Source organism: Mesoplodon bidens, assembly GCF_964165515.1.
Source record: "Mesoplodon bidens genome assembly, chromosome: 18".
In the NCBI taxonomy this organism is placed as follows: Eukaryota; Metazoa; Chordata; class Mammalia; order Artiodactyla; family Ziphiidae; genus Mesoplodon; species Mesoplodon bidens.
In genome coordinates, this window is record NC_138175.1 from 30,571,583 (window position 1) to 30,643,109 (window position 71,527).

Genomic DNA, 71,527 nt, shown 5'->3' on the forward strand with positions numbered 1-71,527 from the left:
GGAAAACCCCAAATAGCCAAAGCAATCTGGAGAAAGAAGAACAGAGGCAGAGGCATCACACGTCCTGATTTCCAACTATATTACAAAGCTATATTAATCAAAACCATATGGTATTGGCATAAAAACAAACACATAGATCAATGGAACAGAATAGAGAGCCCCAAATAAACCTATGCATGTATGGTCAACTAATTTATGACAAAGGAGCCAAGAAAAGAAAAAATAAATAAAAAGAAACTCCTGGTGTTTGCACTGTAGTCTCAAGCCCTTGGTCTGGCAGAGACTGATGAGGCAGTGGTGGCCACAGGAAGTGGCCACCATCTCTGCTTCTCTTCTTTTGGGGGAGCTTGCAGAGATGATGCTGGGGAGGAATCCACCCCTCCTGGATGAAAATGTGTAGTCACCACTGTTGTCAGCAGCCAAGTGAGACTCATGCCCCAATAGCAGGCAGACAAGACCTTGAGGTGTGGGAGAGCAAGACCAAATTTCCTGATCTCCACCCTGACATTGCTCAGGACCCTGCCCCCCACCCCGGCCTCTTCTGAGTTACACAGACATGAATGGGCCTGATACATGATGGTGGGTGATGGCACATGTATGCAGTTGTATATCCCCATGGGCTGGCACAGCCATGCAATTAACAAGTGGTAGGACATCATTTCTCCCAAATGTGAGCACAGGGTGTTTGTACAGAAGCATAATATCTAGAGCCAGGGAGATGTAGGCTTTGCACTGATCAGATCCCATTGGGATGCTGGATTGTCATCAGCACCATCACTAGCATGGTTACCTTCATCATGGTCATCATCATCACCATCATTACCATCCTTATCAACATTATTATTCATTATTACATGCTTAGCACCTAGAACAGAGTGAATATAAGTGTTGAAGAATGAGTAAGAGAATGCATAAATGAGAAAAGGGAAGAGCTAATGGCTCTGGCAGATATAAACATGTAGGTGTCTTATTTCTAGATAAGAACTAAAATGAGCCTGGTGCCCGGGGCCCTGGGACCAGTTGCTTCTGGTACCAAGTGACAGGAAGCGTGTACTGAGCATACTCAGCCCCAGAATTGAGCTCTGAACTCCCAATGAATGCTGCTGCTTTGGGAGAAAATATTGGTTAAAATATGCAACCCTTGCCTACTTCCAGGTGCATCCCCTTAATGTCCTGTGGGAGTGACCGTGAACTTCCAATACCCCCTGGTGTTTTCCTGAGTCACCTGTCTTACAGACCTCCAGATGAGATGTTTGTTTCTCAAGTGAAGGTGAATGGAACCCTCAAGGCAGAAAGTAGTCTCTCTCCTCCAAACTGCATGGCCACCCACAGACACCAGGACACTCATCACTCCTGTGAACAGGTTTACAGCCAGAGACTGCTTCTTGGCATGGAAGCTCAGCAGCTTCAAACACATCTGTCATCTTGTCGACCGCCCTGGCTGTTGGGAAGAATTTGAGAACTATGACTTTTTAAATTTAAACATTCAGAATGCCTCACTATTAAACTTGGGACACTTTGAAGTGGAAATGTACTTGGCACTCAGAATGATCTTTTACATAGGTGGCTCTGAAAACTTGTACTCCAGCCACCAAGACATACCATGTTTTCTATCAGCCTTGCTTGCTGGTTGTAACCAGTCTCTGTAGAGACTCTGTCTTCTCCCTTGTATGAGTTGCTGGGAGAAGCATGGGATTTGGAATGACCTGGATTGGGATTTGAGTCCGACAGCTGAAATTTTTTAGCTGTTTGACTTTGAGCAAGTTTCTCAAACTTTCTGTGCCAGAGTTGTTTGTTGTGTAAAAAGGAGATCACAAAAATTGTAACCCCTATCTAACTAAGTGTATCAGTCAGGACAGGCTAGGTCATGCTGTGTAACAAACAACTTCAAAATTTCAGTGCTTTAACACATGAAAGATGCATTTGCTCACTCATCTACATGTCTATCCCACGGGCACAGAGTTCTGGTCTATGTCCTTTTCATTCACCTAGGCTGGTAAAGATACCACTGTCTGGAATATCACTGGTCATCGTGACAGGGTGAAGGGAAAGTGGAGAATTGTGAATTACCTCTGAAATGCTTCTACCCAGAAGCAACACATTCACTGATCTGGGCAAGTCACAAAGCCACACCTGAATTTAAGGGGAGAAGAAAGTGCAATTCCTCTGTGTCTGGAAGGGGAGGGAAACTGGAAATTTTGTCCTGCAGGACTAATATCTACCATGCCAAAGTTGGAAGGGGAGCATGTGTGAGAATCCCTTAAATTGTGGAAGACTCAAGACTGTAAAGAGTTTTCACATTCATTACTATTTTCAGAATATTCTGGCCACTGGGATGACCACCTTATAACTAAGTGACACACTTTCCAATGCCAGGTCTACTTTTGTGGTTATACTCACATTGGTGTCAAGAAGTGCAACTATAGTCATTGAGGGCTAAGGAGAAAAGGAACAGAGATAAACTTAACATGAAAAGATACATTAGTGCCAAATGAGAACCAATTGGCAAATGTATTACAGAATGCTTCTGGAACGCAAAAGAGCATTGGTGTAGCAGTCAGCACCATATTCTTATTTCAGGTGATGATGTGGTTTTGGTAAGACAATGTTATTCTTCATCTTAAATATTTATATTTTAAAATTTGAATGTTAATATTTTAAAATGTGGATGTTACTACTTTTTAGCTAAGTTCATGTTTAATTTGTCAATGTGTTTGCATTGTATAGCTGTATAAGGGCTATAAGCTAGTTTTATATTTGTAATTTGCAGAGGACACTCCATGATTGTTTTGTCACTCAGCATTTGAACACTCTTCTGATGATAGTCAAATCCCCATCTTATGAATCAAGTCCACCATAAAAATGGAGAAGCTGAAAATGCCAGCAATTTGCTTTCCCAGCCTCACTTGCAGCTAGGGAACAATCACATGACCTGGGTCCACCAAACAGACGTGCTCTCACCAGAGTTTGAGCAGAATCTTGTGATGGGAAAAAGGAGACCACGTGGAACCCTTTCAGAGGAGGTTGGTGGCTATGGTAGTGGCCACACCTGGGGTGCAGCACGGATGGTGTCTGCAGAGAGCTCTTGACATCTATGCCAGCAGGGGCCCCACCCCAAGCTCTGTAGGACCAATTCTGCCATTTGATTTGAAGTTATGGCATCTCCATCCTTATTCCCTTGTCTTAAAGGAGGGTCTATTAGCCACTCTACAGTCTTTCATTAATATATTTTTTGCTCGTATTAGCCACCATAGTTTTCTGTTGTTTGCAACATATCTATAAAAATCAGAGTGATATTAAAATATTAAAATAAAAATAGTTTGTGTAGAACCTCAGCATCCACAAGAAAGCACGCCCCCCTCCTTGAAAGGATTGGGTATATAATTTAAATATAAGCATTAACCTAGTGGGTCTCTTTTTAAAATGGAAAGATGGAGGATGTGGCGGGGAAGGAAACTGCAGGGTCCCACAGTGGATGAGTAAGAGTCCAGACGGGGACACAGATTCCGTGCCTTCAGTCCCCAAGTGTCTTCCAATGAAGTAGCCCCGCTGGGGCAGGGCCGACCTTCTCTGGGCCTGTGGCAGGTAGGGAGGGCAGGAGGCGTGAATGGGAGCTGATAATGGAACCCAGTGAAATGTCTGCACCCCAGTAACTGCCCCTCTGAGCATCCTGGCAAGGGCCACCCCAAGACTGGTCACCAGGATTCCTGGCATGGGCCCAAGAGCAAGCAGGGGGTGTGGAGCAGCAGCCATTGACCCCGGAGCCACCAGACAATCGCCCCGCAGTACGCAGCCCTCCTGTAAACAAGCTGTTGTGCCTGAGAGAACAGGATAATAGCAGCCCCTGCCATCCTGCCCTCTCTCTGTGTCGGGGAAGGTCTGTAATTACTGTCTTAACTGACTCAGATATGACTGGCAGAGGGTAGACATTTCCTGAAGCTGTATACAATTTTTGTAAGCTTTTTCCCCCCTCCCTCTTCTAGGGCTGGGGGTTCAGGCTCCCTCCCTCCAGCCCCACCCCTCAAACTTCTCCTGCAAGGCCAATGGTGGGGCGTGCTCCAGAGAACCGAAACACAGAAACGTCCTCGCCCAGAACTCACATCCACAGCTGTGGACCAAGGCTTGGAGGTGGGGTTGGGGGAGGGACAGTGCAGAAAGGTCTCTGTCTAATGGTCCCTGCCCAGACCTTCACTGTGCCTGGAATTTCTCCATCAAAGAGCCAGTCCTTTGGCAAAGCATGGCTCTCATAAAGTATCTGCTAGACAATGTTTTTCTCTTCAGGACACCAAAAGGACTTCAGAGAAAGTCAATGGTTCAGATGCCTAAAACAGAGAATATTCAGAAGTAGATGAATCCTGGAGAGGGTGTGGAGAAAAGAGAACACTTCTACACTGTTGGTGGGACTGTAAATTGGTGCACCCACTATGGAGGACAGTATGGAGGTTCCTTAAAAGACTAAAAATAAGCTACCCTTTGATCCAGCAATCCCGCTCCTGGGCATATATCGGGAGGAAACTATAATTTGAAAAGATGCATGCACCCCAATGTTCATAGCAGCTCTATTTACAATAGCCAAGACATGGAAGCAACCAAAATGTCCATCAACAGATGAATGGTTAAAGAAGATGTGGTACATATATACAGTGGAATATTACTCAGCCATAAGAAAGAATGAAACAATGCCATTTGCAGCAACATGGATGGACCTAGAGATTAAGTGAAGTAATACTAAGTGAAGTAACACAGAGAAAGACAAATATCATATAATATCACTTATATGTGGAATCTTAAAAAATGATACGAATGAACTTATTTACAAAACAGAAATAGACTCAGACATAAAAAACAAACTTATGGTTACCAAAAGTGATGGGGAGGGGGATAAATTAGGAGTTTGGGATTAACATATACACACCACTATATATAAAATTTAGATAACCAACAAGGACCTACTATGTAGCACAGGGAGCTATATTCAATATCTTGTAATAACGTATAAGGGAAAAGAATCTGAGAAAATAATATAAATGTATGTATAACTGAATCACTTTGTTGTACATATAAACCTAAACCTAACACAACATTGTAAATTAACTACACTTCAATTAAAAAAAAAAACAAAGTAAATCTGCCCAGGCCTGAGCCGAGTGACAGGGGCTAAGTGGCCTGGATAGGTCAGGCCTGAGTCTCTGAAATGAGATTTGGTGCCCAACACTCACTGTCAGTCCTGGAGGCTCAGAAACGGGTATCAGGGAGTCACCACAGAATGAGGAGAGAAACTGGGAAGTAGAAAGAAAAGGAGCCAGGGAGACTTCTGGGCTTTAGAGAAATTTACTGATAGAGCCTGAACCGGACCAAGTATTAGCCACCAAATCTCTTTGTGCCTTAGTTTTCTCATCTGTAAAATGGGGATGATAATTCCACCAATCAGGACAAGCTAGGTTATCTTGCAGTAATAAACAACCCCGAAGCTCAGTGGCTGTCAACAACACAGGTGTGTTTCTCACTCACACTACAAGTCCACTGTGAGTCATCGAGGAGTTTCTGCTCATTGTGTTCAGAGCAGCTACCAACCCAAATGTTGCTGGTTGATAACAGGAGGGAAAAAGAATGATTGAGATCTTGAACCAGCAATTGTGCTCTGTCCTGTAAATAACACAGGTCTCTCCTGTTCACACTCATTGTCCAGAAACAGTCCCCTGATCCATCCAATTAACAGAAGTGCAGTCCACGTGTTGTGGAGAGAGAGACCCAGAAATACTTGGTGAACAGCATTAATGCCTACCACAATAATCATAGAACAAACTTCTAGGGTTGTTGAGAGAATGAAAGGGATTCCATTGTAATAAGTTCTGTGTAAGTATAGGCTGTTCGCATTATAATAATAATGATGATGGTGATGTTTATTAGTAGTAAGAATATTAAAATAGGACCCGAGTAAACCATCAATGAAAGAATAATCACTGTTCTAAACTCCTATTAAAATGATATTAGAGGGCTTCCCTGGTGGCGCAGTGGTTGAGAGTCCGCCTGCCGACGCAGGGGACACGGGTTCGTGCCCCGGTCCGGGAAGATCCCACATGCCGCGGAGCGGCTGGGCCCATAAGCCATGGCCCCTGAGCCTGCGCGTCCGGAACCTGTGCTCCGCAACGGGAGAGGCCACAACAGTGAGAGGCCTGCGTACCACACACACACAAAAAGATATTAGAAAGTTTGATGTCATGTCAAGAAAAGCCAAATCCTGGGTCTTCCACTAATTTGCTGTGTGATCTTAGGAAATAATGCTCTTTGTCTGAGCGTCCAATTCCTCTTTTGTGCAAAAGGGTTCTTGGGCTCATTATTCAGGAATGAGCTTGGGGGGAGGTAGGGGTAGAATGTAAGTAGAAGGAGTCCAGGGCCTGGCTTGGGCTCACCCTCACTAGCTTGGGTGACATGTACCCTTTGATGCTGAGCTCAGGAAAATCCTTGACATTGGAGCTGTCTGTGTCAGGGTTATGAATCTCAATCCGTAAATTATGGGTGACAGTGGCTTCTTAAAGAGGAAATGAATTGTTGCAACACAATCCAGCCATGTTGTATCGATATGATTAGGTAGTTATCCATGGAGTGCAGTAATTTGCTTTGATTTTTAAGTATCCGTTAGCAGCCAAGTCCTAATGAGGCGGCTCTAAATTGATTAGATACTCTAAGATACAGCACGGTTCACAGATTGTTTCAGAAAACTGTCAAGATCCCGAGACTGGCATTTCATTGGATTTAATGATTGCTGGAGAAGGTGTGCATCCCAGCCAGATACAATCACATTTGTCAGCATGATCCTTTTAAGCACAATTCAATTAAAGTGTTATTCTCTAATTTTATTAGAACCTGAGCCCAGAGCTAATGCAAACTCCCGATACTGCGTCAGGAGGGGAGTGTGCACAATTTAATTTCCCTAATTGGAGTTTAGTGATCTAACATGCTTTTCATATCTTAATTCTTGGGATAATCTCCGGTTTTTGCACCTGCTACAATTCCTTTAATGGAAATGAGGAATCAGAAGCAACGGTTACGCCTGGCATGGAATCACCGGGTCACATCTGCCTCATTGAAGCGAATTTGCACATCTGGATCCTTTGCTTTTACCTGATCCTTTCCCACTGATCTTGGCCTTGACTTTGATAAGAAGCATCTCTAACCTGGATATGATCAGCTTTTCCAGCCAGGCTGACAACCTTAGAATGAAGATGGTGGATAGAATGTGGGCTCGTTTTGGATCTCAGCTCCATCAGGCGTCCATCCATGCAGCTGATCGATATTTTGTGGGTTCCTACTACGTGCTGGGCCCTGTGTTAGATGGTGAGGGTACAAGTGTGAGCAAATCAGACATGGCGCTGACATCATAGAACTTAGAGCCTGCTGGGGAGAGGGTCATAAATAGTCATCACACGAATATCAAAACAATCGTTATTGTCATAAAAGATGTGAAGGGAAGGAATGATGTAAGAAAGACCTCGTCCCACTCCAGGCTTCGTTGTAGCGAGGGCCTCTAAAAAGGTCCTGTGGCCTGAAGATCCTGGATGAGAACCAAGGGAAGTGCTATGTAGCCTTCGTGCCAGACCCTCTATCTGGCTGCAGTGCCCCTCTCCCTGCCCCAAACAAGTCCCAGCCTTCAGGTTTTGGGTGGAGCCCCAAGTGGGAAGAAGCTTGGAACATTTGTGAAGCTAAGAGTTGGCTGTTCAGTTTAAATGACGTAGAGAGGGTCAAGGAATTAGGTTAGAGAGGTAGCTGGGGGCCAGATCCCATAGGATCTTACGGGTCTCAGTTGACATCTGTTGTCCTAATGCCCCAGTATGGGAGATAAATGACAGGGCCACCCACTTACAAGTCAAAATGAGGAAGGGTGTCTTATTGCTAACATTGTCTAGAATTGCTGATGCATGGTGCTGATAAAAAAAGATTAATAATAGGAAAAATAGCTAAAATGTATTGAGTTCTATGTGCTCAGCTCTTCTATACATTATCATTTGATGCTTTCAATGGCCGTAGGAGGGCACTGTGACAGTGTCCCTTCTACAGATGGGAAAACTGGGGCTCAGAGAGGTTAAGTACTTTGCAAGGTCATCAGCTAGTACGTAGCAGAGCAGGATTTAAACCTTGCCTAGCTGACCCAGAACCACCAGAGTGAATTGCCTGATGTCATAAGCCTTCTCCTCACCCCCAATCCTGAAGTGCAAGTCCCGTTAAAAAAAGGGGAGGTACCAGAGCCTCACCAGGCCACACTGGATGTCTAGAGCCTGTGGACCCTGCATATCCTCTCCTCAGCTCTAGACTGACATAGCAAGTCCAACTCCAGCCAGGATTCAAAGGCAGGACACCCAGGGCCTGCCTCATTCCTGCCACTGGCACTTCTGGGACCTGGCCTGGTTACATCAGCTTTTGTTGGATTCTGTGGGGAAATAACACCCCAGCAGTGATCACAGCTAGATGACAGGCAAGGATGCTCCTTGCTGGTTAGAAATGGCTTCCCCTGGCACTCAGAACCAAACCTCAAATTGTTTCCATGTTTCCACAAAACTCTGGAAAATCTGGCCTCTGATCTATCACCAACCCCTCTTCTAGTACTTTCGCCTTCATGCGCTCCCGCCACTCTGACCTTCTATCTGCTCCTCTATTTCCTCTCAGTGTCTTTGAACTTGCCGAACCCTCTGTCTAGAACATTCTCCATCTAGAACATTCTCCCCCGAGATCCTCTTTCAAATCTGAGCTCAGATATCACCTCTCAAACAGGCTTTCCCTGACCAGCCAGTGGAAAGTATCCCTCCATCCTCGGTCCTATCCACATATTCTATTTTTCTTACATCTTTTATTGCTATCTAAAATTATCTGACATATATTTATTTGCTTATTTATTATCTTTCTCCCCTGACTAGAATGCGGTTCCATTCAGGCAGTCCTAGTCTGTCTTATTTAGTATGTCCTTCACCTACTATGGTGCCTGGTGCGTAGAAGACTATTGATAAATATTTTTTGGATGGATGGATGGATGGATGGATGGATAGGTGGATATGTGTGTGGATGGATGAATGTATGGAGGGATGGATAGGTGGATGGAGAAGGTGCTCAAGCCAAACAAGGCCATATGCAAGTTGATGTTTTAAGGCAGCAAAACCAAAAAGCAGGTGTGACAGTAAAGGAACAAAGTACTTCCTAGGAGGCTGAAGAAGCAGACACCATAAGCCTTCAAGGGAGGTAAAGCTCATAGAGACAGGTAATCCATGCACTTCTGACTTAGGGCCAGAATTGCCCATCAATTCCTGCCCTTCCAGAAGTTGGCAGTCCTTCTTTCTCTGGTTCCTGCCCAGGTGCCCTCCATGATATGAAGCCCCTTGAGTGAGGCTCTGCTTCTTGCTGCCCATGGACCCCAAATGGAACAGGCAGCTCTGGGCTCTGTGGCATTTGTCCCAATCTCAGGACATCTTCTTCCTGGTTATCTTATTTAAGTGTGGTGATAATGTGGGAAGTGGGCAGTCAGCCCCATTGGACAGATGAGAAAACTGAGACCAAAAAAAGAGTTAAGGGGCTTGTCAAGGTCACACTGGGAGTTGCTGGCTTTCCCAACACTAGCCTCCAAGGCCTGGGTCTAGGAGTTTCAGCTCCTCATCACCTCCTCCAGTTTGTCACTGACAAGGGTCCCCCTGTGATAACTCAACTCCCCCCTCTGCCTCCAGAGGTAAGACTTGCTACTCTGAGTCTGTCAGAACAATTTGGATTTGGATTAAAAACAAGGAACTTCTGTCCCAAGCCACCTAATAGGAAGAGAGTAAAGAGAGGAGGAGAAGAAATCCTTCAGAGACAGAAGGCAGGTGAGAAACATTTTTCTCGGAGTAATCAATAAAAACTAACACTTGCCTAGGTATTACTCTGTGCCAGACAATGCGCTAAGTACTTTACATGAATTAACTCATTTTCATTCTCCCAAAAACCCTAGGAGGTTGGGGATGCAGGAGTATTACAGGCAGATGAAGTATCTGGGGCACAGAGAGGTTAAGTAACCTGTGCAAGGTCACACAGCTGATAAGTGGTAGAGATGGGATTCGAACTCATAACCCTGCCTGGCTTTAGAATTTTTGCTCGTAACATGCATTAACTCATTCCAGCTTCCAAACACTCCTGTAATGGGGTACTATCGGCACTTGCATTGTGGCGATAGTAAAACTGAGATTCAGGGAGGAAACATGATTTACCCAGTGTTTAAGCCTTGTGAGTGGCAAGCTGACGGGCTGGTTCTATTTGGGTCCAGGCCAGACAGTGCCTCCCCAGGATGGAGGCAGGAGTTGATAGATACTGATGGTAACTAACATTGGATGTGTACTTATAACGTGTCAGCCACTGCTCTAAGTGCTTTACAGGAATTAACACAGGTAATCCTTACATGAACCCTATGAAAGAGGTATAGCTTACCCCCATTGTACAGATCAGGCAACTGAGGCCCAGAGAGTTTAGGCAGTTTGCCCAGGATCACACAGCTGGTAAGTAATGCAATCTGGCTCCAGAGTCCTTCTGCTTTTCTGCCTTGTCTCCTAGACAAATGCCCTCTTTAGGCCTGAGGAGCACTAAACAGCACTCAAAATTCACATCTACATGTGGGGAAAGGTATCTGGGGAAACACTGGCTCGCTGACTCTGAACAGCGCCAGATGATAGCTGATGTAGCCCGGATCAGGGGTTGGGAGGCACCCTCAGCTGGGACAGTGAAGACCCAAGAATAAGATGTTCAAGTCTGAGGCTCCCCCAGGGGCTGGGTTCACTAATGGAAACCCACAGGATGAGCCAATAAAAGACGTGATGGGGAAGGTGAGCACCTTGCTCTGCTCTGCCCAGGAGTGATCTTACTGTCAGAAATGATTAGGGGTCAAGTTTGTCTGTGAGCCAGCTTGGGGGCCAAGGCGGTGGGGGGTGAGTGGGAAGATGAGAGGGGCCTATTAAAACAGAAAGAGGGGGCTTCCCCGGTGGCGCAGTGGTTAAAAATCCGCCTGCCAATGCAGGGGACACAAGTTCGAGCCCTGGTCTGGGAAGATCCCACATGCCGCGGAGCAACTAAGCCCGTGCACCACAACTACTGAGCCTGTGCTCTAGAGCCCATGAGCCACAGCTACTGAGCCCGTGTGCCACAACTTCTGAAGCCCACATGCCTAGAGCCCATGCTCCGCAACAAGAGAAGCCACCGCAATGTAGAAGCCCACGCACTGCCGCACTAGAGAAAGCCCATGCGCAGCAATGAAGACCCAACACAGCCAAAAAAAAAAAAAAAAAAAAAAAACCCAGAAAGAGAAGCAGACTTAGAGAGGCCTGGAGAGGGGAGGGGGAGAGAGCGAGATGGAGAGAGAAGGGGAAGAGAGACGAGAGACATATTGAAGCAATTGGAAAAAAAGTAAAAGGAGAGAGAATCATTTCGAGCAAGTTCTTTTTAATCTCCCCTCCCCCCATATCCCACATTCCATCCCAGTTTCCCTCTCTGCTCAAAGTTGTGATTAAGTTATCCTATACATAACAAATAGAATGAGACTGGCCTCTTGGAAAGTGATTTGGGGGAAATAATTAAATTATTGTCTTCGTGAGCACCGGCCAAATAAAATGATTCTGGCCCCTTTTCATTCCAAGATGGGGCCAGGGCGGTGGAGGAAGGGAAGGCGGACCAGGTTAGCAGCCTGCCGGTGGAATTAACTTCTCAGGCTCTCTCTCTCTCTGAGGAGTGGTAAAGATTCGTTTCATCTTCATGTTGTTTTTTTGGTTTTTTGTTTTTGTTTTTTTTGCGGTACGCGGGCCTCTCACTGTTGTGGCCTCTCCCGTTGCGGAGCACAGGCTCCGGACGCACAGGCTCAGCAGCCATGGCTCACGGGCCCAGCCGCTCCGCGGCATGTGGGATCTTCCCAGACTGGGGCACGAACCCGGGTCCCCTGTATCGGCAGGCGGACTCTCAACCACTGCGCCACCAGGGAAGCCCCCATCTTCATGTTTGACTGTCCTGACCGAGGAAGTGCTCACGACAGTAAAAAATGGCATGTGGCTCCAGGAATGACATCAGAGAAATAAAGGTAGCTCTCCAGCCTCCATCCCCAAGTAGGAGCCCAGATGCCAGTGCCCAGGATGACAGAGAGCCCAGGACTCCCCTGAGATGCCAGGAAAATCCACAGCCCTCGGCTCCACAGTTTTAGGGCAGAAACCTCTGCTCCCCTCTTGGACTCCAGGGAAAGAGATGATGATGCCCCGCCCCAAAGGAGCTGGGTAGGTGGACCAAGCTTATTTAGGATGCTGCTTGAGTTTCATTTGACTCAGGCAGAAAGATGAGTTTGTCCCCCGCAAAAGAGCAGCTTTTGACAACACGCTTTCCTCGATGACTCTTACTCCTCAATTCAGAGCTTCCGGTTAGAACTCTTAACGATGGATGACCAGTCCCTGTGAAACACTGTGCAGGTCATAACTGGTGGTAGGATTTCTTTTTGTCTTTGTGTTTTACAGCAACGGTGCTGACGGTAGCTTCATAATGCGTTGCTGTCTCCTCCTTGGGTGTGGCTCCTTCCTTCCTCCCTCCCCTCCCCTCCCTCTCCCCCTTCCCTCCCTCCCTCCCTTCCTTCCTCTCTCACTCCCTCTCTCCAGTTACTTCAACAAATATCGACTGAGCACCTACTCTGTGCCAAATCCTGTCCTAAGCTCTGAGAATCCAGCAGTGAACAAGGCAGACAAGATCCCTGCTCTCATGTAACTCGCATTCTGTATAGAAATTATAGACAATAAACAACAGCAAAAAAAACAAAGCCACAAATGCTAATACTATAAATCATGTCAAGCAGTATGAGAAAAAAAAAAGGACAAATGTCATGGGGTGGCAGTGGGGGATGGAGCGGGCATGGGGCACTGTGTATTTGGAAGGCGTCTCGGAGTGGGGTCTGGAGCAGAAGGGAGGGTGGTAGGCGGTGAGCTTGGAGGAGATGTGTGGTCAGAGGGTGCAGGACCCGATGTTACTCTGGGTGAGATGGGAGCTGTCTGGCTGCTGGGTGGGAAATGGACAGAGAGACAATAGTCCAGGTGAGAGATGGACGTGGTAGAAGGAACGGAGATGTAGTTTGCAGGTAGAGCTGACCGGGTTTGCTTAGGAATTGGAGAAAGAGCAGGATCATCCTGGGATGATGAGAGGGTGAGCGCTGGGCGAACGGAATGCAGCTCCCTGCCTGGCAGTGCAGACGAGAAAGCCCTCACCCCCTCGTTAAGGTGGGAACCTCAACTGCGGGAGGGCAAGCTGAGGCAAACACCTTGACCTTCCTCCCAGAGCTCTCTGGTGACCAGCAAAGGAGGAGAAGGTGCTCCTCGTAGAACAATTACTCTTGCCTCCCCTGACGGGGGGCCTCTCTGCAAAGTGTTATTACCCCCTTTTTGCACAGGGGGAAAAAAAAAAGCTAGGCCTCGATTTCCGTTGATCCATCATGAATCAATGCTTTTAAAAAATCTCACGCACAATTGGCTTAAGAGCCGAAGCATGCATTTTATGTTTTGACATGGTGTCATCGATCGGAAGCATGCGCGCGCGTGCGCATGTGTGTGTGTTTGTGTGCGCGCGCGCCCCACCTGCCAGAGCCCCCCAGTCCACCCCCGGGGCGGCGGGCCTGGTCGCGGTGCGTCCTTAATGGCCTTGCCCCCGCTTGCACCTTCCATGCCTCCCCTGGCCCTCAGCACGGGGCCCTTTCTCAGGTTTTTTGAAAGGATCGATAAGGTGCTGAGGCCTCCCGCGGCTGCCTGTCACTCATACTCCGCCATACCATAAATTATGTATCTGCCTCTCTCTCTCTCCCGGCTCTAATTCCTCTTGCATTTTTCGATGACTCGGCCATGGTTGTCTCTTTTCAGCCCTCTGAGGCAGGGGTGCAGTTCAACTTTAGTGAGGACACGGGTCGGGGCTGCAGGCTTAGGAAGAGGGGCTGGAATGGGGGGAGAGGGAGTCAGCAGCTGCTGGTGATGGATGGAGGATGGGGGAGGGGTACTGGGGCTCGGGACGGCTGAGCTGCTTCCGGTGGTCCTGGGACCTTCTCTGTGGGGTGGCGGTGGATCAGAACCCAGCCTCCCAGCCTAGGAAAAAGGAACATCTTTCTGGGGGAGAAGGGAGAGATTGAAGTCGGCATAAAATATCATCTCCTGCTGGGTCTTTTACCCTGGCTTTAGACCAACAGGGAATTTTGCTAAGACTGGGGCAAGCAGAGGGTAGTGAAAACAGGGTAGAGCATCCGTTAGCTGGAGAGTGGGCTTTCCTCACTCGGGAGCCTTCAGACCACCCACCCAGAATGCTGAGTGATGTGTTAGAAGAACAGTGGGCTGGAAGGTCCCTCATTTACTGTGTGACTAGAGACGTGCCTGTTCCCTCCCCTCAGAGGTACAGCCTGGAGATCAAAGGAGCTAATACATGTAACAGCTACCAATTATTGAGCATTTACTACAGTTCATCTTCCCAACAGCCTCGGCACAATCCCAATCCCTATTTACAGATGAGCTAACTGGGGCCAGAGAGGTTAAGTCAGTTACTCAAGATCACACAGTTAGAGGTGAGGGACATTTGAACCCAGGCCTCTCCACATCAGAGGCTATGCTCCTAGTCACTCTGCCCTGCTTTGTTCCTCTTTGATTCTCTTAGAATCTGTCCATGTGATCTTTGCACTCTTATCTCAGGGTTGAGACAGGCTTGGGAAGAGGGCCTGTAACTGGGAGAGAGGGAATCGAGCCTGTAGCCCAGCCACACTCTAGCCAGGCCTCTCTTCCCCGCACCCTCTCTCTCCCACTCTCAATCTACACAACCACCATGCCTTCCTCTCTGTTGATGACAACGGTGGCTAGTGGATTGGTATGTTTTCTCCACCTGTGTAAATGTTTGCGATGAAAACTAGAAAAAGATTTGAACCAGAAGTCCAAGTAATAACTTCTGGCTTCGGTATGACCTAGAGCAAATCCTTTCCTCAATTTTCACCTCAGTTTCCTCATCTGTAAAATGGGTACTATAAGGTAATGCATGTTTTATGTACCTCCTAATGGAGATGGGAAGGAGGGAAAGAAATGAGGTCATTTTTCAAAAACCGAGTAGATAATGAATGAGGACATATTTTGAAGCCCTAAAACATCTTACACATGAAACAGATTGGTGCAGATTTTGGTGCAAAGAGTGTTTTATTCTTACCCCAGGGAATAAAACTCTAACAGATTCTCTGGGTGACACTGGAAGGGAAACTAAGAAGATAGTCTAACTCTGCAGCTATAGTGACCTCTGTCTGCTGGTCTCGGGGTTTCACTGAGGCCCAGCACGGCTCTTTGGACAATGAAAGATGTTTTCCGGTTGGCAACGATCACAATATATGTGTCCCTATTCCACTGATGTGAGTGGATCTTGTTAAGGCCAAGACCTAGCAGTTGGATGGAGCCCCCAAATCTACCAGGCTCAGAGCTGGAATATCTGTTCATATCTCGCAGAGAGAAGGGGTCTGCAGCTCTGAGCTGGGAACCGAGCAGAGAGACCCATTCATTCGGTGTTCATCCATGTGTATTCATCCATCTATCTATAAAGTACTTGGTACAGTGCCTGGTATACAGTAGGTGCTATATAAGTGCATGCCTTCATCATTCACTTGTCCTTTTCCTCACTCACTAGCTCACTCAGTCACAGGGCTGGTTTGCACAATTCCCGGGGGTGACATTCATATGGCTGGGGGGGGCTGCTCATTCCATCTCTGAAGCTAGACACTGGGCCAGGGCCTTTGGGCTTCCCAGGTGAATAAAAGAGAGTCCCACCCCACCCCCACCCCAAGCATCTCACAGTCTGTAGCAGAGGAGATGAAGATGCCTATAAACATCTGTAATTCCCACAGAAGGTAGGAAGCAAGAAATAGCCCCTAGAGGGCTTCCCTGGTGGCGCAGTGGTTGGGAGTCCGCCTGCCGATGCAGGGGACACGGGTTCGTGCCCTGGTCCGGGAAGATCCCACATGCCGCGGAGCGGCTGGGCCCGTGAGCCATGGCCGCTGTGCCTGCGCATCCAGAGCCTGTGCTCCGCAGCGGGAGGGGCCACAGCAGTGAGAGGCCCGCGTACCGCAAAGAAAAAAAGAAAAAAAAAGAAAAGAAATAGCCCCTAGAAGAAAAACACAGAGAGAGGGGGAGGAGGGGGAAGAGGGGGAGGAGGGGGAGGAGGGGGAGGAGGGGGAGGAGGGGGAGGAGGGGGAGGAGGGGGAGGAGGGGGAGGAGGGGGGAGGGGAGGAGGGGGGAGGGGGGGAGGGGGGGAGGGGGGAGGGGGGGAGGGGGGGAGGGGGGAGGGGGGAGGGGGGGAGGGGGGGAGGAGGGAGACAGGAGGGAGGATCTCAATTGCCTTCAGGTCTCAGGCAGGCAAAGTCCATCCTGGAGTAAGTGGAGAAATCGTGAAATGGCTGCCCCACCTGCAGGGGGCAGCAGTGACCCACCTCCAGACGATTGTTTTTTTTTGTCCAGGAATGTGGAACCAGGATTGCCAGGTCTTCCGACTCTTTTTAGAGAAGGTGGAAATCCAAAATTTTCGGTGACGTTTTCTGATTTTAAAAAATATAGTGCAGGTCAAACAAAAGAGCCGCTAGCTTGTAACTCTGGCTTGAGCTTTGCAAGAAGAAATTAATTCCTTCCCAGGGAAGGCTTCATGGTGGCATTTGAGCCTGACCTTGTAAGACTGACATGCAATATGGGAAGAAAAGATTGGCAGTGACCTTAGAGAGAATCTAGTTTCTCTATCTCACTTCATAGATTAGGAAATTAAGGCCTAGGGGTCTGGTTCCTTTTGGTTGCCAGTTAAGAGAGGATGGGAAACGGGCAAGAGTTTGGAAGACTAGGTTGGAGACAAATTACAGAGGAGCTTGAATGCCAGGCTGGGGAATTGGGGTTTGAATAAGCATGTATGCCTAAGGGCTAACAGTTCTGAGCACTTACTATGTGCCAGGCCCATGCACCATCTCATTTAACCTTCACAGTACAATTACTATCATTCCCATTTTACAGATGAGAAAACTGAGGCTTAGTGAGTTTAAGAAACTTGCCAAGTTCACATGGCTGGTAAATGGCAGAGCAGGTCCTCAGACCTAGGCGTTTCAGACCCCAAAGTTTGTGTTCTTGACCACCAGTTCCTACTGCAGGAGAAAAATGGAGCAATGGATTTTCAAAAGATGTTCCATTACCTAGACATATTTTTAACTTCTCTAACTCATTTCCTCCCAGAGCCCTGTTTTGTTTTATTGACTTGAAGATTAGGTTTCCACATTTCTTGAGAAGTCTCTCTCCACCCCTTTTTAAACACAGCTGTCTTTGAGGGTGGGGAGGAGGAGTATTTTAAACAGGAGTTGTTTAACTAATTGCCAATTATCTCTGAATAGGGTATGGTTTCCAACAGCTGTAAGGGATTTTGGTCTCCATCCATTGCCTACTGTTGCTGGTACTTGGAGTGTGTTGAGATATTCTTGGCCTCTTGCTTCAAAGGGACAAAACCAGTGCCTCACCCCTCCTCCATTCATGCAAACAGTCTCAGCCCTGCTTTTCACTGACTGGCTGGCTTAGGAGGGCACTGGCTGTTTCTGACTGTAAGAAGATCAGTAAAGACTTTCTTTCTATCTGTCTGTCTCTGAGTGTAAGTGACCTGGTACTTGTGAGGGCAGAATTCTCCCCCAGGACTTGGCACCTTTACTGTCATTTCCCAGTGCTTTTTAACATCTCCCTTGTGTATGGAGATTTCTTGTTGAAATAGGAGACCTGCTTTGCCTCCTCCATCCTGAATCTAGCAGAAAGCTCAAAAGAAATTAATATGAGACGTCAGAAGACCCCAGTGCAGATGGGTGATGTTAATTGTCCCTTCTGGCTCTGTCTGCTGGATTCTTGGGAACCGGCCGAGGGGCAAACTTTTGTAAATGTTAATCTCCTTATGCTTAAGATATCACACTGCCTTTGATGTTCCCAAACATGTTCACTCCTATCTTGGTTAAGGGTGTGTGGCTCAGACAGGCCAAATGCTTATTTTGTCTTCCGTCTTCCTCCAGGAGGGCTCAATTGATAATATGCTCACCTCCAGTTGAAATATGAACAAGTCCCTCTTCAAAGCCAAGGTGGTATTGGGGGTGGGGGTGGGGAGGAAAGATGCAGTGACACTCAGGGCCCCTCCACCTCTATACCCAGAAACTAAACTTAACTGGAGTCATTTTCTCACCCACGGCCCTTTGGATTCAAGTGGGTTGAATTCAAGTGGATGGCCCTGTCCGTTGCAAACCCCTCCGCTACTATAGAAAGGGGAAAAAAGGAAAGATTTTTTAAAATCTATTTAATATATATGTATGGTTAAGGTAATGCTGATTGCTATAACAAAAAAAAACCAAAAACGTATGATGGCTCAAATACAATGGAGGTTTATTTATCCCTAATGTCAAGTCCAAAATGGATGCTCCTAATTGGAGGTGGCTTTCCTCCAAATGATGATTCAGGTACCCAGATTCATTGCCTTGTGGTCCTTTCACCTTCAACAATTGTTTCCAAGTTTGCTGTGTTCATCTACAAGGAGCTGTGGAAGGAGGAAGAGAAGGTGGGGAAGGCACACCCATTTCTTAACTACTGGTGTCTGAAAATGGTACATATCAGAATGAGTCACATGACCTCACCTAGAAGGGAAGCTGGGAAATGTAGTTCTGGCTGGTGGCTGCTTCCCACTAACACCCTGTATTACAGAAGTGGGAGCATGACTCTTTGGTGGACAATTAGTTTCTCTGCCATATACTTGAGCTGTGAGGAGACAACTGGGACACCAGAGGAAGAGAAACAGTTAGAAGCTATGGTTTGAGTTTCAAAGTCTGGCCATGTCCTTTTGGGTAGGTCACTTTCCCTTTCTGAGTCTCAGTTTCCTAATCTGGAAAATGGAGACAGTGCAGAATGGGAAGAGATAATAAGGATGACCGAGTTATATTCTATCAAACATCCTACCCGTGGCTGCCCACTAAGCTTGGATGTTAGAGTATTTTAGGGAAAATGTGATGCAGTTGATGATTAATATGGATTTCAAATTTCCCTGAAAAAGAAAAAAAAAGCAAAGGACTAGCAACACTGGGTCTGCATTCCTGGATGGTGACAATCAGCCAGTGCTGAATGTAGAAAAGGTAGCATTGTGAAGTCCCCTACAGTCGAAGCCACTCCCATATGGCCTTTTGCCGATTTATATGGCCTATCTGGCCATGTCAGCAGGGAAATTCGAGGATCCTGAGCTATACAAGTGTCATACCTGCTCATAACGATGATCACACTCAAGCTTCAGGAATGTTTTACTTCTTTTCTGATTTCAAAGAACTTAGTCATTGCCAAACTTCCACCCCAGCTGCAGAATCTTGTACATTAGCTTTATTGACTGATAAACTCTAGAAATTGCATATTAACAATGAAGGCCAATGTATGTAATTTTTAATTGTCAATTTTTTTTATCTTGGCAGAGTATTGTTATGACTACCATAGTACAAACTTCAGGATCTTGTTAATTTTCCTGAGATAATGGATGGGCATTCTTGGAGAAGGTTCCATTCCAGAACTCAGAGCCCTGTGAGTCCATCCAGTAATCTGCTTAGGAAGTTACCTCCTGCAGAGGCCAGTGCTGGGGAGGTCGACTGACTGACAGCTGTAATTGATGGACACTGGTGATGATGCCAGGGGCACAGCTTTGTGGGGCAGGCTGGTGATCTCCTGCCAATGTCCACTTGAATATCACTGGGAAGGCAGGAGATGACCAATCATCTATGCCTTTTAATAGTCTGTTGACAGAAGATAAGTTAAGAAGTAGAATTATGTAAGACAGACTGCTGGGCAGAGCAGGGCAGCAACGGGAGAGGGAGGGAAAAGGAGGGGAAGAAAGAGAAGGAGGACGAGGACGAGGAGGATTCTGCGTATATTATTTAGGATAGGCTAAGTTATGCTGTTATAACAAATGACCCCAAATGTCAACGGCTTAAAACAACAAAGGTTTATTTCTTGCTCACAGTGCATATCCATCGAGGGTCAGCAGGGGTCTCTGCTCCATATTGTCCTCAGTCTGGGACCCAGGCTGATAGAGCCACCACCATCTGGAACACCATTATGGGAAGGAAAGAGAGAGAGTGGTGAATCGTGCACGACTGGTAAAGAGCCCACCCGGAAGAGACACCTATCACATTTCTGCTCCCGTTTCATTGACAAAAGGAAGGCATATGCCCTGCCTCGCTCAGAATCAGTGGAGAAGTACAATTCTCCCACATGCCCAGAATGAGAAAAACTGGAAAGTCTGTGAATGGCCTTAATATCTACCTCTCAGAGGATCCGAGATTCTAGATCTGGAAAGAATCTGTACTAGTTGGAACCATTTGGGTTGCAAATATAGAAAGTGAAACTCAAACTACTTTAAACGAAGGACATTTATTGACTCACAAAACTAAAAATTCAGTGGTAGGTCTGTCTGTCTTCAGGCAAAACTTAATCCAAGGGATCAAATTCTCTAAGATCTGGTCTCTTTCCATCTCTCAGCTCTGTTCCCTTCCATGTAGGCTTTGTTCTCAGGTCTTCATAGTCCCAGAGTTCAAGTTCAATGGGAAAAAAGAGCCTGTACCTCTCTTCAATTTTAATAAAAATCTGAGGCTTCAATCTCTCTGGACCACATCGAGTCATGTGCATATTTCTGAACCAGTCACTGAACCCAAAAGGATGGAATGTCGGGCAGCCCTAAATCATATGTCTAGCCCTAGAATCAAAATTGAATTAACTTCATCAAAAGCATTTAGACCGGGCTTCCCTGTTGGCACAGTAGTTGGGAATCCTCCTGCCAATGCAGGGGACATGGGTTTGAGCCCTGGTCTGTGAAGATCCTACATGCCGCGGAGCAACTCAGCCCGTGCGCCACAACTACTGAGCCTGCGCTCTAGAGCCTGCGATCCACAACTACTGAAGCTCGCGCACCTAGAGCCCGTGCTCCGCAATAAGAGGAGCCACCGCAATGAGAAGCCCGCGCACCGCAACGAAGAGTAGCCCCTGCTCGACGCAACTAGAGAAAGCCCGCGTGCAGCAATGAAGACCCAACGCAGACAAAAATAAATAAATAAAATAAAAATTTTAAAAAGCTTTTAGACCCAGGGGAGGGGAGAGATGGTTCCCAAGGGAAATTCAGAATGCTGGACTAGAATAAGTATCCAAAAATATACACAAATAAAATAACACATATCCACTATAGGATGTGGAGATGCTCTGACCCAGTGGCTTTCCAAGTATTGTTTTGTGGATGGGAAGAGTAGGATGGAGTTCCTGCACCCTCCAATCTCCCTTTCAATTAGAGCAATTGTGCTTTGTTATACATTAACATTCCACGTAAGACTTTTTTGGAATTAAAAAAGGGTGGGGGGCTTCCCTGGTGGTGCAGTGGTTGAGAGTCCACCTGCCGATGCAGAGGACACGGGTTCGTGCTCCGGTCTGGGAAGATCCCACATGCTGCGGAGCGGCTGGGCCCATGAGCCATGGCTGCTGAGCCTGCGCGTCCGGAGCCTGTGCTCCGCAATGGGAGAGGCCACAACAGTGAGAGGCCCGCGTACCGCAAAAAAAAGGGGGGGGGAATCCTCTGCTTAAAAAAAAAAACAGGGGTATTAAGCAACCCTGCTGTTTGATTCCACCCACTCATTTTACAAAAGTAGAGATTGAGATTCAGAAAGATTAGTAGATTTCTCTTCACGTCTCATTGGCCAGAATTGGTCACATGGCCTCCTACCTGTAAGGGAGGCTGGGAAAGTGAGCATCTGGCAAGGAGAATGGAATGATCACAACTGGCCTAGAGATAAACGGTCCATCTCCTAGGGCTGGGCACATTGCCACCCCATACAAAGGTAGGGTTCCTTTAGGAAAAGAGAAGGAAGGAAATGGCTCTCAAGGAGCTGTCAGCTGTGGTGGTATGAGTCTGATCTCATTGAAAGTTCCTTAAGGCTAGGACTGGGCCTTGTGCCTCTGTTTATTCCTCCACTGGTCTATGAAATGTGCCTGCAATGATCTCCTTTAATCTTCAAAACAATCCTATGAGGCAGTGAATCACACACTGACGGTTAAACTGTCCAGCTAGAATGGACTTTTATCATTATGATTGCGCCCAATTTTACAGAAAGAGAAACCGAACTTCAGAGATGAATTAATTACCCAAGGTCACACAACTAGTAAATTTTGCTTGTTCCTTACTTGACACCTTTAGCACTGAAGGAGGAGGGAACTTTAAGCACAGATCTTTAACCATGTAGGGGTTGACTATAGAAAGGTGGGGGGCAGACAGTGAGAACTGGGGCATGACAGAGGGAACAACAGCATGTGCAAAGGCCCAGAGGCAAAATAGTGTATATGAATGGCAAACAGGTTTGCCATTTGCAGGTTTAGAACCTAATGTTTAAAGGAACATTATACTTAGGAATTCAAGACTTGCATGAGGGCAATAGAGAGCCGATAGATATTTCAGGCAGAAGAATTATATCATCACATATGTAGTCTATCTTCAGTGGGGAAAATCAACTTCAGGAAACAGGACTAGAGCTGGGAGGCCATTGAGGAGGTGAGAGATGACAGTGGCCTGCATTACAATGTTGGTGATGGTAACAAAGTGTAGATTCAAGGAAAAAAATCAAGGACATTGAATCCACCGAGTCTGAATCCAGATTTCATAACCAGAGGTGACGATCTGGAGAAAATGGAAAAAGCCAAGACTGAGTCCCAGGTTTCTAGATGGTGGTGCCATTGGCTAAGCTGGGGTAGGCGGGAGGTGAGTGTGGAGGGCAGGAACCCAGGCAGCCTGGCTCCCAAGGCTGCACTCCTCGTCACAATTCAATCTCAATCCCCGACACTTAACACGCAATAGGAAAATGTCAAGACTCAGGACTGGGCCAGGGGTATTAAGGGAAACCTGATGGAAGTGAGGAAACCTCCCTCATTGGGTGTGGGTACAAGTCCTCACACAGCCAGTTCCTCACCCTGCAAAGAACACCAGGCACAAGTGAGTGCCCCTTGCCAGGAGCAGGTGGTGAGCCCCTCCCTCATCCTGCCTCAGAGCCACCATCTTTGCCCCTCCCCTGCACCCAAGGTAAGACATCTGGGCCCTCAGGTTCATCTTAGACTGACTGTAGTCTATCTTGGGCACCCCAGGCTACACCTTAGGGTGCCCAAGATGGATTCTATAGACTCTGGTATGCACTTGATTCCTTTCTCCACCTGTATCCTCAGAGAATCACCTGGGTGCTCTCACACCTATTACCCTGAAGCTCAGACTCTGTCCTGGTACAGTACTGAGGGAAAGAGTACCAAAATTAATGATTTTGACACTTGTTAAATTCATCCTAAAACTTGTGTGGAAGAATAAATGCCCCCAAATAGCCAAGTCAAAGAGTTTTGAACAAGAAAAGCAAAAAGTAAGGACTGCTCTGTCATATTGTAAGATATATTGCAAAGTCATAGTCAGATAAACAGTATGGGGCTCCAGACAAATAGCCTAGGAGAGTGCAAAACCAGATCTGTGTGTTTCTGGAAATGTACGTGCAAAGATGAAAAGCCAGGTCAAAGCTCACAGAAGCATGTACTTTTTGGAATTATCTTGTTTCCAGTCCTGCACATGGATGCTAATATGTGAACAAAGAACCTACTGGCTTTGCAGGTGGTCCTGGAATGAATGACTTCTAAAGCCCTCCACAGACAGGCTCACCCTCTAACCAAAAACCGGGACACAGATAGTATCATCATTACTTCACTCCGGTGGAACTGAGGCTCTGAGAGGTTAAGCCACTTGCCCAAGGTCACACAGCTGGCATGTGGCAGAGATGGGATGCAAACCCAGCTTTCCCTGACCCTAGAGCCCATGCGCTCTGCTGTCTCTTCCTCAGCAGCAGCCCCATGTGGAGAGGAAGCAGTGTGAGCTGGAGCCATTGTGAAAGCCCTAGAAGCTGCTAGAAGCACTTGAACTCAATCTCTGAAGGGCAAGTGGATTTAGACAGGTGACTGGGATGATGGCTCTGAGGCAGGGGACTCATCCTGGGGAAAAGAGCTTGGAAAGTGACTGTTTAGCCAGTGTGACCAGAGCACAAGATACCCAGGAAGGGTCTAGGAAGACGGGGTCACCTGGGAGAATGGGGTCAGACTGATGAAGAGCTTCAAATGACTGAGAGAGGAATTGTGACTTTAATCTGTTGGAGTATAGTTTTGATTTTGTCACTCTCCTGCTCTACAACCTTCTGTAGCTCCTTTGGCTACTGTCTCCTGGCTAGTAAGGTAAGAGTATGTAGTTGGAAAGATGGGGGAGAGCCTGGAGACAGAGAAACCAGCTAGGAGGCTGATGTCACAGTCCAAGAGGGAGGGGCCAAGGGCCTGGAGGGGATAGGAGAGAGGAAGAGCAGGCACTTTGGGACAGGGTTTTGTGAGATGCACGCCAACGCCCCCCACCCCGGCCCTCGTCACATGGAGGATCACTGCTTCTCTGTAGCATCAGATAACATTTCAAGGTCAGCAAATAGCAGGTACCTTATTCTACTCACAGTAGAATTGAGCTGTGAATAGCCAGAAAAACAACTGCTGCCTAAAACTGCAAAGAACAGCCATCAACTCCCTCCTGGCTCCATCTAGGCACAGAAAATGACAGTCAGACATTCCTAGGTTCATATGTCACTTTGACGTTTACTCAGGCAAGTTAACCTTTCAGCACCTCAGTTTCTTCACCTGTAAAACAGAGACAGTGATAGTGTGTACTCCATAGGTTTGATGAGGCTTTACTGAGCTCATGTACATAAAATCTTCAGTAGAATAACTGGTATACACTAAGAGCTCAATGAGGTAGCTATTATTATCAATAACAAAATAATTGTTTAGGTAATATGTTAACTGTTAACTGTACTATGTGATTGTTATGCAGCTTTTAGCAAAGGAATTGGTGTTGGAATTCTCAAACATCACTTATTTTATCACCAAGGTGGCGACATGGGCCTTATGACTAAGAAATGTCAGAAGATGAAGCAAATTCCATTCAATTCAATTCAGGAAGTTGTGAATTGTCATTCCTAATTATAAATTGTTAGAGAGATAGATGGACAGATAGTAAATCATGAAAGCTAAACATATTTCCCTATTTGAAGTACTGATTGCTATTAAAAAAAAATAAAGAAAAGGAAAGAAAAGCCTATTATATCTCCCTCCAAAAGCCCCTGCTTCTGTGACAGAAGTCCATCGTGTCACCTCTAAGAGTTTTCATTATTCAGCAGTTTTGGGAATGAGTGATTGATGTAATTAAAGTTATTGGTAAAGAAAGATTCCGTTACCACAGAACAGATGAGTCAGCAGAAAGTTTAAGTAATGAAATAATGTTCCAAGGAGTGATTCTTAAAATAAGATTTTTTTTTTCACTCTAGACATCTTAACCATTGCTGATCAGCAAAAAGATGTGAAGTAGTTAAGAAATGGAGAAAACACGCTACACAATTTTAGAAATTCTCAGATGAAATCATCTGCAATCATATGAAACCATATTTATTGAGTAATAATGGTAAGCACTCACATTTCTTGAGAGTCCACCATGTGCTTTAGTGCACTTTGCATCCATTATCTCATTTAATCCTCACCCTGTGAGGTAGGTGCTGTATTATCCCTGTTTTATGGATGCTGAATTTGAGAGAGGTTAAGGAATTTTCCCAGGGTTGCACAGCTGGCAGAGGGCACAGATAGGAACGGAATCCAAGAAGTCTGGCACCCAATAGAGTCCACCTTCTCCATCACCACAGGTCCTGGGCCTCTCTGTTTAGATTTCTTAGTCATCTAATCTGGTTCACTAATATACCCAAGATAGTAGAGGGCAGTCAGGATTTGAATTCACATCTGTCTGACCCCAGAGCTGTTTCAAAATTCATTTCTATGGGAAAAATCCAAGTACACTGGCTTGGAATCCATTTCTTTGTTTTCATTTCCATCAACATGCATTGAATACCCAGGACGCTCCAGGCTTTGGGCTCTACTTTGGTGCTACAAAGATGGCTGGGGCAGGGAGACCTTCAGGAGGTATGTGATGGTCAATATGACAGATGATGAAGTTCAGACTAGTGCAGTAGGCGGGGGAGACGGTTGAACAAGATCCCTCACAAGGATCTATGGGACTTGGGGAGTGGATGCATATGAAGCATTGGGGAAAGGAAACTGCTGGCATGTTTCTGAAGTCCTTCCACTGGGTCACTGGATGAAGGAAGGCAAGAGAAGCCAATCTGGGGTTGGGGTGAGGCTAGGAATGGGAAGGAGGTGACTTTAGTTTGGGACAATTTTTTTTTTTTTTTTTTTTTTTTTTTGCGGTACGCCGGCCTCTCACTGTTGTGGCCTCTCCCGTTGTGGAGCACAGGCTCTGGACGCGCAGGTTCAGCGGCCATGGCTCACGGGCCCAGCCACTCGGCAGCATGTGGGATCTTCCCAGACCGGGGTATGAACCCGTGTCCCCTGCATCGGCAGGCGGACTCTCAACCACTGCGCCACCAGGGAAGCCCTAGTTTGGGACATTTTTTTTCATCTGTCAGTTTATCTGGCTTTATTCTTTTATATATATATATTTCTTTTTATTATTTTTAGTTTTTATTGAAGTATAGTTGATATACAATATTATATAAGTTACAGGTGTACACTATAGTGATTCACAATTTTTAAAGATTATTCTCCATTTATAGTTATTATAAAATATTGGCTATATTCCCTGTGTTGTACAATATATCCTTGTAGCTTATTTTATACCTAATAGTTTGTACCTCTTACTCCCCTACCCCTATTTTGCCCTTCCCCCTATCTGCTCCCCACTGGTAACCACCAGTTTGTTCTCTATATCTGTGAGTCTGCATCTTTTTTGTTATATTCACTACTTTGTTGTATTTTTTAGATTCCATATATAAGTGGGATCATACAGTGTTTGTCTTTCTCTGTCTGACTTATTTCACTTAGCATAATACCCCCCAGGTCCATTCATGTTGTCACAAATGGCAAAATTTCATTTTTTATGGCTGTGTAGTATTTCACTGTATATATATACCACATAGAAATTAAGGAAACAATCCCATTTACCATCATGTCGAAAAGAATAAAATACCTAGGAATAAACCTAGTTTGGGGCATTTTGAATTTGAGTTGCTTGTGGTCCTTCCGGCTGGAGATAGACTTCAGGTAGTGGATAGGTGGCCTGGAGAAGAGGTGAGAGTGCGGGCTGGATGTAGGCCAGGTGTGCTGCAACACCTTCCAGGCCTTCCAGGGCAGGTGAGGGAGGGCCTACCCAATAAACAAGCTATGCTAAAGGTCCCCACCCAGGGAGAAAAGAAAAGAGAGGAGAAAGGAGCAAAGGGGGTGTGTGTGTGTGTGTGTACAGGGGTGTTCACTTGGAGTGATATTACAGCCGGGAACCTAACAACACCCTACTTGTTAGCACTAAACAAAGTTCCCATGCGTCTCTGTGGCCAGCTTCAAAAAGGAGGGGAGAGGGATGGGAACCTCCCACTTGTAAGTATCTGGAAAAAGGGGCACTGACAGGGCAGGAACCTCTCAAAGGGAGATGCATCCACCTCCTCAAGCCCACCCACCCCTTCTCCAAATTTTGCTCAGAGCTGGAGGCTCCAACCCTCTCTTCTTCCCCTGCAGAAGAAATGGAGAAGGACCAGAGTCCTTTGTGGCGTCAAAGAGCATATTGGGTTGTGGGTCTTGGCCTGTTACCCCCAAAGCATGACCCACAGATAGGAAAAAAGAGATTCAGGCCTTGCAGAACCAGTGGAATGGGAGGAACAAAAGTTTACAAGGTTTGTAAGGATTCTCCCATCTCGGTCCTACCTCCCCAGAAGCTCACCCAGAGATGAGGATTACAGGGCAAGGAATTCATTAAGAAAAGGGCGTAGGGGGAGCAGGGTGGGGACAGGGGGCAGCCATCCCTGGCTGCTCTGTCACCAACAAGCTGTGTGATCTGGAGCAAACTGCTTTACCTCTCAGGGCCTCAATTTCCATATCTGTAAAATGAGCAGTTACTATTTTTTAAAGTGTGGGAAGCACATCTCTGGGGGGGACACAGGATGACTTTAGGTGTGGGTGAAAAGATGCTCATGTGACCTACATAATCATGGGCGAAGCAGAAGGAATGGGGTTGCAGTGACCTCTAGAACAGCCAGAGACCCTGAGAGACGCCAGTTGCCTTCAAAGCCCAGGAGGCCAAGAACTTCACTTAATTAACTGGCTTCTTAATAATTGTCTTCCACTGACGGCAAGAGATACTAGTATTTCAGTGACTGTAGCGGTACAAGCATTCCTTTCAATATAAGTAAATGGTAACAAAATTCAAAGGAAATTGTTCTGTAAATAGTAGTTTCAATAATCGTAGGCTATGACAAGGATTGGGAGGGCGGGGCTCAAATGAGTAAGTTTCGGGGAACACCGAGCAAGGTAAGGACCCTTTCCTTGCAATTTCGAGTCCTATGGAGCCTTCTCAGACATTCCTCAGACATTTTCTAGGGCCTGTCAGGCACTTACCAGATTAAAAGGAAAAGATTAAAAAGAAAAAAGAAAGAAAGAAAGAAAAAAGTGTCTGGAGAGAGGGGAAAAAAAAAAAACTCCACCAACCAAAACAAACCAGGCCAACGATTTTTCTACCACATTCTTCATGAGTGCAAAGAGGTGGTGTTTATTCCAAAAATACCCTTTTCTCCAAGTCGCCGCTCATCCACTCTTTTATGTGATCCAGGAAAATCAGTCCTCAACTACCAGGAACATCTTTGCATGTATGAGTATTTAGAAAAAGAGCCACAGGATTTGGATTTAGATGCTGAATACAAATAGAAGGCAAATGAAATCAACCAACCAACCAACCAACCAACCAACAAACAAACAAAAAACCTTGTGGCTTGGACCTTAAAAAAAAGTCTCAGCAATGACAACTGTGTGGTAAGTCTGATGTCAAACTGTGTTAGCTGGGAAGGTGTCTGGGATGTTCTGGAACTGTGAGGGTATTTGCAATCTAGGGCTAACAGATGTCTCACTCTGCTTGAAAGACATTGAGATGCTATTCCTAAGGGCCTGTGGGTTCCCTTGGGGACAAATCCACTGATAGATTTTACAGAAAAAATCCCTGAGCTGACGACCATATATATGCCACAAGGTGTCAAGAAAAGGATTGAGGTGGGGAAAAAAAAAGCCAAAAACAGTCAAGGTGAGACATCAAAAAAAAAAAAAAAAAAGAAAGAAAGAAAGAAATACAAAATAAATGCATGAAAGACCTATGATTGGAGTCCTTGTCCCCAGTTCAAATCTGTTTGCTAGGAGCTGCTCTGTAAAATGATGGGCAAAGGAACATTCATTTGTGCTGCATTATGTGAGATCATTGTGGGCAGGCAGGCAGTCACTTCCAACAGGAGAAATGAGCAAATCTTTTCAGATGGCAATTATTTAGGGAAGTAAACCCTCTTTGGCAGGGGCAGATGTCCTAGTACTTCCTTGCTGTTGAGTATCTGGGAGAGATGACGTACTCCTAGCTTTTCCCTCATCTGTACTTCACACACAGAGTCCTGAGGAGGCAGCCTGTCCTCCAGCAGCTTTGGAGGAGGGCTAAGATATTTCCCGGCGCTGCTTAAAAATATCTCCCTTGACAGCCTGTCACAGTGTCTGAGACTCCACCATTCTACATTCATTCCTCTCTGTTAAGGCATTTTGTTTCCAGGAGTTCTCCGTTAAAATACAGATATCCATGAGATCCTAGCTTGGCTGAGACAGAGGGAGAACACAGCCTAGGAGTTAGGAGACCCAGGTTTCCAATTCGGTGCTGCCTATAAACTCACTGTGTGAGCTTGGGCAAGTCATTTTCATTTCCTGAACCTCAGTTTCTCCACTGATAAAAAAAAAAAAAGAAAAGAAAAAGGGAAAGGAAAAGAGACAGAAATAAAAGGGGAGATGGGGTTAGAAAGGTCTGAGATATCTGGTCTCAGGCGGCAGGATCTGTTCACTTCAGGGTTTGGCCTGGACACTGGATGACCAGCATGTCCACGAGAGCAACTCCTTTGGGCCAAAGGGCTTGGGGATCAGGTCAATGAGTATCTTACTTCCCCCTTCTCCAGAAAAAAAAAAAAAATCCCTGCTCCTCCCTTACCACTGGACACCTCAGCAAATGGCAACCCCATGCCTCTGGGTTTTCAGGCTCAAATTCTTGGAAGCAACTAGAACTCCACTCCTCTTATTCCCAACATCTAATCCATCAGCAAAGCCTGTTGACACTACCTTCAGCCCAGACCTGATTGCTTCTCCCCACTTCCCCGGCTACCATGCTGGACCAAGACCGCATTCCATTACCTCCCCCTAAATTCTCCATCACCCTCTTAACTGGTCCCTGCCTCTACTCTTGTCCTCCCAGAGTCTCAGCTCCTCATATAGGGGGATGCCTTTAAAACATAGATTTGATCCTGTCTCTCCCTTCAAAACCCTCCCTCCCTTCCTCTCCCTCTCTCTCTCCCTCTCTCTCTGTCACATCATAAAATCCAAAGATCTCACCAGGACCTACGAGGCCCCATATAACCTGAACCTGGCTTTGCCTTGATCTAATCCCCTCCCATAAAAGTCTTCTTGGTGTTGCTCAAACCTGCTCCCACCTCAGGATCTTTGCACCTGCTATGCCTTCTTCCCAGAACTCTCTTCCCTGGGATACCTGCCTGGCCTATCCCCTAACTTCTTTCAGGTCTCTGCTCAAATGCCCCCTCCTAGGGGATGCTTCCCAGACTGCCCTCACTCCAAGAGCACACTCCTGTCCATGCCCTTACCCTACTTAATGTTTTTCCTAACACTCATCACCTGGAGCTTGTGATAAGCCATTATCACACTTACTTGTTTACTTTCTGCCCACCCCTCTAAAATGTAAGCTCCAGGAGGGCAGGGACTTTGCTCTGTTCATTGCTGCATCATCAGTACCTAGAACGAGGAATCTGGCATATTACAGATGCTCAGTTATGTATGTTGCAGGAAGAGAAAAAATAGTTTAAGTGGAGCTGCACTAACATGGAGGCCAACCAAGCCTCTTACTGGAGAGGTCAATGCCAAGGGCTTCCCTGTGCTCTGCTTCAGCAGGGCAGGATGTCCCAGGGAGGCAAAGGTAGAGCCAATTGTTGGGAGATCTGGGTGGGGCAGTGTGCGGGCTACAAGGTAGGCAGGGGAGGTAAAGACTCCAAGCTGAGTTTATAAGTTTGTGGGCTGCAGGATTTTGACTGAGACTAGAGGAAGTGGCTAAAATGACTTGGGGACACATTCCAAAAGACAGCAGCCTGCAGGAAAAGGGTGGGTTATACATACATGAGAGGAGGTCTGAACTGTCCTGTGAACTAACTCGAACTTCAATTCTGCCCCCACAGGGGATCCCAAGGCAGGTCCGGTCAGCTCCCCAAAGCTCAGCTGTGATCAGAGCTGCCTTTCCAGGCTCCCCAGTGTCCCCCTCCAATCAAGCCCCAGAGAGTGATGTACAGCCAGAGGAGGCAGGGAAGGGGAAGAGTGCTAAAGAACAACAGCCATTCTGGCGGGATTCTCCCCAAGTCAGAAGCCAAAGCCTCAGTCTCCCACCCTCTCCCCTTCCCCCCAGGCCTTGGCTAGCATCTCCAGTGAAGTGAAGTGCTAAGAGAGCATGACCCTAATAACTGTATTGAAAGATGACTATCTGCCACCCACTAGAATCCTCACAAAACAGGGGTGGGGGCTTCCCTGGTGGCGCAGTGGTTGAGAGTCCGCCTGCAGATGCAGGGGACACGGGTTCATGCCCTGGTCCGGGAAGATCCCACATGCCGCAGAGCGGCTGGGCCCGTGAGCCATGGCCGCTGAGCCTGCGCGTCCGGAGCCTGTGCTCCGCAACGGGAGAGGCTGCAACAGTGAGAGGCCCGCGTACCGCAAAACAAACAAACAAAAACAAACAACAACAACAAAAAAAAACAGGGGTGGTACAGGCCCATTCTACAGAGGAGGTCATTGAAGTTCAGAGAGGTTACTGCCCAAGGACCCACAGCTTAGTAAATTGCAGAGGGAGGTAGGATTGAGCCACCAAGGCCCAAGGACCCAACCAGTACACTGTAACGCCTTTGGACAACAGCCTACATCTCCATCTTCACACTGCTTGGGGTGCCCTGGTCACACTCAAGTCCTGGCTTCTAGGACGCTGGAGAGGTGCTGTCCACCTCTGGGCCTGCAGCCACTGGAGTCCTGGCCTCCCCCCACCTCCACCACCGCCTGAGCCGCTGGCCCGCAGGGGGCGATGGCGGCATGGCTGGAGCCCGCGCCCCAAATCCGAGGCTGGTCAGCAGAAAGCGGCTAAGGTCAAGGAAAGCCCCCAGAGCCAGGGCTGGGTGCAAGAGAACACCACTGCAGGCGCTGAACCCCCGGGGGCCGAACCCCAGCTGTGCTGAGCGCCGCTGCCAGGCCGCCCCGTGTGGACCGGAGCTCTCCAGCCGTTGTTTGATGAGCAGCGGCCGATAAATTCATTAATCATCATTTTATGCCTCATCAAACCCCCTCCAAGCCCCTCCATGGGAGTTACACAAATTAGCCCCTGAAAAGACAGTAATTTCAGTTTAGCGAGGTAAGTGCTTTCTGATGGGCTCCGCGCACAGAGCTCTCCTGACAAGCCAATCCATCAGCGCGTTGGGGATGGGACGCGGCCAGGCCGCCCTGACCAGCCGGGCCTCACCAGTCCCAGCCCTGCCCAGCCTAGCCTCTGGGGTCTACCTGGCAAGGGTCTCCGCCCCCTTTCCCAGGCTCCTTTGCACCCATCCTCCGCAGTCTGTCTCAGCCGGTCTCTTGCCTTCACCCACCCAGACCTCCTCCACCCCTTCTAAACGGAAGAAAAACTTTGCCGGAAAAACCGAGGCCCAAAGTTGGGGAACGAATTTGTCGAGGACGGCGGAGACCGACGCACTGGTGCTGAAGTTCTGAACTCCCGCCCAGTGGAGCTGGGAGTCAGGCAGTCCTTTCTCCTCCTACAGTCTGGATGTCCGGGTTCTGCGACCCTTTGAAACTATTGAAGGGTTGTGTGCATTGCGGGCATACATTGGGGGAGGGGGGGGTTATCCACGCCAATCCTGAAAGAAATCCCAGGATCCAAAAGAGGGCCACCTGGGAACAGAGAAGGGTGGTCCTTCCGTCTAAAGGGCGACTCCACGGGACCCTGGTGGCCGGGGGTCGGGGTGGAGGTGGGGGACGCCCCTGGCCTTTTCCACGTCCCTCCCGTCTTTCTTTCTGAAACCCCCGCCTGGGGTGAAAGACGACGCCTGGGGAGAGGAGCAAGAAAGGATTTTCTATCGAATGGGCCCTGCCAGTAGGACTCCAGTATGGAGAGTTGGGTAAAAACCACAGAACACTGTGGCGAGAGGTTGGGTATTTGCAAGCGCGAAGCCGAAGCCGCGCCTTCTCACTTTCCAATCCCTTTGCACAGAAAGTCTCAAGGGGATCCTACCCGGCGGGCAGGGCGCATGCAGAGGAGGTGGACGAGGAGCCGCCGCCCAAGCCGAGCCGACCGACCAGCGCTCGAGCGCCCAGCGACGCGCCTCTCCTTCATTAGCTTCCCCTCCACGCGGCGCTGCATGCCTCGGAAAATAAGTTAGCAAACGGGGAGCCGTTTATCTCTTTTATCTTGGGGCCTGATCCAATTAAATAAGTGCACATTTACATTTGCATCCATCAGGCGAGAGCGCTGAGAGCCCGGGGTTTGCTCGGAGCAAATAAAAGCAGATTTCACTGAGAAAAGTGGCGTCTGGGAGCGCCAGGCTCGTCCGGGCGCCGGAAACGAGCGCGGCCGGGAGGGCGGCCTTGGGGACCCAGGGTTGGGGCCTGCGGCCGACGGGAGGCCGGAGATCCCCAACGGCCTGGAGGGGCCGGCCAGTGCTGGGTGTGCAGCCAGAGCTGCAGCCCGGTCCCCGAGGCGATCGTGTTAGGCCACAACCTGGGTCCCACCTCGTGCCTGGGACCCAAGTCGCATTTAGCGCGAAAACGAAAAGGAGATTAGCTCTGGCCTGGTCCAAAAGGGAGACCCGTGGGGTGGGTGTAGGACCAGTCCCACAGCTTTGGCCACTTTGCGGGGAGAGCAGGAGGCAAGATTCCGGTCGGGCCGATTTTCCTCCTATTCGGGGGCCCAGTGGCAAAGAAGGCGAAAGTCAGGTAGAGGGCGCGCCCCCCGCTGTCCCCAACATCCTTGCACCGGGGGAAACCAGCTGAGACTTCCCGTTAGCGCTTCTGGATGGGTAGAGGGGGACGTCCAGGTGAGCACCTCCTCCTTTGCCACGCCGAGCTCATTAAAGGTGCTTTCGAAATAGGGTTTGAAGAATTCGAGGGTAGTTTTGTTTTGTTTTTCCTTTTCCTAAAGATGTCCAACCTACAGGCCAAAAGATAGAAACGATCTTTGGGGGCGCGGCTGCGTCGTAGACCCCCGACATGCCAAACCGCAAATTAAAACTGTGCGGGGCCCAGAGGCCGGGAGTGGAAAGGCCAGCAGAAACGGAATACCTGCACCTGAAGCGGAGCGGGCGCACCGGCACTGCCTGGACTGCGCACCGCTGCGCACCCCACACCCCGCAGGCTGCCCCAGCAGCCCGCATATTTCTCAACTGCCTGCCGCCAGGTTTTAAAGGCTGTGCCCAAGCCGTGGCAGGAATCTGTAGGGTTAATACTCTTCCAGTCGAAGGCCGTGCTTTCCGAATCCCCAATGTTAACTGGGTCCTGGGTCCCAGGCCGAAGCGAGTGGGATGGCGGAGCAATTTACGTTTGACCCTCTTGGGGTCCAGAGCTAAGGCCCCGCTGTGGGTGGAGGGCATAGCTGGGTGTCGCCTAACTCCTCCTCTCTGCGAGCCGCGTGGCGCCCGGGGACCAGTAGGCGGCGCCCTTCCTAAACTGCATCCGCCTCCGGCTCCCTCTTGGGAGCGCAATCACATTCCTTTCACTTTGGGCGCTTTGCAGGGCGCTGTTCTGTGCCTCCGCCCCAGCTGGCAGCTTGTTAGGTGGGACAGGTGGGCTGGTAGGAACGGCCAGTTCTGAAATCGCTCGCACGACCACCGCAGCCCAGCCCCCAACCTTCCAGGCTCCAAGAGCTGTGCACATCTCAGGGAATGAGAGGCCCTGAGGGGTTTGCAAACCAGGAGGCCTCGATGAAGGCCCCTCACCCAGGCCGGGGAACAGCAGTTCGGGCCCTGGCACCCCGGTCCGAAGAGCGGGAAGGAGAAAGGGCCCCTTCTGCAGCCTCACCTCAATGCCCGAGTATGCGCCCTCGGGGATTGACTGGGCTGTTGGTTCCTCGCCCCAAATCCCAGAAGCTGATTCGGCCCTGCACAGGGGGGCAAGGGAAGAAACCCAGCCGGTCCCCGGTTTGGCGCTGCCTCGTGGGGCTGACTGCAGGGACCCCACTCAGTGGTCCCGCGGCCTCTGTTGCCAGGGGTTCAGCGACTCCTAGTCCCCTCAGTGCCAAGCTAGGCTCTGCTTGGGGGCTGCAACCAGTGCGGCCAAGCGCAGGTGACAAACGCCCGCGCTACCCCAGCACCGAGGTGTCTTAGGCGCTGCTTCGCATAACTTCCGCGCCCCAGTCCAAGTCTGCGAACAAACCCCTGGCACACGCCGGAAGGTTTCCCCCAGCGCCCCTTGCAAGGAGCATCGCCTTCGACACGGCCCAAGATGCGGCCAGGCTGAGGCTCGGAGGCTCGAGGAGGGTCTTGGGACCTTACAGACACGCATCTACTTCTGGGATTAAACACGGGAGACATTTCCTAGCTGCACATACCTCGACCCGCCCAGCAGGCCGCCCCCAAACTGAGAAGTCTCTAGACAACAGAAAAACCACTGGCCACCGAAACCCCGCTCTGCAAAGGAGAAAACCCTAAACTTAATTTGGGGCTTGTACTTAGGACGAAGTACGCAAAGAAAACCCTCGACCCTGCAGAGGCCAAGGGCAGGAGGGATGCGGACAGGGGGCAGCGATGTGGGCACCAGCCTTCCAGACTCTGGCGGTTTCGCTGCGCAGCCGGGAGGCGTCTCGCGCAGCCCCTCGTTGGGGAGAAACGCCGCGGGCTCCCCGGTACGCGGTTCCCGTTCCCAGGCAGCCCCCGCGGGCATTCGGCTCCCAGCCCGGAGCCTCGGCAATCAGACCCGGGAGGCCCGCGCCGCGCCATTTGCATATTCCCGGGAACACAAGGAAGCCTACAATTTTCTTTTTAAAATCATTGGGCAGGGTTTAGGGCCAGTGCTTCCAAATCCCGCAGAGTTGATGTCGTCCTTAAACTCTCTCTTAAGAGAAGGCGACTGGCCTATTCTTCTGACTTTTTTAGAAGAGAAGGTGACTCCTGGGGCTGCATATTCAACAGGGGGGAAAAAACTGATTGTGAACTGGGCTGTCGGGGGGTGGATGGAGGGGGCTGGGGCGCGGGGGGTAGGGCAAGTCATCTCTGGAATTCAATTGTTTAAAAAAATCATTTATAATTAAAGGGACAAAATAAAATACGATCGTCTCATGCATATTTAACCATTCACACTTCCAGCTTTGAAACCATCTTCCCTGCGTGAATTTTCTCACTAATTTAAACACTGAAGTCGACTGCTGTTCAAGAAAACATCTGGACAATGCTGCTTTCAAACTTGTTTAAATTCGAATAAGCTAAGGGAGCCCCGTTACAGGCTAAAAAAAAAAAAAGTAGCAAAAGTGAAAACTCCGGTGAAAATTTGGGCTGTGTTTAAAAAAACAGGGTTAAAGTGGTCTTGAGTAGAAGTGCAAATATGTGAGTTTTGATTTAGCCTAATTAAACCGGTGTTATGTGCAAACACATTCTCTCTACGCTCAGGCTTGGGTTTAATGGAGCAAATTAATTCCCCTCGCTGGGGTATGTTTTTGCTGTAAAGCCTCCCGTCCCCCGACCAGTGAAAATTTCCCACGAAATTCCACAAGTCCTTGGTTCCCCATCTCCCGCGCAAAATGGAGACGCGAGCACCGACTGTGCTGGCGGGCCTCGGGCGCAGGGCGGTATCTCTTCCTCATGTGGGATTGAGACGCAACCTGCCTTTTCGTTTTGCGATGAAAGATGCGGGATTAAACGGAGAAAATAAAACCTCAAAAATACTTTTGTAGCTACTCGGACTCTTGATTCCGAGATGGGAAAAGTGCTAAAGTGACAAGCCTGATCAAGTCCACAACGGCCTCATTATCTAGGCAAACGTCCTCGAACTTTTGAATGCCGCTTGTCCAAAAAGGGGCCCTTGGGGGTGGGGCGGGGGGCTCTTCTGGTCCGTTCGGGGCTCCCCTTGCTTCCCCCAAGCGCTTATGGCACTCCCTCCCCCACTTCCGCCCACTCTCTCTCCAATCTCCGACTCTGCAAAGTGCAGGCTTGTAATTCAGGACAAGTGTGACACCTACCTGTGAAAGGGAGGAACCGTCCCCTCGCTGGTCCCGCGGCCCAGCCCCGCGGCTGCGCGGGGAATGTACCCGGCCGCCTACCACCCGCACGGTCGCGGATGGAACATTTACTAATCTAATCAAATCCAGCGAAGAGATCAATGCCCAATTTTGAAGGGGTAGAGAAGACAGTGACTTGGGAAAGCCTTCTCCTTGTCATCCCCTAACGCTTCCCGCCCGCATTAGCCCAGAGCACCTTTGAAAGAGTAATAAGGGCTAAATCCGGCATAAAATCGAACTCATTAGCAAAGTTCACCAGCTGATTGCTTTGCATAAAACACGACACTGATTGGAAGTAATTAGGTTAAGCAATGGAGCTCGGGTGGTGCGTGTCTCTAGCTGCCTTTGCCATCTCTTCTCCCTTCTGGGCACACACTTGGGTCTCTCTCCTCCCTCCTCCAGGGTCCAATCTCCCCACAGCAGCTCACATCAGTGATCCAAATCTGCATTCCGGGCAGGGCCAGGTTCCCCGGGGCTCGAAGCCTAATTACGGTTTCCCGCTGGCACACTAGGTTCGGTGGAACCTTTCATTCCCCACTTCGAAAAAAAGTTGCAGTTTGCACCTTTTGTCCAGGGCGATGGACAGTTTACTGTGGCTTCTAAAAAGTAATGAGTGGCTCTGATTATGTTAAAATCTCTTTTAATTAAATATTTTGCATTTTACAAAGGCGGCTGCAGTTTCTTTTACTTTTTAAATCTAAGAGTATAACCTGTTTCCTTTCTGTAATAATACTTCAGCTCATACCCAGAAAAATCAATAGGTGTAAAAAATTAAATTAAACTTGTATTTTAAAACTATGAAACAGTTTTGGGGGAAACACAAATGTATATATTTATATTACAAAAAAACATTAAATGCCTGTACAGGTGTCTTAATTTCATAATTTACTTCAAAGATATTGAGTTATCAATTTAAATACAAAAATGCTACATTAAATATACAGAATAAGATTTAATACAAATCCTTTTTTAAATTTTTCTTTTCAGTTGGTTAAGACATTTCTGTTTGTGTGTGGAGATGTTTACATTTTTATGTCATCCATCTCCAGGAACTATAAACTTTTTAGTAGGAGGGGTAGTTTTGTTTTTCTCTCATGTTGATGGAAAAATAACTGCCAAGGCCATGTTTTTTTTTTAATAAATTAGGAAAGTCCAGGACCGACGCAGCCCGCGTTAAATGTCGGACATACCTTTCTTCAGTTCATAGGGAGAGTCTTTGCACAGGTCTAGCTGGGACTGGCTCCGCAACATTTTCGGGTCTTTAGCCAAAGCGTCCGCTCGGTTCAACACGGTCTGGTTTAATCCATTGAAATGCGAGCTCGGACCCGTTGTAGGGCCTGGCCCGGGCCCCGGGTGGCCGTGAAGGTGTCCGAAGGAGCCATAGTTCGTGTAGCCAGGATAGAAGGGCGCCGTGTAGTAGAGAGGCCGGGACAGCACTGTCCCGCCTGGAAAGGGACACTGAGCCGAGGGCGAGCGCGATGGCGCCGGTGCTGGTGACGCGCGGCTGCCTCCTAGGGCTTGCCCGGCTACGGGACCGGGGCACGGTGGGCACGGAGAGCCCTCGCTCCCGCCGCCCCCGTCCTTGACCTTGTCCGAGGATGTGGCGATCTCCGCCAGAGACCACAGTTTGGGCTTGGCGAGCACCGCCTGAGGCGGTGGCGGTGGCGGCGAGTGTATGACCGAGGGCCCTCCGGGACCGGGGGGCAGCTCTCCCGCGGCTGGGTGTGGGCCCGGAGCCGGTGCGCCCGAGGAGTAGTGAGGGGCCGGGTCTTCGGCCAGCCGAGCTGCCGCAGGCCCGGCCGGGGAGGGCCCGCCGGCGCGGGGGGGCCCGGGCAGCGCGTCGAGGCGGCCCTCGGATGGCGGCTCTTTAAAATCCGAGTCGCTGAGGCTACCCTCGGTCTCTTTGCCGGCGGGGGTGGGCGGCCCCTGCAGCCTTTCACAGCCCGAAGCCGCCTTCTGCTCTGCTCCTCCTGCGGGCGAAACCCAGGCGGTCAGAGGCGCGGAGGCCGCTCGGCGGCGCCCAGGTCCCCGCCCGCAAAGGCAAAGACCCCTGCCCTCAACCTCCAAGCCCTGTGCGCCCCCTCTCCAGTCCCCCTTTTGCTTAACGCACCCTTTCCCGCGTCCACCAACCTGCATCGGGGCCCTCGGGGTCGCCCTTGTCCTCGGGCTTCTGGGGCTCATCCTCGTCGTTCTTCTCCAGATCAATGTTCTCTTCCTCCTCCTCGTCCTCGCTGCGGTTCCGCGGCGTCCACGTCATCTTGTTCTCCTTCTTGAGGCGCCGGCGAGCGTTGGCGAACCAGGTGGACACCTGGGTGAGGGTCATCTTGGTGATGATGGCCAGCATGATCTTCTCGCCCTTGGTGGGGTAGGGGTTCTTGCGGTGCTCGTTGAGCCAGGCCTTCAGTGTAGCGGTGGCATCTCGCGTGGCGTTCTTCCGGTACGCGGGGTCCCCGTAAGGGTACGAGCCCAGGGGTGCTGCGTACGGGTGGTACCCCAAGGAGCCTGCCATGCCGGGTGTATGGTCGTAGGGAGAGCCCTGCAGGGAAGGGGCAGAGAGAAAGTGAGGGTGGGCCGTGGTCCCCAGTACCACCTGGGCGACTGAAAGACACTTTCCCTGCGCCCAGGGGTCTTCGGGCTGCGAGGCCCGCGCTCAGGCTTCCCCTGGGGTAGGGCTGGAGAGCTCAGACCCTGGGGCAACGCCTCCTCCTCCTCATAAGGAAGCGGGGGCGCCAACTCCTGAGTCCTTGGGGGCGCTTGGAGCCGCCCTGGCTTCCCTGGCCCCTGGTAGGCCCCCCTCTGCCCGGGAATGTCCTCCCTCCGTGCGCAGATCCGGCCACGGCGGCCGGGCCCTCTACCCAGAGAGAGGCCTGGGTAGCGGCGGCGACTCTGCGCTCCGCGCCCGAGTGGTTGCGCGTTGGGAGCAAGGGTGGTGAGCAAAGGAAATCAAGGACTTTTTTTTTCCCCACAGAGAAAGGCAAACGAAAAGCTAAGCCTTGCCTCTGCGCTCCCACCCCTCCAAAAGTGTTACCCCAAACCGAAGCCAAGGCGCTTTTCCAGAAAGTGCACCCGGCCGAAAAATCCCGGATACACCGCAGCTTGTCCGACTTTTCAGAAATTTAATACCTCCAAATCGGATTGCAAAGATAGGATTACGGATTTGCAACATTTTGGAGAACTAATTAAACGCGAGGCCAAACACATTTACACAGACTTAGCACGCTTCTGTTCAGATTTCGGGTCTATTTCTTTTGAACTACTTTCTCCAAATGGCAAAACCAAAAAAAGAAAGAAAGAAAGAAAGAAAGTAAAATGTGCAGGGCGGCCTGGAGCTCACGTTTGAACCAAATGCTGCTCTTTAATCGCAGCGACCTCTCCCCAAAAAACCCTTTCCGTCAACTCAGCGATCCGAGCAAGACGCGGCTCTTCTCTCCGAGCAACTCCTGAGCCCGAGGCCCGGGCGAAGCCGAGGGAGACAATCGCCCAAGTTTGCAGGGTCCGCGAGGCTTGGTAGGGGCGGCCCGCGGTGGAGCCGAGGCCCGTGTCCCCCGCAGCCCCCGACCGCCCCAGGCTGCCCCAGCTGCCCTCGCCCGCCCCGGCTCCCGCTCACTCACCACGTACGAAGAGAAGGCGGCGGCTGCCGCTGCCGCGGGGTCGGCGCCGTACTGGAGGTGCGAGTTGTAGCCCGGCGAGGGCGCCGTGAAGGCGGTGGAGCCGGCGTAGGGAGAGAACGCGGAGCCCGACGACGAGCGCCCGAGCTCATCCGTGCGGGGCCCCGAGATGACGCTGGTGCTGTACGCCGGGCACGAGTAGAGCGCCAGCGAGGCGGACGGCTGGTACAAGTAGCCCTGCGGGTAGGACATGGCCACGCACGGGCATGGGGCGCTCCGCGCCGCGGCCGCCAACGAGCCGGGCGGCGCCCTGCGAGGGCGTGCGGGCGGGCACCTGGTCTCCGGCTGCCCTGGGCCGCCTCTCCTCGGGCCCCGGCTCCCGGGCTCCGGCCCGCGGCGCCTCCTCGCTGGCTTCCCGCGCGCCTCCGGCTGCGGCCGCCGAGCCCGCTCCTCTGCGCGCCTCGCTCGCCCCGGCAGGGTTTCCCCCCCCCCTCCCTTGCTGCTTTCTCTTTTTCCCCCTCGCTCTTTGCACTGGGGGGCTCTGCTTTTGGCTTCGCAAAGGTCCTGCCAAGATGCTAAGTTGGAAATTGAGGATTCTGACGCCTTGTGCGCGCCTGAAGCTCCTCCTTCGCGGGGTGTAGTCGGTGGGAGGACTGGCAGGAGCCTCTGGGCGGCCGCAGCCAACCCGGCCGCCAGGCGCGCCTCGCCCTCTCCCTCTTCCTCCCCGGCTCCCTCTCCCGCTCGCTGGCGCTCCCCTTGCCCCTCCCTAGCGCCCGCCTCTCCTCCGCGGCCCTCCTCTCCCCCCTCCTCTTATTTCCCCCCCTCCCCTCCTAGGTCTCTCCCTCTCTCTCTCAGACTCTTGAGCGCCGGCCCCAGGATGACAAACACATCCCAGGCGCGCCGATCTCTTCCAACTTTCCTCCCCTGCTAAGTCGGGGTGGAGCGGCGGTTCCGACACAAGGCGGGCCCTGATGGCCGGTCCCGCCGCTTCGACGCACAAAGAGAACGAGGCCGCGGACCGCGCGCCAGCGAAAGCTCTGCTTTCTGTACGCCGCAGTAAATTGCGGAGTTAGCGGATTTCTCGTTCGCCAGAAGGCTGAGCTCCAAGGCAGATCGCCGCCCACCCGCCCCTGGCTTCTCCCCCAAGCTAGGGGACCCGAGAGCGAGTTGGATACCCGGAATGAAGGCCCCCGAGAGAGCCGGATGGATGCCAGCGTCCAGGGCGCAGGGAGTCCGGGTTGACTGTCCCTCTCCGCCAGCAGCAGCAGGTGGGCGAGAGACAGGCCTTGGACATCTGCACGTCTCCGGCCCGGCCTCTCTTCCACCAACTCCCCGCCAGACGGCGAGGGAGGAGGCACTGGGGACCCAGTACTACGGGGGTAGCCTTTCTCTAGAGAGGTAGTGGGCAAGAGCTGCCAGACGGAGAAGCAGCTACACCGGAGTAGGTCTTCGGACTCCACTACACCCCCTCCCGCAATGCCTGGCTGCCTCTTTCTCGGGGCTCTGCATTATCCGCAGCTCGCCCCGCCAGGCCGGTGGTGGTGGAGAGTGCGGGTCCTCTTCCCCTTCGCACCCACTCTCGCATCCGCCCACGTTCCACTGCTAACATTGCGGAGCAGTAACCAACCCAACCGTTTGTTCAGCGAGGCGCTGGCAAGGCAAACACACACAACCGAGTCACAGGCCGAGCCCTTGCCCACGAAAGCCACACATTTAGAATACAAAACAGACCCTTTGCCTGTCTCTCCACACCGCGCCGCCACAAGCCACAGAAGCACTCGAACTCTAGGACAGACAGGGGCGCTGGAGAACCAGGACAGGGGCTGGCACAGTGTTGGGCACTCCGCTGGGGCCCAGTAGATCGGGGACTTTGTGGCCTTTTATAGTGAGGTCACACGGAGGCCGAAGTATGCCTATGCATAAAGTTTCCCTCAATGACTCTGACGGGAGAGATACACTTTTATTTCCTGAGCTCCAACCCTGCACACAAACCCACTCTCCACAACGGCACACTATCCGCAGCGCGACTTCACGCACGCGCGCTGACTCCTCCCCTCCGTCAGTTCCCTCCAGGCTCCGCCCCTCAGGCTGACGTCCTCCTACAACTGCTCTTTGCTCCCGGCCCCATCCCTCCCTGCTTTCACCTCTAATTGGACGCTGGCCTCTATTGGCTCCGCCCTTCGGCGACGTGAGCCCGCTTTCCTCCGAGTAACTGCGCCGAGAGGGCGGGGCGGGGCGGGGCGACGGCGCGCTATTGTCATGGAGACGGGAAGCCGGCGGCGGCGGTGGCGGGAACAGCCAGGCTGAGGTGGCAGCGAGCCGGCCGAGACTGAGGCGAGGCCGAGCGGCCTGGAGCGCGCGGAGCCGGCCAGTGGCGGCCTCTCAGGCAGCCAAGGTGCAGTGTCTTCTGGGGCTCGGACAACGCCCGGGTGGTCGCGGGGAGTGCCCCGAAGCGTCCCCGCCCTGCTCGCATCGCTCCCGCCTCTCGCGGCCCCTCAGTTCCCCAGCGCCCGCCCCCCCGGCTCCGCCCGCCGCCGGCTCCTCCCGCCGCCGCCGCCGCCGTCGCCGCCGCAGCCCTTCGCGCTAAAGGTCGGTAGCGGCCCGCGCGCGCCGCCCGCCGGGGGCTCGCGCCAGCCACGAGGGAGCGTCCGCGGCTCGCGCGCCCGCGCCGTGGAGGAGAGGTGAGCCCCGGGTCCTCCATGCCACCGCGTACCCGCCCCGTTGCGGCCGGGCTTCCTGCCTCTCGAGCCGCGTCCGCGTCCCCTCGTGGACCGGACGGACGCGACGGTGCCCCGCGCGCCTCCGTGGGCATGGGCCGCGTGAAAGTTGGACGGGCTCCTCCTGGTGTGACGGTCCCCGGGCGGGCGGGCGTGGGCGTGTCCCCTCCATCCACGCGCGGCGGCTTCACCCTCTCGGCTCTCGTCCGAGATTTCTGAAATGCTGACTTCTGAAATGGAGCCGTGGAGGTTTGTGCCACCGAAAATCTGAGTCTGTCAACACAGACATTCTCATTACATCATCATGTCACTCTGGGCAGCTAAGCAACCCCCCGCACACACACACTATACTTACAAACCACCCCCCCCACTTCGTTTCTTTCTACTGTCTTCTTTTTGGTGCAGGGACTGTAGAGAATCCTGCAAGATATTGAGGCATTTAGAATTTATGGAGTTTATGGTTCTGTTGCTGTGGTTGTCACCTCCGCTCTACGTCAAATTTGAGACTCATTTCTTAAGGATGTCTCTATTTTCTGGTTTATTTGCACATTGATGGCTCTGATGCTCGGCTGGCCACGGCCGCCCGGCGTCTGAGATAGACTCGTGTTAATATGTGAAAGGGAAGAGCTGATCATTAGCGGGCAGACGGGATTCAGATAACATCTGGCGGGTTTTCTCCGTTTTCATGTGAAAGCTTTCACGTTTTTGCTGGTAAACCGGAGGTTTTAACTTTTAGTCTTGGTAGCAGTGACGATAAGGATACGTTCCCTTCTCTCCACCCGCCCCCACCCGCCCCTTTTCCTCCTTTATTCATCGGCTTTGCCGTTTGGGAGCCTGCGTGCTTTTAGCAGTAGTTTAACTCGTCTCTTGTCACTGAAGCTTTCTCCCCCAGCAGAGGTGGGAGCTAACTCCCTCTGGTTCCAGGTTACCAGGACGACTCCTTTTCTTTTTGGCTTACTATTGCATTTGTATCTTTCCGAACATTTTAACTTACACTAGGGATAGGTATTCCCTGATTGTTCTTAATGAAGGACTTTAAAAAAAATCTAATTTTAAAACTTCCTAAGAGTTTATTGGTTTGTCATGTCTGCACGGATCCTGTTATGCATAACTCTTAAAATTTAGAGCTTTAAAGTAAGATCCACAATTGTATTGTTAAGACGTGGTCGTGGACCTTGCTCTTCGAGTTTTGGCTGTACAGTTGTCATTGTTTAAATCAAGTGCAAAAGAGGTTATTCTTGTTTATTTAGTGTAATAACTGTTTACAGTTAAAACTTTAAAGACTCATAAAAGGAGATCTGCTGTATTTTAAAGATCTCATCATTCTTATGGGAGAGACACAACACTGACGCTAGGAAAGGCAACAGATTGCTTCTGCCATATCGCTTTGCAGTTTTGGAGTGTACTTAAAGGATTATGATTGATAAGGCTGTCTTGCCAGAGAATGTTGACACAGGTGTGCATCGTTATCTTAATTAAGATCCTGAGAAAATGTTGTCTATAAAATGGTGACATAAGAAGGGCGGCATATTTCTGTACAGTTGTGCTTTTGGAGAATTTAATTGCATAGAAACCTGTCTTTGAGCTTCCAGATTTTGTGAGCACTTTGGCAGCAGAAGTTTTAGAGAGAAATGATAGTTCAATGTTAAGTGTTCTGGCATGTATTAATACTACTTGTGGCTTTTTGGCAATGCCTTTGTCGACTTTTTTTGTGCTTCCATCTTTGTGGAATAATAGTTCCTGATTTAGAAAGAAAAGCATAAATAGCATAGTATATTATTAAGCAACCGTTTATTAGTGTTCAGTAAAAATATGTAGAGGAAGGCATGCTTAATGTGCAGAAACAGGATTGTAATAAAAAGGTAAATATATAAGAAATTTATGTCCCTTCACTTTTTTTAGAAGACAGTCTCCTAGAATGTTTTAATGATCTAAAACAATTTCTTTTTTCTTGTTGTCAAGTACCTAACTACATTTTTTATGGAATGCCTTGTTTTTATTTCCAGACGTAGAAGAAAACTGTTTTATTTCTTCCAAGATGTGGTTCTGTAAACTTGAATTGATGAGCAAGTGAAGACAGTGCATTTAGACTCTTATTAGTTTAAGGATCTGAATCATAACCTGGATGACCACTAGAATAGTATTACTGTCCTTTACTTCAAATCTCTGAATGCCAAATGCCAAAACAATAGCAGGACGGATGCTGTTGATTATATTACCCCTTGGCTTACCCAGCACCTAATACCCTTCAACATAAGTATTGCATTAAGATTTCCCCCCTCTCTTTGAAGCTCATGATTTCCTGGAAGCTGGCTGTCCATCAGTGTGTATGTAAGATGTGTGAGTGTTTTTCTTTAATATTAAAACTCATTGTAGAAAGAGGAAATGAAAGTGGAGGAGGCCATAGGCGTTATGATCGGAGAAGCCAGGTGTAGAGTCACAGCTCATTCGTGACTCCAAGGATAATGAGCTGCAGAGCATTACATGGTAAACTAAAATCAAAGAATGACTTATTTAGATTTGTTTGCTGAAACTAAAACAAGAGCATTAATTTTGACATAATTGCTTTACTTATCCCCCAACTCCCCTTCAAAAATTTCTTTTCTGGCAGCTAAGATCAGCATCCCAATGCTATTATCCATACATTATTTTCAAATTTGATATGCTGTGTTAAAAGAAATGAAATAGGAATATGAGCTAATTACCTGTCATCTGTTTTAATAAGTCACACCAAGTAATAATATATTAATATATAATAATATATTTTTACAGTATAGAAATCTTGTGGAAATTTTCAGTGTTCTTCAGTTGATAATGTGCAAGTAAATGAGATCATGTAATCCTGAGTGAATTAAACATGTTCTTTAAAACAGATTATGAAAACAGGATCATATTTTGGAACAGTGTTTTAACTCTGAGATAGCACAGCCTATTTTGTGTGGTAATATCTCAATATCTTTGTGTATTTCCCTTCAGTGTCTACATTGTGTTGGCTCCTGTAGTTTAACATCTTTTCCGTATAAATGTTAGCTGTTTTATAGAGAATAATTGTCCTTAATAGAATAGCAGCTGATACCACTCTAAGAAGATGTAAAATCTTGGTATTATTTTTTTCTTGTTCAGTAATGACTCTGGTTTGCTTTCATAACACTACTCTGGAGTGTGATACTCATGACTTATTTCTGCATAAATCTGCAGTATTTTACAGCTAGAGTATACCTGAGCACCAATTTAGCTTGACAAATTAACTTAGATGCTTCAAAATTGAAAACCAGTATATTCAAATGTCGTTAAAGTTTAAATCTTTATTAGTAAGGATGCACTTAACATTTGTTCAGGAGAATAGAATATAATTTTCTCCTGCAGTTGTCATTTATGTAATCCATTTTTCTAGCCTTTTCTCAGGCTAATGATATTCCACACCTTGATACAGTCTTTAGTTGTTTATTTGCGATAATATAGAGTGATACCTTGGAGAAAATTAGATTAGATATTCATATCTAATATCCCAAAAGTATTTAACCAGACTCCTGTGTTTCCTTGAACAGAATCGTTTCCATTTTCTGTGCAGGTTTTAAGTATGATGTTTCTGTAACACATTTGGATGTTTTCAGCTAAGCTCACTTCTGAACCATGGGGTTCCTCCAAATGTTGACTGAAATTTGTCCTTGCGCATCCCCAGGCTCATCTGCAAGTGAGTGTCTGCACAGTTGTGCTTGTGTGTGAAGTAAACCCAAAATAACATCAGCGTTTGCTTTACCAAAGTATTTGTATTGGAAATAGGGATGGTCTAAGTACAGAATGTAGAGAATGTCACTTGAGGCCTTTGATTATTAAAGTTTTACCAATGCATTGGTAAGTAGGAAAATTTTTGATTCATGGAAATGCACTTAAAATGCATTTATTTTTTAATGTTATCATCGGATAGTGAAATTTTTGAACTCAGTGCTTTTCGTAAAAATCAAGACTAAAGTTATGATATGTTATAGAAATAGGATTATTATTTAAAGGAAATAATGTTTATATCAAATTACAGTTTTTGATTATTTTCATTACCCCAGTTCTTTTAAGAATAAACTTAGAGGGAGTATCAGCTCTAGTCATGGGTACTAAACTCTTTTAAAAAGACAAAGGATATACAGGTGTGCACAAAACTTGTCACTTCTCATCAAAATAGGGGCTGCTGAATACAAGCAGATGAGAAAAGCTATGAGAAAAAAAAATACTATGAAGAATATTTGTGTTGCCTAGTGGGGAGAGCAAGTACTGGATTTAGTGATAGAGAATATTTTCTTAAGTAAAAAAGATGGTTGGATGACAAAAATAAAAGCTAATTCTACAGAAGGCAACTCTAGTACAGCCTGCAGTAGAATAAGTGCTTCTCTGTGGATACTTTCAAAGACATTAAAGTGATTTTTAATGTCATATAATTGTTTTTAAATAACACACTTGTGTTCTTCTATCACTGATTGGGCTTTATGGGGCTTCATGTATGACCAAGAGCTGAAGCATTACAGTGACTTAGGAAACACACAAATATGAAGAAAATGTTAAACAGTGAGCAATCTGATTCCTCTTTGTTTGCCTTTAAGCTTAGTTTTTGGTTTTGGTTTTGTTTTTTTAACCACATGTAAACTTGTTGAATTTAAAAGACAGGAGGATTAGATTTTTCTTCCCTCCTAAGGATGAATATAGGAAAAACCTAAACATATGTGCAAATTGGTTGAGTTTTATATCTGTTATTAGCCAAAATTTATTATGAAGATTCATATTTATTTCTTATATATTAATGGTATTCAAGTGTGTTAAAACTGATACTTCTTTTATATAAAATAGGTGTGTGAGGGGGGTCCCCCACTCTTGAAAATATGAAGAAAGCATGTCCTTTCAACAGTAGGAGGTTATGGTTGATTAATTGAGAAGGTTATACTAAATGTTCTCTAGTGGAAATGGCTAGAGTATGCTTTTTGAGAACTATATCATTCAGGAATAAAATCAGTTGAAGTATTGGTAATTAAATTGTAATTCAATGAAGAAACGAACTGGTAGGAAAGATGAAGCTAACTCTTGCTGTTTTTCTCTTTAAGAATCTACAGTCCATAATGGAGCTACTGTACTGGCTATTGGAAGAAGGAGATTCTGAAGATAGGGAGGTAATATTATCTCTTTTCAAAGAATACTTCCCTCTGTAATCCTGTGCCTTTATTACATATAAGAACTTTATCTAGTAGAGAGCAATTTCTTTAAATTTGGGGTATGGAAACAATCTGGTTTTCCTGTGTTGAGTTTTCGAGCTCCTCCTCCTGGAGTAATAGGCTATGTTGGGAGAGCTGAGAAATCTCATCTAGGCATACTCAGCACCCTTAAAATAGCTTCTTTCTGAGAATTAGATCTGTGATGGTGGCCTACCCCGTTCTAGTAGATGTCATTTTAGCTTGTGGTTGATGTGCAGGCATTGAGCATGTTGCTTAGCTGTCCTCATTTACCTCTCTGGCTTTGTTGCCTTCTCTGGAGGAACGTGCTCTCGGCAGGGTGGTTTACTGCCAGCCACCACCCAGCTCTGAGTGGGAGACTTGCTGGTTGACAACTGGTTCCAGGGCTCTGCCAAAGAGCTCACCAGGCCCAGCCTGGGCTGCTCTAGCGCACTGGAGGCCAGGAGCTCCCACACACGGGTTCCTTCCCTAGCTGTCAGCTTTAGGTCCCTTTCCATTTTTTGTGTAATCCTAGGCTATGGGTAATACTTTCCGTTTCCTCTCACTAGGTTGGCTTGTTGCTTTCTTTGCAGCTGTTGCAGGGATTCACATGGAATGGAGGACTCTGTTTTATTCTGGATGAGATCTTTGATCATTTCCCCACATGCTTTTCCAGTTTCAGAAACCTAATGCTGGTGTTAAAGAATGAATCTAAGATTCTTGAACAACAAAAATTAAAAATGAAAAATCTGTGTCAATAAGAAAATCTTCCATCTTTTCATGCTATGTTGCTATATTGCCCATGCAAGTTAAATTAACAACAGAGTCAAACCCTTTTATAAATTATCAATCACTATGTCTAAGAATGTTTATAAAGGCTTAAATTGTGTAATGGTATTTATATCATTTTTTTTCCTTTTTAAGAAAAATGATATACTTTTCTAGTCATCAAAAATACTCCCTGAACTATATCTATGGAGGGATATTAATGTAATAATAGAGGGCTTTATGATGTCTAATTATATAATTGGGAAATTGGTAAGCAACAGTAGTAGCTAAAATCAATTTCTTCTATTAAAGAGCTAGTATACATTTAAAAACAAAAACCTTCAAGAAGGAGACTCTTTAATCTTTAAATCATATGATGTTTTTGGTTAATACAACAGGAAGAGGAAATATACTAATCTCAGATTCTTTTATTCTTGCCTAGGTAGAGGTTGGAAGCAGCTGAGGAGCTATTAACATGTAGCCTAGAAAAAAAATGATACAAAAGTGATTACTTGGAAGGCAGTTTACATTTGCAGAACAATTCAATATTATGTCCTTGACCAACTTTTACACTTCATATACTTGGGTTATTACTCTAGCTTTTAAAATATCAATCTATGGTGTAGCTTGTGTATGGAATGCGAGGGTATTTTTGAATTGACTGGGTCTTGCTGGTCATTCTAAAATGTGCTACAGTATTACAAAGTTGAAATGTAATATTTATTAATAGAAGGAAAATATAAAATTTAATATCTGGGCAACTGTGACCTTTAAACCTACTTTAAAAGTATAATCTTGACATCTGTGACACTATTTTTTGTCTTTGTTATATAGATAGAATTATGGATATTCTACAATCCAAATGATTTACTTATTAATTCCAAATTTTGTTCTCTATAATGGACTTTTAAAATAAAAAGAATACGTGCTTTAGTCATGGACTAATTTATTAAGCATTAGTACACAGAAAAGCAGCCTTGATTAATTTAAAACTGTGAAAGGGGGCAGGTAAAACTGTTTTCGGCTGAAATTTACTAATGCAGTAACCATTTAAATTAAATGTTTGTTAACGTAATAGTGATGGCATTTTCTCCTCCTCCTCCTTGTGGTTTTGTCCAACTAGATGTTACAGTGGCAGTTGCGCTGACTGTTAAGTGTTTAAATGATGACACCATTATGTGAAGTGATTTTGAAATGAGAGATTCCAGCCAAGAATTACATCTGCTCCCATCTCCTTCAAATCATACTCTCTGGCAGTACAGATTATGATTGATTTGTTTGTGACAGATTGCAGGAAACAGTCATTGATTTTTCAATATTTTACCTTAAAATTATTTACAGTTGTAACCATGGGGAGGTATTTCCATGGGCTGTCAGCCCCTGAAAGACTAGGATAATATTCCCTGCTCTCTGACAAGACAAATTACCTGTAATGAGTGCAGTAGCTGAAGGGTATACTTTTATTTTAAAATATGTCAATAACCCCTGTGACTAAACGAATATTGATTTAGCATAATGAAGCCTGAGTAATGTGAAAATGAGCTTTTTCAAGGAGCATGGTAAAGACTTTCTTTTTAGCTGGTTGTAAGAAGCTTTTCATTCTTTTCAACTAGCTAGTGGAGATAAGGAGTTTTATATGCAAACCATCAGGAATGATAGTGTTGTTTGTGATAACCAGGGTCCAAATATTTTGCCCTTGCTTTTATCGATTCTTTTTCAGATCTTATTTGGAGTCTTACTTTCAGTCATAGAATAGCTACTGATTTGCTTGCTCTTATCTTTAACCAAATTATTGTATTTACCATTCACCATATTTTGCGTTAGAACCTCTGGTATTGAATATTAAAATATAAGTCTATATACAATCATTTGTAGATGACATAATAATTATCTTCAGACATTTCAAATAGGTCTATTGTAGTATTTAAAGTGCTGTATGTTATGGTAGAATAATTCCTAGTCCCTGGACATCAGACTGCTTTCAGTGGGAATGAAGATTAATTTACTTAAGCCCTGATATTTTAGGCATCATTGCATGTTTTCATTTTTGTCAGACTTCCACCCACCCTTTTCAAATGTAATTCTCAACTTTTTAATGGATTAAGATCCCAGTACCTAAGGTCCTTCAAACAAGAATGATAATAAAGTAGTATATTGCTTTATTTTATAGTTCATCAAGAAGCCAAAGATCTTATGCCTGACTAAGTATCTCCATATCTAACTTGGTAAGGCGAAAATAGAGTAAACAATGCCTATAATATATAGTAGAAAAGTCAGTATTTGAAGATGTCTAACTTGTATTCCATGGGAACCTAGGGTATTTTATGATAACTAATAGTAATAAAATTTTATTGAAAGCAATAGGTAAAGTCCCTTTAGAAATTAAAAATGAGTTATGATTTAAAGAAAATTCAGATGGCTCTTTGTGAGTGCTAGTTCTTTTGTAGCATTGCATTGGAAATGTTGCAATAAAATGAAAAATACAAACATATCTTTTAATGGAAAATAGGATAGACTCTAGAACAGAAAATTATCGTTTTATTTTTTCCCAGGAATTTGCCTGAGGGTGTGACACAGATGATCTCTGTTACTCGTCTTAGTTGTGTCCTGCAATAAGCTGGATGCTTTATAAAATACTGGTCCCTTGGTTTCAAATGCTGTAAGATTTTAGTTCTCCATCACCCCCTCCCCCCAATTTTTTCCTTTTTTCTATAAAGGACCTTTGAAAATAGAAATATAAAGGTTGCACTGTCATCACATATGAAACTGGTAGCCCAAATTCTTCAACCATTAATTTGGTTTATAGTTTTCTAAGTTGGTATTTTAGCCTTAGAGCTTATCTGTGGTTAAGGCCTATCTATAGATGTGCCCTCCAGAAAAAAATGAATATAGATTTTTTTCCTCAATAGTTTTTTTAAAATGAAGCGTATTTTCTTCATACAAATCTACGTTAAGGAAAACATCTATATTGTTGTTTAGTTTATTTTGGAGTAAAATAATAAATGTATATGGTAAGTACCTCCTGACCCCATCACTTAGTTTAAACCTATCTGTTCATTTTATAGTACATGTGCAGAACTATTTACGTGAATAAAATTCAATAAATACGTAGATAAAGTAAAGCTTTTTCTGGGGAAATTATCCTCTTTTGGATACTCTGCCCTTTTCCATTTCTTTTCTCCCCTTGGAAAACAAAAATCTTGCCCTTGTTCTCCTTTAGGGAAAAACTATTTAGATAAAGTGTTTTTAAATCATGCAAGTCATTGCCTGGGGTTGGTTAAAACATTTACTTTTTTGAAAAGGAGAAAATGCCCCTGTTTTAAAAATCTTTCTTGTATTTTTATCTATTAAGATAAACAGTTTACTTTGATACGGTACATACCAATCTACTTAGTTAATTTTTTTTCCAGAATTCATTTTACTGTGCTTGGTATGACCTTCTATGATAACTTAATATAGGAACAAATTAGCATATAATTCTATTTTCCATGTGACCTCAACCAGTTGCAGAATTGTACCGCCACTTTTGGGGCGCAGTTTGATAGTTTATGTAGACTATAGCATTTTTAAGTGTTTGCAAATGTTCAGTGCATCCTGCCTAAGGTGTTATCGAAAATGTTTAAAAGTAAGCAGTTAGAGGAAATACTCACCCCTATTCCTAAGGTATCAAAATGCCTTCTAAAGGTAGCATTTTAAATTAGTGTGCATAATTGATTAGTGATTTGTCTTTCTACCAAGCATAAAGCAACAGGGCAAAGTTAAGTGAGGTTGGTGAAGTATAAGAAGATATTAGGGACTGATGGTGACAATGATCATGGCAACTAAATGGATTTTTTTTTTCTTTTAGATTCAGCTATCAGTCTGAAATTTCCTGTGGTCTGTTCAGTCTAGATGCAAAGGCCATGGAAAAATCAAGTGCTCAAGTTGTTTAAATATGTTTTGGATGTTCTTATTTATAGATTACAGTATTTTTCCACTTAAAATCCACAGTTGTCTTGCAGAAGAAGGTTATTCCCTTCTAGATCACCCGTTTTATTTGACATGCTTAGTGTTGTAATGTATTACCAAATGCTATCTGTTTTAATCAAAGAATAGAAAAAATAAAATCAATTTTATATGTTGACTTTTTTTCTAAAACGACTTTATTGGATTGAATGAATGTTTATACCTGAAAAAGAGCGTTCCAAAAAAAAAAATCACATTCTCCAACATAGCAATTCTTCTGGCAATCTGATATCATTAGAATAGGTTTAAAATCACTTTCTAATGTGACTGTATTATATTTATGGGAGAAAAAAGACTTGAAAGGTATCCTTATATATATTTTAATTCTCTATATTAGTTCCTCTGGAATAGAACATTTTCTTCTCAAAAAATCTATTAGCTCGACTCAGATAAAAGAAAAAAAATCATAACTGGCAGAGCATTTGTTACGTGTTTGAGCACTTGTTATGTAAAGAAGGTTGACATCCAGTCTTTCACAGAGTTCTTACATTTGGGGAGACTGAATAATGACCATTTGCCTTGCCATTGGGAAATTCCTTGTTGTGGCCTTTGTGGTGGCTGTAGGAAAATGGAAGGATTCCTCTGTGGCAGGCAGGCCTCTGGCTTCTGTGGTGTGAACACTGTCAAGGGGTATGTCTCACTAGAGGTGGCCCTTAGCGAGGGAACTGGGGCGATTCACAGATGCTGATGACACTCGAAGAAGCAGTTGTGAGTGACTGTTTTGTAAATGACCCAGTTCGTACTTCATCCACTTCTGTAGTTTTTACAAAGTGCTATGATAAATTCTTAAGCTCAGGTCTCCATATGGCAAAGTAAATTTATTAGGCTAGAGTGTTTCTTTTTTATTTTTAATTAAACTTAGTACTTTGAGATCATTATAGATTTCACATGCAGTTGTACTAAATAATGGAGAGGTCCTTTGTACCCTTTACCTAGTTTCCCCAAATAGTATGGTGTATAGTGCCATATCACAACCTGGACGTTGGCATCAGTACAGCCAAAATGCAGAACAGTTCCTTCAGCACAAGGATTCCTCATGTTGCCCTTGTGTATCCATAGCTGCTTCTGTCCTGCTCCCCTTCCTTAACCATAGCAACCACTAGGCTGTTCTCCATTTCTATAATTTTTTCTTTTCAAGGATGTTATATAAATGGAATCATATAGTATATAACCTTTTGGAGTTGACTTTTCTCACTCAGCACAATTTTCTGGAGATTCAACTTGAATATTTCAAGCCTGTTCTTTTTATGTTTGGGTAATATCCCATGGTATGGTTGTCCCACAGTTTGTTTAACCATTTACCAGTTGAGACTTCAAGGTTGTTTCTGGGTTTTCACTATTACGAATAAAACTGCTGTAAACATTAGTGTATAGATTTTTGTGTGAACGTAAGTTTTCATTTTCCTGGGATAAATGCCCAGTAGTGCGATTGTGGGTCATATGATAATTACAGAGAGCATTTCTTTTTAAGACTAGAATTGATTTTGTGTGTATGGAAGGGGAGACAAAGAGGACATCTACATTTTTGTGGTATTTTTGCTTTTACTGGATTTGTTTATGATTTCAAAACATGCAGACTATCTTTTTTTTTTTTTTTTTGCGGTACGGTACGCGGGCCTCTCACGGTTATGGCCTCTCCCGCTGTGGAGCACAGGCTCCGGACGCGCAGGCCCAGCGGCCATGGCTCACGGGCCCAGCCGCTCTGCAGCATGCGGGATCCTCCCGGACCGGGCACGAACCCGTGTCCCCTGCATCGGCAGGCAGACTCTCAACCACTGCGCCATCAGGGAAGCCCCATGCAGACTATCTTAAATAACTTGTAGCTAGATATCAAAAAACATTTTTTCCACAACCTAGATTTTGTTCTTATTTTTAGAGAAATATTTTTGAGAAAAAAATACTTTTGGGGGGGTAAACAATTTCTATGTAAAGGAATAAAGGTAGACATATACTATAGAAAAGATGCTGCAAAGCTGACAGGTTACTTGGGGAAATTTTCCAAGCGTTAATAGAGAGACTTGACGTTCAAGGATACATTATAATAGTTTTTCAATTGGTAGACTCTAGCTTTTGTCACTACCATGTTGCCTGTAGTTTTTATTTGTAGAATGAATTCATTATCTTTACAATTTGTGTTCAGCGATATTGCATTTAATGTCCATCTAATTCAACTATATGCACTTAGGAAGAAAAGAAGGAAATAAAAAACAATAAGTATCTTTTCTAGTACGTGGCCCCTAAAAGGCAACTATTGATACTTTACATGATGCTTAATGGAAGAAACAGCTCTGTTCCCAACCCTGGTGGAATTTATACTGTTATACTTCCTGAGAGGCATGTATGAAACCGTCTGTGCTATATTTTGGGAGAGACTTACTGAAAGGATTTTCAAGGATAATTTTTATTCGGATTTTCCACCGTATATATTGACTTTAGAACTCTTACTGAAGATGTAGCTCCATTTCTTTTTTAGAAACATTGGATGCCTTTAACTGGTTACAATAATCCTTCTAACAAAAGTCAATATTTTAAATCTTTAACCTTTTTGAGTGAGGCCCTAGGCCCAGAGGAACCCCAATCTTGCAATTCTTCTAAATATAGTTAACCTTTAGCCCATTATGGTCATGACCACAGTGATATAAATGACATAAGATAATAAAATAGTCCTTGCCCTTAAAATGACCTGGACAAAAGATAGTATGGACATATAAAATCTTTGAATACCAGTAGTCACTCATCAAGAAGCAGCTAGGGAAGCATCTACTGTCTAGCACTTCTAGGAACTGGGACCCTAACAGTAAAGAAGAGCAATACAGGCCCTGATCCCTTTGCGGGGTTCTCATGGCTCTTAGATTGGGGGGTGAGGACAGGGGAGAAGTAAAAAGAAACTGAGATAGAGTCTAACATGATTTTGTGTTGCTAGAAATCCAGAACCTTCGGAATTTAGGAGAGAGAACTAGGAAAGCTGAAACTGCTGGAGCAGGCCTCGCAGAAAATGGTGGGCTTGAATTGGGAAGGAGCATGTATGTGACACAGAGAAGGAGGACATTGAGGACATCAGGAGCAGAGGGAAATGAGCTGCAGCGTGGTTTGTTGGAAGTGAGATGCAATCTGGTCTGGTCATCAAAATAGTAGGTGACTGCCCCAAAGTATACTTAACAGCTTCCTATGTTTTAGGAACTCACCAGAAATGTGGCATGCATTAAGAGTAATATTTGAGTTTAAATATGTATATTTGAGTGAAAAACCAAATGGATACTCTTCTTAAAACTAGGACTTGGAAGTAGCTTTTAGGCTATGAGGCTCAGTATGTGTGCGTGAATGTGAAAAACAACCTTACTTTCCTCCATTTGTGTTTGATAAGGAATAAGATATTTTGTACCCTTCTGATGTGTTAAATGCATAATCTGTAAGACTATAATATTTTAAAATGTTTTATTTTAGGCTTAAAATAAAAGAACTTAAAGTTCTTTTAGAAGAGCTCCAAAATTAAAACTGCAAGATCACATATAGATAAAAGTTACATAAAGAATACATTTGTAAGGTGGTACATAGAGCTGATGGCTTTACTAAGAAACTATTTTGGACACCCTAAGAAAATACAGGCATTTCTGTGCATTCTTTTCAAGTGTTCAAGGTAGTAAGAGAGCTGAGAGCCTTTTCTAAATATGCATCCAATTTTAGAAGGCTAAACTAGGAAGCAGTAATATGCCTGAGGCCCTTTAAGTCAGGAACTTGGAAAAAGGAAGCCACCTAAAGGACTATCAGAGTTTCTTTAAATTTATATAAATCATAGATTTGATCAACGTGATTATAAAAGACATCAAAATTAAGATATTCAGGATTTTATGTGTAATAATACAGATTCCAGTGCCCCCAACTATACGCCATTGCCAGTGAGGAGGCCAAAATGAATTGTGTTTTAGGAAAGTGCTCCATTAGGTGGGCGACTTAAAAGTTCTGAGTGTGTATAATGAGCCAGCACTGTGGAATCATCTTGTAATACTGTTTATCTAGCAGTTTAAAAAAAAAAAAATGAAAATGGTGCTATTTTAGACAGTTAGAAAAAAAATTTTTTTACAAATATTGCAAATCATAGGTTGGTTACCACTAGACTTCCTGACTCTGCTGTGATTGCTGTATTCTCTGTATATTCTTTTAAAATACGAGGCACTTTATAATTTTGTCTATAATTGTTTATATATATTTTCTCCACAAAATGTTTTTAGAACAACTTATTGCTAAATTACCTTAACCTACCTGCCATTTTTAAACTTTATGTATGAATATACTGAAGTGTCAGTTGCAAGACACATTAGCAGACTATTTAATTTTCTTTTCCAGTAGTCTTTTTATTCAAAACGCCTTGCAAACTCTATGCATAAAAATAGCAGACAGCTTCCACTTGCAGGCTTTTGAAGCTGGAGAAGATGTGTTTTTCACGTGAAGAAACTTGAGTCCCAGGAAGATGAAATGCCTTGCTACTAAGTGGTAATAAGGATCTTTTGACTCCACAGCAAATGCTGCCATCTTGAAGATGCTTGTCCCCAGTTCTGGAAATTCAATCTGCAGATGGTTGTATCACATCCCTATTCTTCATAATATTTTATTCTATACACATCAGAAATAAATGTCTACCTGCCATCTGTACATGTCATACAAACATTTTGTCACCCAGTATGGGTACAAGTAACCAGTTAAAGTATGTTAATCTCAGAACTGAATTTTAACCAACAGAATGTTCCATGTATTCATTACTACTTATACATACCTGCTGGCTTTTAACATTGCGATAAATCCAGGGAATCAAATATGAATACAATATGTTTCCTGAATTCAACAACGTGGGCATTGGGCTCAGGCATGGAGATGAAATGGTGAACAGCATGCAGTGTTTACCTTTGTGGAGCTTGGAGCTTAGCATCTATCTTGGCTACAGGGGCATAAACAGACCATTTCAGCACAGCACGGTGAGAGGGAAAGGCCAGGTGCCATGGGACCCCAGAGGCCGAGTCCCCAGCCAAGCCTGACGGAGGGTGGGCAAAGTCAAGGAAGGCTTCCTGGAGGAGAGGGGCATTCGGGTTGAGCCTTGAAGGAAGGGGGAGCAAAGAAAGACAAGGGAGAGCATGTGCCTTCAGGAGTCAGCAAGGAGTTTGAAAGAAGCAGGAGAGGTGCGTGCGGAGATTAGAAGGCGAGATGAGAGTAATCAGGGCCAGACTGCAAAGGGTGGTTTATACGCCCGAGTCAGCAGCTTGGACCTCATCTTACTTTCACCTGACCAGCTCTGCGTTGTGGAGGTATCGTGTTTGGTGGCAGCATGGGGAGTACATTGGAGACCAGCAAGACTGGTGGTGAGAGACTAGTTCGGTGGTTTTTGCAAGTAATTGTCCAGGGACGAGAATCGTTGTGGGAGCCAGGGGAAGGAGAGCTGTCGGTGGATTGATGGGAGATGCTAAGATGCTAGAAATTAAAGGAACTGTGGCTGACTGGTTACGTATGGGGGTAAAGGAAAAGCCTGTCAACGAGGGCGTCCAGAAGGCTGCAGCAGTTAGTTCGTGGTGGTGGTGTTTTGAGACAGGGAACCTAGGAGAAGGAGGTCTAATGGGAGAAAAGACAGTGTGGGCCGAGTAGATGGTGAGATGCTAGGGGATTTGGAACTCACAATCTAGTAGCAGGCAGGGAACACAATCTATTCTTTCCTATCCGCTTGTTTTCATTTCTCTGAAAGGCACATTTCTCCAAAAATGTATTTTCTTTCATTATTAAATGTTGTTTTCCTTTTTTTCTTATGTGATACAGCTGTAATGGTCCTGTGAAAAGCAAGTCTGAGATGAACCGTTCAATATTATTGGGCAGCGTTTGTTTTTATAAAAAGATGGGGTTCAGAATGATACAAAGGAAGGAAAGTGAAAGAATATTCCTGGCTATAGCTGTCCCCTAAACTGTTCAGTGGATTAAGTATACTCAATTTCATTTGTGCAGAGGGATTTAAAGATAGAGAGGGAGGGGCAAAACATTTCCAAGAAAAAAGCACTGGAGAATATTTTTGTTTTTAGACACTTGGTGAGTTTGGATTACAACATATGCTTAAGTGATTAGTAAGTAACATTATCTGGATCATGTTACTTCCAACATTCACCCACAGGTCCTTACTCAGCATGTACTGGGTACTGGACAGTGTTGGCCATCGAGTAGAGACCATAGTGGGCATGGTCCTTCCCTCAGAGTTTATAGTCTAGCTGGAGGGTTATAAATCCTGAAGGTAGCTTTTTATGATATTTCTGTCCATGTTTGTTTAATATAGTTGACATACATTGCGAGGACAACTTACGACTCTCAGATCCTATAAAAATGAACGTTTATGCCTCCAGAGGGCACTGCCATGTTCACAGGAGGAAGAAAAAGAAAGGATTCAGGCTGCCTTGACTTTCTATCTGTTGAGGTGGGGCTAGTTGGAATTGTTTCTCAAATCAGGGGACTGGAGCACATGTGGACAGTAGCTCCTGGCTATTCCTGTGTAGCTAAGAAATGGAGTTGTGACTTACTTGCTCAAAAGGGTCAACATTCCCCACCAGAGTGGTACATTTGTTACAGTTGATGGACCTGTGTTGACACCATCACCCAAAGTCCATAGTTTACATTAAGGTTTACTGTTGGTGTTTTATATTCTGTGGATTTGGACAACTGTGTAATGACATGTATCCACCATTAGAGTATCATACAGAATAGTTTCACTGCCCTAAAAATCCTCTGTGCTTTGCTTATTCATCCTTTCCTCTCCACTAACCCCTGACAGCCATTGATCTTTTTACTGTCTCCATAGTTTTGCCTTTTCCATCATGTCATACTGTTAGAATCATCAAGTATTTAGCCTTTTCGGATTGGCTTCTTTTAGTTAGTGATATGCCTTTAAGGTTTCTCTCTGTCTTTTCATGGCTTGATAACTCATTTCTTTTTAGTGCTGAATAATATTTCATTGAATGTACCAGAGTTTTTCCATTTACTTAATGAAGTGTATCTTGGTTGCTTCCAAGTTTTGGCAGTTATGAATAAAGTGGCTGTAAACATCTGTACGCAGGTTTTTGCGTGGATATAAATTTTCAACTCCTTTGGGTAAATACCATGGAGTGCTATTGTTGGATCATATGTAAGAGTATTAAGTTTTATAAGAAGCTGCCAAACTGTCTTACGAAAGTGGCTGTATTGTTTTGCATTCCCACCAGCGAGGAACGAGATAGACCCATGATTAGGTCTCTGTCTTTTAATGAGCCCGCTGCACCTCTTGTCTGAACTTCGCACTCCTCCTCAGTCTCCCGCCCCCTTAGGTAGGACAGGGTGGCTAGAGCGGGCTGCAGTTACATATTTCCCTTCCTCCCTGTGGAAGGCTATGGCCAGCTGGAAGTGAGTATTTCTTTTCCTTCAGGTCAGTTAGGCTCTGGTAAAACCCTAGCAGGTTAGGCTCTATGAAAATAGTTTCTCCTGAGAGCAGACCTTGTTAAGAAGAAAGCTCTGGCACGTTTCAAAAATGCTTCCTTTTCCCCCTCCGCCTGCCAGAGGCATGAGGGGATTTTTCCTGGACGTTCACTGTGAGGACCTGGTTGAGCTCCTGGAGGTGAAACACAAAAGGGTGGGGACTCCCTGTGACTGGGCCCCCCGGAACTTTTGCCTTCAGAGTTGTCCACACTGAGCCTCCAGCAACTGGGCAATTACAGTTCAGGCTCTCCCACCCTGCCATTGGCTCCCATGGAGGTTTCTGCTTACGGGTTTCTGCTCTAGTGAGTTGTGATTTTCTGTACTCATCTGTCTCTCACGCCAGCTTTAGGGGCAGAAGTCTGCCCTGTAACCGCACTTCCCTTATGCATCTCACGAGATTGGCTGATTTTTCAGTTTGTTCATTTTTTTACTTGTTTTATATTGGAGTTGGTGACATCTATGCTCCTTACGTGTTAGACCAGAAACCAGAAATCCACAAACATTTATCAGCCTGTGACAAGATAAATACCAAATAATAAGAGAAAGCATTTAGAAACTTACATAGCGATTTGACTTTGCCATGATATCCACGTGCACGATTTTATATTTTACAACAATATTGGTCTGCAGAAGATTGGAAATTAGAAGCAAAACAAAAAGACAACAAACGATTGGCCCTTCACTACAGATAGGTGGAGAAGCATGGAACTGGGGGGCAGTCAAGAAAATGATGATTGGGGATGGGAATTATACCACTTTATCAGTTGTCCAGAAGGTGCTCTGAGATTCCGGGGGAAGAAAGTCAAACTGCTTGGAGTGCACAGAAAAGGGTGATTAGGGCCTTTCAGAGTGGCTGTGCTGGGCAGGGTACAGTGGCTTATGGGAGAGCATAGACATCCTCCACCCCCCACCTACCTCGCCCCTGCTGTCAGAGTGATCTTCCTAACATGGAGATCAGATCATGTCACCCCCCTTGCTTAAGTTCTTTAGAGACACCTTCTGCCTAACGCTCCTCAACTTCTCAGCACCATTCCTAAGGCTGCTCTCCACCTGACCAGAGGACCCCTCTCACGTCGTTTTCTACCACTCCAGCCTGTGACCCTTCTCTCCAGCAGCTGGTTTTCCTGGAGTAGATCGTGGCGTGCACTGCCACCTCAGTCACGCATGTGCATGACTGAGGTCTCTTCTGTTGGGAAGGCATCTGTGGTCTCTTCTGTTGGGAAGGCCTTCCCTCCTCTCACTGTTCTCTGGTGAAATCCCACATATCCTTTAACATCATCCTCTTGGGGGTTTTCCTGCATTTGATGTCAAATGCACAGGTGAGGTGGGCCCAGGTGCTCAGTCAATGTGGGGTGAGTGTGGAGCTGGAAGGGAAACTTACAGATTCTGCTACATTTCTGATGATTTCATGTTCTTGTGTCTTCTTTGGGCATCTCCTGACTGGAAAGGGGAATGTGTTTCAGGCAATTAGGTAGGAGCAATTACCAAATAACACTGAAACTAGCATCTGGATGCCTCAGGGCTGCAGGGAGACCAGAGAAGAGGCCACTGAAGGTCGGGCTCTCCTGGGGCAGCTTTCCTGGGGTTCCCATCCTTCTCAGAGAGAGAGCCTCTAAAGCAGGGCTTGGCAAACTTTTTCTCGAAGGAGCCAGATAATGAATATTTTTGGCTTTGTGGGCCAGACAATGTCTGTTGCAACTATTTTGTCATTGCAACGCAAGAGCAGCCATAGACAAGTGGGTGTGGCTGAGTTCCAGTGACACTTTTACAAAAGTGTTCCAATAACATTTATGAAAACAGACTGCAGGCTGAATTTAGCCCATGGGCTGTAGTTGCCAACCTCTGCTCAAAGGAAAGAAAACGTCCCCTTTCTTCTGCCCTGTCTCTAAATAGCCTTTGGAGGCCTCGCTAAGTTTACCTTTATAGTTTCTAAATTCCTGGATTTTTTCCCTTCAAAATGGCATAAACAATGAGTAATCTGCCCCTCCTTGCCTGTCAGTTGCAGCCTAAAATGTCCTTCATTGATGGAGTGAAAGATGCAGTGGCATACACTGAACATGTATAAGTGTTTGTAAAATTCATCCTTAACCCAGGTCTTTATGAAATAGACACATGAGATTCTGACTATGAACTATATGAGAGCTAAAACCTTGCCATAAAGTGATTTGGTAATATCCTTGGTGCTCTGACTACCTTTTGGTGGGCTATGTGAATTTTGGACCTGGAAAGTAGAGTTAAGCTTTTCACAAACTGGGGTAAGGATGGGGACCTAGGGGATGCCAACGTCCATGGCCCAGTGTACTGTCTAGAATTCACACCTGATGGGAAAACCTGCACAGCTTACTGATACCTTATCTTTGAGATAAGAGTGGTAGACAGCATAGCAATGCATAAACTAGGCCAGTAGACATTAAAGGCAAGTATACCTGCCTCAAATGGCTCAGATGGTCATATACTCTATAAAATGCTCAAGCCAAATAGCCATGTAAATTAAAGTCGAAAACAGCGGGGTTACTAAAACCCTGACATCATCAGCACCAGGGAAGCAGGTAGAGGAGGCTTGCTAATGCTATGATAGCCTTTGTCACCTCCCTCTGCCCCCAAGGGGCCCCATAGAGGTCACCCTGCTACCCTATTTCCCCAAAGCCACAAATCAGGACATCTTTTGTGGCCTGACCAAACAGGACGACCTAGTAGCAAGGCTCATGCGAGCTGTGACGGGGGGACTCTGACTTGGTCCTCATCATCTTCTGGTGCTATTTGGAGTATCTTTAGATTAGCCACAGTCTCCTACTCTGAAAAATAACCAGGATGAGACATTCTTCACCCGGCAGTTTTTGCCCCCAGATGCAGTCAAAATCAATGTGTGCTTTATAGCCAGCAGTGGAGTGGTTTCCTTTACAATCTTGAACTCTTTCCCTTATGTCTTAGAGGTCTAACTAAACACCCCCAAGAAAAGTTGGTGATATTCCCAGTATCTCTCTTCTTTTATTTATATGACAACCAGACCAGTTGCAAACTGTATTTCAGATAAACAACAATATATTGAGCACCTACTAGACCATTATGATGTGAAATCAAATTAGAATGGTGTGAAATATTACTAGATCCTCACCCAGATGCATAGGCTAGGTTTGTTCTCCTACAGCCTCTTCTCTTGAGTGTAGTGTGTGATTATTTAGATTTTATCAAAAGGGTATAAATTAGTAATTTTATGTCTCTTTTCTCCCCATTTACCTTTGGAGATTTTAACTTTTCATGTTGAAAAGTCCATTTTGAATATATTTATCGTCAGTGTTGAAGAGGGCTAGTTTTAGTTTATTCTAATGTTATGTACTTTAGAGCTTGAATTATTTACTGTGGGTTTGGTTATTGACCTATTTTATTTGTCATTTTATGACATACATATTTTCAGTGGAGACACTTAGGCTAAGCTATATTTATTTTTACCACAGTACATTAACCATAAAACTATCTAACTACAGTAAAAACCACGATAATCTGGAACGCTCAGGGAATAGGTTATTCAAGAATAGCCAAGTTTTAAGAATGAACATTAACTATTTGTGATGGAAACCTTTTTAAAATGGACCATACCTGTCCCTCTTATCTTGAAAAAAAGGTAGAGTCTCACCGCACTTTGATAATAACTCATGGTCTTCAGTAAGAATTGCACTGCGTGACTCACCTCTCATTAAAGGACTTGGGTGTTCTTTTTTGTTTTTAGTTTCTTGTTGTTGGTGGTGGTTTTTAATTCTCATGGGCATTTCTTAAACCAGTCTTTCTTCAATGGCTGTCAGCTGTGTTTCTCACGTGCCCTCCTGGTAGCCTTCCCTCTGCCCTTCAATTTACTGCTTTTATACTTCTGTGGACTTGGAAACAGGTGATGGAACTCATGAGAATATAGGCAGGCAAGAGAAAGGACTTCCGGGGACCCACTAACGGGTCAGATGCCTCAGTTGTGTATTAATAACTTGCAAGCAACCCTTGCCTCCCTGAAAACTTACTCCTTAGCCTGTCGGTTCTCTGCGTTCTAGCCAGCAGGTGGTAAAATGGGGCAGATCTGCTGTAATTCCTCCCCTCAACATGTTTCTCTACTCAGCAAAGCTCTGCAGAAGCTGATTCTAGCCAGGATAGGGGAGCTCTGAGCCTTGTGTCTGGAAACTAAGGCAGCTAGTTGAATACACCTTAGAAAAGAAAATCAGGTTTAAAACAGGCCTCATTTTAAGTTCATAGTTTATTAAATGATGCCTATATCATGATAATATCCTGAAAATTCTCCTTCTCTTTATCCTATTGCATCTTTTTCCTTTTTTAAAAAAAATAAAATGCTAAACGTATGCTCTTTGGGCTTGTAATTTATTGGGACTAAAGCTAAAGCCTTAATTCTAAAAAAGCATCTCTAGTCAAAACTGCCTAGCCCTTAATGATTCTAGTTTCTTTAATGCACGTTATTATGGATGCGTTACATATATTTTTTACTTCAGTTTCTTTGCACAAAAACAATGAAAAATTCTTTATTAAAGATGCTGGCAGGTGACCATTAGACTAGAACCTTGGTTGTCTGACATTTCCATGGTTCTTTGCAGGGTTTCATCGTGTTTTCTCATTGGATCCTCAGAACAATGCAGTGGTTATATTGTCCCCCATGTCAGAGCCAGGAGACCAGAGGTGTCCAGTGACGCGTCCAAGGTCACACTGCTGTTAGCGCTCTCAGGATTGAGCTCAGCACCTCTGCTTCCCAGACCTGTGGGTTTTCCCCCATTACCTCCTAAGTTATCGTACTGGTGAGTAAGAGGTGAGACTTATTAGTTTACCGTGTGCAGACACATTAGTTCTCAGTGTGCAGTTGGGGCTGCCAACCCCTCCGAGTATGTGAAGTGTCAGATCTTCCAAAGCGAGAGAAGGAGAACTTGATCAGCATGTGATCCTAAGGGAGAAGTCTGTCATCTTCAACCAGCCGTCACCCTGCTGCTGCTGGAGGGCTGGAGACTGCCCGTTTGGGAGCCAAGGACTGATGGTCAGTTGTGTACAATAACCTGGGGACTCTGGTACTAAATATAGTGGCATTAGTTATTACTGTAGATAATTGTCCAGTGTTTTTAGAGAACCAAATGTTGTTTTGTTTAGTGGTTTTGGCCACATATGAGTAGTCAGTTAATGAAATTATTATTTTTCAAAACCAGGTGCTGAAGAGTTTGGGAGTGTATTCTGATCCATTTCTTAATACAAACAATATATCTGTACCGCTTGTATCCAAATCACAAGTTGCCTTTATTTTTACTTCCAGATTTCAAAATATAGCTGTTTTTGAGCTGGAAAAAATTAGTCTTTGGCAAAAACGTTTTGCGTAACTGGATTTAATTTGTCATTTACAAACTCTATTGCTTTTTGTTTTAAGGATTGTAAATGATAGGTTATATTAAACCAATGTTTTTGAAGGTCTACTAAGATGTTACATTCCAAATAGAATAATATTTAAATAAACCTTTAACAAATTTATATTTTTCTTTTCATTTATATATGTGTGGGTGTGTGGGTGTGTATTTGCTGATGGAGTAGAGATTGCTTCCTGAGAAGTCAGCCCAACCCCCAAATTCTAAAATGTTCTAATTCATTATCCAGTTTAGCTTTCTAAAAATCGGAAATTTAGTCCGATCTATTTATACTAACAGACTGGTGCTATCAAGTTAATCCTGTAATTAAAATTCATTTCTCAAAGATGTTACTAACATCTTAGAAATATTAAAGATTTAAACCCTAAAAATTGGTATGGAAATTATTAAATTTTCCCTATTTTTTCCCTTCTCTCCCAGAGTGATTCATTTCACTTTCTGTGTCTTCTTCCATGAACCATAATGCTTTTGCGGAGATCCCTAATTCAGTGAAACCTGTTTAGGGGATCATCTCTGTTAGAAAGACAGCTGCCAAAAAGGCATTCACTCTCCGAGTATGGACTTTAGATTATGGCCAATCAAGACTTGGAGCTGGAGGAACACCTGTCAGAGACGTTTTTCTGCAAGGAGATGGTGTCTTTAATCAGGTTTCATTGCACTTCAGAAAAAGATTCATTTTAGAATGTGGGTAAAACAGCATCTGCTTTTATGATTCATCCTCACCATCCTTTTAAAGCTGAGAAACCAATTTAGAGTTTATTTACGACATTGTTCTATGGCAGAAGGAGAAACTTCAACAAAGTGTTTAGCAAAGAAGGACTTTCCCAGATGTTTGACTTGTAACTTTCTTTCGTGAAAGAAATCTAAACATTTATTTTTGAACTTTTTTCCTGTGAGTACAATTGACAATAGGAATTCTTATGGATAAACTTTTAAAACTGTTTAAGCTAAATTGTGAATATGCATCCTGAAAGCTGGGAAACCCTCCTATGTTGCATTTATATGTGAACAATGCAAAGTATTATTGATACGGACTGGTGTTCAGAGGAACGACACTCAGCTTTCAACTCTGCAATTAGAGGCACGGTTAAGTACATAAAACACAGGTACCTTCTCATATCTGAAGACTATACTGAGCATAACTATTAGAAGACAAACTTCATTTTGCAAACTGTAATTTAATGGTATAACAGTGTGCAGACCGGAATATTGGTTAATTTTCAAAACATTTTATTCTACACCAATTAGCTCAGGTCCTGGAGGGCAAAATGACAAGAGGTTACTCATTTACTATGTATTTAATTAATTGAAAAATGCTCAAATTGCTTTTACAGTTGTTATTAAAAAGTAGAATCAGTGTTGCCAGTGCTCAACCATAATTGGAACCCCAGGGAATTAAATATTTAGCATTAGTAATGTAACAGCACTTAGGACACAAATTTCTATTTTCGTAATGAAAGCTATACACTGTGAGTGCAAGCGGCTGAAACGACAGCTGTGACAAGTGAAACGGCCTGGGATATTTCAATAAGACACCTCATTGGACAGCAAGTCTTACCACATTACTCGTTTGTAAAAGATCTGCAACTTTAATTCCCAAAAGAAACCCGTTACCCAAGTATTTAGATTTCTAATTGCACGCAGGATGAACAGTTGGGCAAATGTCTTGCCATAAGTGGCTGAAATGTATAGTGCTTTCTAAATAATCCTATATAAGTTCATGCCTTTGTCAATTTAAAAATAGCAGGACTGTCAGGGAATAAAGATCTTGTTTGTTTTAAGTTTAATTACATTTTAAGCATAAATGCTCTCAGTGTTACAATGAGAAAAGTTGGATATTAGACTCTAATGAGCTACAGTGGTAGACGGCTGGAAACCCTAAGGGATTCCCTCCGTAAATTAACTGGATAAAAGTACTTGGTTAGGATATAGTTGATGGCTGAGCTGTTCTTAAAACCCAGTTATAGAGCTGTCTCTCACTCCTGTTTTCATTCCAAACAGGCCCTGTAGAGACTTTAATGGCCGCCTGTTACAACTGTTCAACTTGCCAAAATGTATTATATTACTCCACTAATAAATAGTATTAAAGGGTATTTGACTTCATTTCTCCTTTTCAGAGGAGATCAGGTTGATAAACACAACTGGCTTAGGTCAGTCTCATTTTAATTTATGTCATCTAAGTAATATTGAAGGTCCCTGGTTTGAATTTGGCAAACGTTATTTTCCCGGGGATGTAAAACTTACAAAATATTATGGACAATGGAAACAATTAATGGAGACTATTTATTATAGACTCTTTGTCTTTGAGAGATGTATGACTTTGACATGTTTAGCCCATGTTCAAAGTATTTGAAAAACCATAGCTAAACTGACATTCCTTGAAGCATAACTCGACTAATTCCTTTGCCAATCATTCTGTCTTCTTGAAAAAAGAAAAAGTTGCAGGACTTTTTGATTTCATAATTTTCTTTTGCTTACCATTGTCTGAGTCAGTTTTTATGAGAAGTTATTCTAACTGATCATGATTTCTATTTTATTTTTTGTAATGTTTAGAACATACATGCTTATTTTTTTAAAAAGAGAGAGAAGAAGAATGTAGAAATTTATTTGATAGTCTCCCTTTCACCCTCTCCCCCAATCCTCCCTCCCTCTCTGGTGATCACCTTTGCTAACAGTTTGATAACATATCAAGCATTCATAACATTTTCTGTGCATATTATACACGTGCACAAACAGATGTTATTTATTTATACATAGTACACATAGCGTATTTAGAGAACATAATTTGGATCACCCCATAGAAGTCAGTGATTTGCTTTTTCCCCACACTTATTTATCATAGATATTTTCCTATACTGGTGTCCAAATCTTCCTCATTCTTTTTCATAGCCAGTTGTCATTTCGTATTTTAGAGGTATAAAATTTATCTATTGCTTATTGATGTCATTTGAAGTCACCTCCAGTTTTTCCGCTATGGCAGATAGCATTGCAGTGAACTTCTGATTGTGCTTGAGTGTGTGTGTGTTTGCAGCAGGTGTGTGTGCATCTTTGTGCACGTGTCATAAAAAGATATTGAGCTAACATTTACTGAGTGATTACTCTGTGCCAGGTGCTATTCAAAGCACTTTACATATACAGTATTAACTCATTGCATCATTACAATAAAGAGCTAAAATGTATTATAATCTATATTTTACATATAGGGAAGCTGAGGCACAGAGAGGTTGAGTTGCTTGCCAAAGGCCACAGGCAGGTAATAGCAGAGCCTGGGCTCAAACGCAGGAGGTCTGGCACACCAGTCTGAGTGTTTAACCAAACCAGTGTGCCTGCAGAAATACTTTATTTGTTCTTCTGATTCATCGTTCCTAAGTAGTGAGTTCAAATGTGGTTTCATATGTTTATTGCCATTACATTTCTTGTTCTGAGAATTGGTCCGTTCCTGTCTTTTGCTCGTTTTTCGGTAGTGTTGTCTTCTTAGCAAATTACAATAGATCTCTATTGATAATGGCTATTGACTCTTTGTTATAGTTTATCAAATTTTTTCTAAGCCTGTTGCTTATATTTTTACTTTGTTTTATTTTAATATTACCAAGTTTTGCTTTATGGATTGAGGTATAATGAAGCCTTTTATCACCTGCAAGATTACAAGTATGTTTTCCTACATTTTCTTCTACTACTTTTAATTTTTTTAAAGTTTGATCTTTCACTCAAGTGGGATTTATTTGGGTGTGCAGTGTGAGATAAAGATCAAACCTTTTATTTCTAGTAACACCCACAGGTTACTTTTGTAATTTGTCCATTTTTTTCTCTATGGTTTGAAAGATAATCTCTGTCTAATGCTATATTCCACCTATATATGTCCCTGGATTGCCAATTGTCTGGAATATTCCACAGGTCTAATCCTGCAGCGTCACACTTTTCACCATTATAACATAAAAGTAAGTTTAAAATCTTATAATTAAAAAGATAATCTCTATCAAATACTCAATCTTAAATTATAAAAGTTATAGATATTATAAATATTATATAATAAAATTGTATATAATATAAAATTTCAAAAGATATTTTAACGTCTCATACATTTGCTTTTTCAGATAAACATTTGTATCAGCTTGCAAATTTCATTTTAAAATTCCTTTGGGATTTCTGTTGGGAATAGATTGAATTGATAGATTAATTTAGGGGAAGGGATGAATCTTTCTAATCCTTACTCCTTATGATATCTCAGAATAACAGCTAATATATATTTGTTGAATGAATGAATATATGCTTTGTTTTGTTTTTGGAGATGAGGAGAGGGAGTAAATATTTGATCATTTTCTAGATGTTTTAAAAATTCTTAAAAATGATCATTTCACTTAGATTTTCAATTTATCATTGTAAAGTTCTACATAATATTTTCACTTAAAAATTTTCCCCATATTTCTAAGTATGTCTGCTTTCTTAATCCAAATGTAGTTTACTTTGGTTTCTCCACTTTTTGTCTTTGTCAGACTTGATGGAGTTTTACTTTATTGGTCTTTAGGTATATTTTAAAAATTGCTTTTATTGATATGCTCTCTTTTTTACTTGTTTGATTGCCCTTTCATCTTAATTCTTCCTTTTACTTGTTTTAGTTTATATGATTGACTTTTTCCTGGGTCTTTTAGCTGAATGTATAGTGTGTTTATTTTTTCTCTCTCTTAGTTTTTAATACATATTTTTAGGCTATAAATCATCCTCTAATTTCTGTTTTGGCCATGTCCAGTAGTTTTTATATATATTCCTTTCATTGTCTTTCATAAGTGAATAGTCCATAATTTTACACTTTTATTCTTTTTTAACCAAAGAGTTATTTTGAAAATAGCATTAAAAAATAAGTGGTTAGAGCAGTAATTTTGGGGGGTGCTGGCTACAGG

The 71,527-nt window shown here is 45.3% G+C and overlaps 1 protein-coding gene and 1 long non-coding RNA gene across 4 annotated transcripts; one reads left to right on the forward strand and one right to left on the reverse strand.

Annotated features, from left to right (window-relative positions):
- Nucleotides 1–38,332: 38,332 nt before the first annotated feature.
- Nucleotides 38,333–41,716, reverse strand: IRX5 (iroquois homeobox 5). Its single transcript, XM_081216584.1, has 3 exons — nucleotides 41,082–41,716; nucleotides 39,601–40,006; nucleotides 38,333–39,440 (listed from the first exon to the last, which is right to left on the reverse strand). Exons 1-3 carry the CDS (start codon nucleotides 41,328–41,330, stop codon nucleotides 38,644–38,646), a joined length of 1,452 nt encoding a protein of 483 aa, XP_081072710.1. The 5' UTR covers nucleotides 41,331–41,716; the 3' UTR covers nucleotides 38,333–38,643.
- Nucleotides 41,717–43,319: 1,603 nt separating this feature from the next.
- On the forward strand, nucleotides 43,320–53,878 carry LOC308605879. 3 transcript variants are annotated; one of them, XR_014013735.1, is made up of 5 exons: nucleotides 43,320–43,759; nucleotides 47,367–47,489; nucleotides 48,883–48,948; nucleotides 51,926–51,980; nucleotides 53,603–53,878. It is a non-coding gene; the product is annotated as an uncharacterized lncRNA (long non-coding RNA). The 3 variants fall into 3 exon arrangements; XR_014013736.1 differs by having other exon boundaries at nucleotides 47,410–47,489; XR_014013737.1 differs by lacking the exon at nucleotides 47,367–47,489 and having other exon boundaries at nucleotides 43,322–43,759.
- Nucleotides 53,879–71,527: the final 17,649 nt, after the last annotated feature.

Bases quoted from the DNA above. Each gene is read 5' to 3' on its own strand.
- IRX5 (XM_081216584.1), bottom strand. From the start codon at position 41,330: ATGTCCTACCCGCAGGGCTACTTGTACCAGCCGTCCGCCTCGCTGGCG. The intron at 40,007-41,081 runs GTGAGTGAGCGG...CCTTCCCTGCAG, and splicing joins CCGCCTTCTCTTCGTACGTG to GGCTCTCCCTACGACCATAC. The intron at 39,441-39,600 runs GTTGGTGGACGC...TTTCGCCCGCAG, and splicing joins CCCCGAGGGCCCCGATGCAG to GAGGAGCAGAGCAGAAGGCG.